The 69,858-nt window shown below is 51.6% G+C and overlaps 1 protein-coding gene across 2 annotated transcripts; it reads left to right on the forward strand.

The window, feature by feature from the left end:
- The first annotated feature begins 21,403 nt into the window (after positions 1-21,403).
- On the forward strand, positions 21,404-43,680 carry Slco4a1 (solute carrier organic anion transporter family member 4A1). Of its 2 annotated transcripts, none has more exons than XM_075963320.1 (12): positions 21,404-21,572; positions 30,168-31,049; positions 32,005-32,095; positions 33,407-33,528; positions 33,907-34,018; positions 39,775-39,929; positions 40,978-41,173; positions 41,311-41,476; positions 41,570-41,742; positions 41,998-42,062; positions 42,438-42,586; positions 42,988-43,680. In XM_075963320.1, exons 2-12 carry the CDS (start codon positions 30,254-30,256, stop codon positions 43,126-43,128), a joined length of 2,166 nt encoding a protein of 721 aa, XP_075819435.1. In that variant the 5' UTR covers positions 21,404-21,572; positions 30,168-30,253; the 3' UTR covers positions 43,129-43,680. The 2 variants fall into 2 exon arrangements, with proteins under 2 accessions (XP_075819435.1, XP_075819434.1); XM_075963319.1 differs by having other exon boundaries at positions 21,452-21,572; positions 30,173-31,049.
- The last annotated feature ends 26,178 nt before the right edge of the window (positions 43,681-69,858 follow it).

Below are 69,858 nucleotides of genomic sequence, written 5' to 3' on the forward strand. Positions count from 1 at the left end.
CAGCTCTATGGCAATTTCAAGCCCAGCCTGGACCATAGGAAACTCTATTCAAAACAAATACAAACCAAACAAAAAAGCCCCAGCAACAACATACACATGAAATGTTGAACCCGGGCTGGAGGCAATGCATCTCGAATGGAGAAGGGCTGGGCTCCGTCCCCAGCACCAGGTGGAAAAGAAGTGAACGTCTTGACTCTTATCTGTGATGCTGAAAGAGCAAAGCCACCCCTCTGTGGCTGATCTGGTGAGATCTCAAGTCACAGGGCTGTGGAAGGATAACTCATGGATGTGGGGTCAGGACAGGGCCAAGCTTCCTTAGCCCCAGACAAGGAGCTGGCCACAGTCCAAGCCTTGAACTGGTTCATTCACACAGCACCCGTCAAGTGACCTTGGAAGCGGCCTGTGCCTTGCGCGAACTGTTCCTGGTGGGTGTGACAGCAGAGCTGTGTTTGTATTTAAAGCATGCAAAAGAGTTGCTCAGAAATGCAGTGGGAATGGATGAGGTCATAGGAACCCAAGATTTGGCCACAAGTAACCTGGGTGGGCTGGGGGCGGGAGCTGCAGAGACTGGTGATGACCGCGTGTGTTCCATGTGTGGGTGTTTAATGTTTCCAGAACACGATAAGGCAGGAAGCAGTGAGCACCACGCACAAGGGCGCAGAGGTTCTTCCTGGACCCAGGTCAACTCCAGGCTCCCGAGCGACCATGGAGGCATGTCCATATATTTGTGAGGATTTTGTAAACAACCCCAGGCATCATTCTTAGGATTTGTTTTTTGGAAACACATTCCTGCAGCCCAGAGCATCAGAATCACCCCTTTCATAGTGATATGCTGTCCCTAGCATGGCTTCAGTGGCCTGCACAGCCTGGTTCATCCTCATGATTGCACCAGCAAGAAGAGAATCTCGGAGAGAAACATGAGATCAGGGGACCCGAGCCTCCCAGGACCAGAAAACCAAATGTTTCTTCTGGGACTGGGAATTTTCCGCAGGCATATTTGTCTTCCCATGTGACTCAGCCACATCCTCATCGCTCGGGATGACAGACCTCCTCTTCGGGAACAGGAGGAAGGGGCGGCTCTTTGCCTTATCGTGAACTTTTCCACTGTGGCCCAGGGGCGCTTGGGCCCTTGCTCACCACTCCCCACAGACTTCCTGTGGGAGCCCACATGAGCTTCACCACAAGTTTCTGAGATGGCAGCTCTCAGGGACCATTTCCGTGCCCTCACTGGCACCTAGAAAAGGAGGGACAGGGACGTGTTGCACACACAAAGCTGAGACCTGCGTCTCCTTCCCCCCCATCAGAACCGTGGTCCAGCTTCAGCCTCATGGAATTCCCATACTCACTCCCAAGCCCCGGCTGCCATGCTGAGCCCTGGAGAAATGCCTGGTGCCCTCAGAGGGCGGGAGATGTCACTCAAGACAAGAATGGTGGTTTTCTAAGTGCTTCCTCTGTGACTTTCGTGACAGATCATGGTGGCCTCCCAACACCTCCATTTTCCTGAGCAGGACCAGGGCTCTGAGTAATAGCAGAGGCCCCTGTGTAAAGTTTGAACTTCAGCCAGCCCAAACCAGTCCAGTTAGACCAGAGAAGCCGCTGGGACACTGCTAGCCTAACAGAAGGGTAGGGGTGGGGATCACAGTTGCCTCACATGGAGGGGTTGGGGTCATCTTCCTGCTCAAGGCTATATCCCTACACCCTGGCCCAGAGATTCCCACACCTGGACCCCACTCTTTGATCTCAGGAACCCCCATATACTCATTCCTCGCAACTCTGCATCCTGAACCTGTGAAACCTCCCCCATATCCTTACACGCCAGGGACACCTACACTGCTCCATGGATCTCAGACCATAATACCCAGGAAATCCCCCAGGTCCCAGCTAGTGTCAGAGCTGAAGAAGGGACTGGAGACCCCAAATCAGAGCCTTATTTCTGTATAGAGCACCACTTTTACCTGGGCTCCTGGTTGCTGAGCAGAGTAGGGGCTGTCCACACTGTCCCCAGACATCAGACATAATGGGGTCTGAAACTTTCTGGTACAAAATAAAACTCCTGGGCACACCAGTCCCTCCATGCCCAACATAGCCAGGCACCCACAGGGACCGCCATCTCCCTATGGAGACAAGCACCATGCCCAGATACTGAGCTTTCACGCTTGGTGTGAGTAGTTCTGTTCACACTGTCTGTGTTCAGGTAGCACACTAGGAAGGAGGGGCCTGTGAAGTCTGTCTCTGCTTGTGGCTGTTAGGAAAAAAATCCTGAGGGGCGGCTCCGCTGGTACAAAGAAATCCAATTAGGTCACATCAAACCAAATTAAAATGCCCATTGTTTGATTAAGTATGGCACTCTCGGGTGACCAAGCACATGGCGGGGAGACAGGACAGCGGGGAGCACATGCAAACCTGGAACCATGTGTTTCTCCTCTGGTAACCCACTTAAATACCCTGTGGGAGTGGCATGCTGGGATTTGGAGTCCAGAGCAATGCAGCTCCCAGGCCAGGGGGGCTGGGATGGATGCCAGGGGCTGGGGCTACACTCCAGACTTAACAGTGGCGTACAAGGATTGGTCCCTGGGCCTCAAGGCTGCAGAACAAGGGCTCTGCCCCTGAGCTCCACTCCCAGCCTTCGTTTTATGTCTTATTCAGAGTGTCCAGCTTGGTATTTAATTTACAATCCTTCTGTCACAGCCTACCAGGTCGCTGGTATTTTAGGGCTGGGCCACCAGGTCTGGTGTGAAGTTAACCTTGATATCTTTTATTTAAATCTAACAGAGTCATAAAACCACGACTTCAATATGGAAGCAGTACATGGGATGCAGATATTCTTCTCCTTTTAGCTTCTGCATCTTCAAAATAGGTTTGTATTTTACATCCTCTGCCTGTGGTCAATTCAGGTACTGAATATTTATCATAAATACTGGACTGAGAGCTGGCAAGTCTGCTCAGGGGGTTAAAGCAATTGCTGCCAAGCCTGAGTACCTGAGTTCAATCCCTAGGACCCACATGGTGGAAGGAGAGAACCAACTCCCACAAGTTTTTCTCTGACCTCTACATGTGCACTGTGGCATTGTGCAAGCCTCCCACTAGATAGACAGACAGACAGATAGATAGATAGACAGATAGATGACAGACTAGATAGACAGGCAGATAGATAGACAGACAGACAATAGATAGATGATTAATAGATGATAGATAGATTATAGATAGATAGATAAATGGATAGTAGATAGATGATAGATAAATGGATAGTAGATAGATGATAGATAGATAGATAGATAGATGATAGATAAAGAGATGTAATGAAATTTAAAAAAAAAGAAATCCTAAATTAGACTTAGAATTCACGAAATTTATCCAACTGAGTACATTCAAACAGGCTAGGAAACAGCTTGGTCAGGAGAACGTTAGCCTTGCAAGCTTGTGGACGTGATTTCAACACGCAGAACTCACGCTAAAGGTGTGAGTGGGGATGGAGGCTGGGCATAGCGGCTCTAGTTTATAATCCTAGCCCTGAGGAAGCAGAGGCTGCACACCTGGGGCTAGCCTAGCTCACTTGGTGTGTTCCAGGCCAATAAGAGACCTTGTCTCAAAACCCAAGGCAGACAACCCCAGAGGAACGACACCCAGGGTTGACCTCTGGCCTCCACAAACATTTGCACACGTGCGTTCCCATGCATCAGAATGCACACCCAAGGCACACCCGTGCAATGCATGAAGACATACTTAGATGTTTTTAAAAGTGGAATGATCTCTGTTTTTTAAAAAAAATGCTGCTGTTTTGCAACAGGGTCTCACTCTAGTTTTTGTGACATGTGACTGTGGCTCTGTCATTCCCTAATGCACCACATCATAGGTTCTATCTATGCCAAACTGGAGTGGTTTCTGGTTGTCCAGGCTTATCTGCTGGTGTCCATGTCTTCCCGGTGCTGCCACGTCCACAGTATGTGGATGGAGTCAAAACGTCGGAAGGAAGAAAGGAGGCCCAAAGCCCCTCCTGAGAACTGCTAAGACATGATGTTGACCCCAACAAGGAAGAGGGCATTGACTAGGCTCAGCAGTCTGAAACCCCCACTCCCAGGCCAGTCTGCTGCCAGCCTGGATGGTGGCCCCACCCACTTGGTCCTCATAGGGCTTCAGGGCAGTGGAGCATGGAGAAAGATCGGGTTCCAAGATGGTTGGGTATGAACTGTCTTTCTCCGGGCTGAAATCCTGGGTATGTAAAATGGCTGAGATGTTTTGCCCTCTGGCTATATTCAGGTCTTCCAGGTCATCCACGCCCTTATGTGCAAGAATGTGTGCAAAACCCACGTGTGCCTGTGGGGGAGGACCCCACCCACCAGAGGGAACTGGAAGAGACTCAGGTCTTCCTTCCATCAGAGAGGAGCCAGAGAGGATGAGGTCTGTGTGGAAGCCAAGTCAGTAAGGGCTACAGGCCCTAAATGAGCCTGTCACAGTGACTCACGATTTTAATCACGACACCCAGGAGACTGGGAAAGGAGAACCTGAGAGAAGAGTTCTTGGCCCCTCTAAGACCCTGTCTCAAGAAGAGGAGTCAATGGTGGCATTACCAGCCAGTTGGGCAATAGTGTCACCTTGCAAGTTGGGGGAGATACAGGGCCTCCATGCAAGCTGGACAATACTACCCTGGCAGGCTGGAACTGGGTATGCTTGGGCCTGCCCCTCCTAGACCTCCAGACCTGTACCAGCAGGTAGACTGGCCAATTATGTCTTGGGCTTTATTGCTTTAGCTGGTACTTAACCCTCCCTCACAGTTACCTGGCTTCCAGGCACTTTGAAAGGAATTTACCCAAGGTGGGAAGGGGAGGGATCTGCTCCCACCTTGGCAGACAGGACCAGGCTGTGCTTTCTAGAAGGAGTTGGTGAGTCTTACAGACACACTGCTTGGAGTCTGCTCCGGACACGAGCGTCCCTGAGGGCCATGTACCCTGACTGCCACACGTGTCACCAGGACAGTCCGGCACAAGTATTCCCCGCTGCCAGAGGCTCCCAGAACCAGGAATTCTCCTTGTAGGCTGAGACCAACCCAGGAAAATGATCTCAAACATCTCCCCAGGGCAGAAACTTCCTTAGTTTCCTGGATGTAATTTTCCAGAGTTGAAACTTTCCCCTTAAGTGTGGTGGAAGGACATTCTTATAGCCACTGACAGTGCACACAGAACTATTTCTGTCCAATCAGAAGCCACACCCCATGCCAATCAGCCACGGTGGCACACACATATGATCCCAGCACTAGGGTAGATAGAGACAGGAAGATCAGGAGTTCAAGGCCAGCACGAGACTGTCTTAAAATCAGTAAATAAGTGATCGGCCAGAGCACCCGAAGTTCTGGTGCCGCCCGCGGAGGGAGGCTAAACTCTGAGAGCCAAGGCAGGTTTAGAATGCTGGGTTTGTTTCTCCTGTTTTGAAGGTATAGGTCTGGGGACATGTGTACAGCCCCTACAAGATAGGGAAAGTTCTGGAGGAAGGGGGCCCAAGGGGACAAGGACTCAGGGCGCTGGACACCTGTGGGGGGGGGTAGCAGGAGAGTCGCACCCAGTCACAGAGGCACCAGGAGCCATAGATGTGAACACCCACAGAAACTTGTCTGAGGATGACTCTTCTCAGCGTGAGGTCCTCGGAATCCAGTACCCAGAGGGACTGGATACATTGTGTCACATAGCAAGCTCCAAATGAAGATTGTGCCAAACCAAAGCCAAAAAGCTGATTATCTTGCTGGACCTGAATGCCTTTTGGAATACAGGTGGCAAAATTTCATGGCAGGAGGCCTGCATGGCTGCCAGCCAACCGCAAGGAACAGAAAGTGCTGTGTCTGGGATCTGGCAGAACCTTGGAGGTCAGTCTGCCCAGACTCCATCTGCCCAGACAGCAACTGCCCAGCAATCAGATGGTGCCACAAGGGTAAAGGTGCCACTCCTAATCCTTGGGAACCTGGTCAACACTGCTGATTGTCCTCCTGTCAGATGGGAAGGGGCTAGAGACACCAAGAACTCGGTTCTCTCTTCTCAGCCACTGCAAGGCCATTCTGTTTTAGGAGAAGCTCCTTATGACTATTCAAATACGTCACTATCAGAAAAGGGAAATGACCAACAACACTGCCATTGCCCCCAGAAGGAAGGCAAACCATGCCAAAACAGTGCATGAGAGCAGAACAAACTTTGCTGTCTAGACAGGCAAGAAGGCAGGAGAGAGGACGCTGATGGCCTTGGCAGTTCTCAGGAAGAGAGAGCTGCAACTGACTGAGCCCCCAGCCTGAGGGAAGGCAGGTTGGCGCACAGTTTCTTCTGGAATGGTCAGGTGGAGGCCGCCTTTCCCTCCCCGGAATGGAGGGGAAAGTTCGTGTAAATCCGGAGAGCTCTCTTTGGTTGTGAAAAATGAGCATTTGGGGTGGGGGGATTTGAACCAAGGTCTGAGAATGTGTGAGCAACAGGGAGCTGGGTCACTCTCCTTGGGGTCTCAGACAGTTTCCTTCAGAACCTGCCATGGGATATCCATATCATTAGTCATGATGAAATTCCAAACATTTTCCACCCTTTTGTTTATCAGTTAATGTTGCCTCCAACAAAACCAAAACAACCCCTGCTGAGGAACAGCATCCAGGGAGGCTGTATTTCGAAAGGCTCAGGCAGCTTCTGCTGGATCTGGTCCTCCCGTGTGAGGAAGCCATCTCGGGGGTGGGACAGGCAGAAGATGCTAGCAGCACCCAACCCTGACAAGACAGGTACATACAGCACAGAGTAGAGCCCCTGGGCGGGGGGGGGGGGGGGAGATTGCACTGTGAGGCAGGAGGTCAGAAGAGATGAGAGGGCGGGTTTGAGAGTTCTCGGTGGAAAGTCACCAGCCCATGTGACCTGGTGTCCTTTGTGTGTGTACCGCAAGACACAGCAGAGCTACACAGCTCAGCACCAGAGGTCTGAGGGGGAACAGGTGCTGGGGATGATGCTGCAAGCCCAGCTGGCCCTCCCCAGCCCTAGAGCTGGCGTGGGCAGGAGACTACTCAGTTCTCCTCCCTTTCACCTGGAGACAGGGCCTGGGTCTGGCTGTCTTGAGGTTGTGGAGTCAGCTGCTCCCTTTTGATGTTAAACTGCGTTAGCTGCCAACCTATGCTTCCAGACCGGAGCACCAGTGAGGCCAACAGCTTCGGGTGGCCCTGAGGACCACATAGGATGTGCTGCTGTTTCTCCTCTGTCTCTGCCTGCCTGATGTTTCTCCTCGATTTCCGCCCACCTTCCTCAGTTCCCACCCAGGAGTCCTGGGCTAGATAAAGGTCTCCTAAATGCCCTAGACTCTGCCTCATTTCTCACCTCTAAACTAGGCTGTGCCACAAACCAGTGCCCTGAGTCCACCCCTTCTGGTGCCCAGCAGGAGTCTGAAAGGAGCTATGATGCTCTTGATTTCATCCACTATCTGTGGTCCAAAAGTGAGTTCTGGGCACAACCTTCAACACATTGCTTGGACTTGCGGCTTTCTCTTCACTCCTCCCACCCTGTCATCACCATCATAATCATCTTCACCACCATCATCATCACCATCATAATCATCTTCACCATCATCATCATCACCATCGTCACCATCATCACCATCACCATCACCATCATCATCATCACCATCTTCACCATCATAATCATCATCATCACCATCATCATCATCACCATCATCATCATCATAATCATCTTCACCACCATCATCATCACCATCATCACCATCATCATCATCACCATCATCATCATCATAATCATCTTCACCATCATCATCATCACCATCTTCACCATCATCATCATCACCATCTTCACCATCAACACCATCATCATCATCATCACCATCACCATCATCATCATCATCACCATCACCATCATCATCACCATCATCATCACCACCACCACCATCATCACCATCACCACCATCATCACCATCATTGTTACTGTCTTCACCATATTTCGCCTACAAAGCACGAGAGGGTCTTTGTTCAGTATAAACAGACTTCAGCAGCAGCCTAAGGTCAGCCCCTGAAAGAGGCCAGGAAGGAGAGACACCCTTACTTCCCTTACCATAAGGGAATTAAGACTTTTCAGGTCATTTAGAGGCGTAGTTAATGAAGGTTGTGATGGAAATATTTATGAACCCTTTTGGGGTTTTTCCATTTCCCTGATTTGACAAGGCCGGCTGTGAGTCATTGGTCACTAGAGCTGAGTTAATCAGGCCGGGGCAGCAGCTCACACTCTCCTCAGTCAAGCATGAAACCTGCTGTCTGGAACCCACCCACCATCACTGATCGGTGTTAATGTCTCAGACAGTCAAGGCCAAGCTCCAAAGCAGGTGGCACCGTCCACGACATCTAAGCCACAGGGCCGCTGCTTTGCCAAAGCTTCCTAGCCCAGATACCTTGGCTATCCAACCACACTCCTGGGCTCTTCCTAAACAGCCCACATCTGCCCTACGCTCCTGCCGTATTTCGCAGTGTGACGTTATCGTTGCCTTGTGTTTGTCTGTGTCATGCTCTTTCATCTGCCCGAGCGCTGTGGGAGACCCACATCCCCAGAGCCGAGGACCCAGTCCACAGTGAGGTGTGATGCCTATGGCCGCTATGGTGTACGACCTGGACCTAACCCTGGTGGCAGCAAAGCCCTTTCCATGTGTTATTTCACTTGATTCTCCTGAAACTCCATAAGGCCAACGTTCCTACTCTCTTCATTTTAAATGTGAAAATTTCAAGGGTTAGAGAACTTCAGACAGCAGCCTAGGGAAACACAGTGGAGAATCTCCCAAAGTCAGCACTGCACCATGGACCTGCTCATCCAGACCCTGCGCTCACAGTAGCTGTGCCCACCACCCCGGCCTCTGACGGTCACAATATCTCCTGTATGTATTTCTCCAAAATCCATTCCCACACTCAGAGACTTCCAGAGAGTGGGGTCACAGGCTGGTGGTCTCTTAGGACAGGACCCTCGAGGGTCAGAGAGATGGCTTGTGGGCAAATGCACTTGCCAAGCAAACCTGATGGCCCAGCTGGACCCCCGGATTCCATAGGAGGAGAAAAGAAAAGCTGTCCTCTGGCTTCACATATACACCGTGGCATACATGCCAGGGCACACACAGCCACACGTACGTGACATTCACTCACACCCACAATGATAATGGTGAATGTAAAAATTAAATATAGAAACCCAAGTTTCATCCACATTCGGGTTTGATCAGGACTGTCTTCATCTCTAGGAGTAACGAATGGTCTGTTAAATGGACAGACTGGTTTACTCATCTACTTATCCCGGGAGAAATGCTTGGGCTGCCTTTTCACACTGGCTATTGTAAATATTGCTGTTGTGACCGGAATTGTGCAAATCTTCTTTTGTGTTGATGCCTTCAATGCTCAAACTCACTGAGATCCACCTGCCTCTGCCTCCCAAGTGGTGGGATTAAAGGCATGAGCCACCACCGCCCGGCTGTCTACAGTGCTTTTCGCAGTATGTCCCGAGTGAGATGGATAGAGGGGACAGGAATTCTATTTTTAGCTTCTGAGGAACTGCGGTGCCACTTTCATAGCCGCTTCCCATTTTATCCCAGCGGCACCACAGGTGAATTCTAAGAAGGCCTCAGAGACAAATCTAAAGGTGCAGGCAACAATATCAAGAATAGGGAAATGAGATTGCTCTAAATGAAAAGGCGCCTACAGAGAAGGAGCCCATGAACGGCGTGAGGAAAGGAGCTGCAGAGAAAGTATCTGCAAGCTGTGTATCTGGCGAGCCCATGTCCTACACACATAAGGAAGTCAAGCAAGACCCAGGCGGGGACACAAACAGCTCGGTGAAAATGGGGGAAGGACATCTGTGACCAGTTCCCAGAAAGAAATACAGCCGGAGCAGGAGGGTAACGATAAAAGACTCACCAAGGAAATGCAAACCCAACTGGCAACTTGCCTACACCTGGCAACCATGAAAAGACACAGAAAACAAGAGTTGGCAAGGACGTACACAAAAGAGAACTCTTGTATGCTCTTGGCTGAATGCAAATTCCTACAGTCATTATGGAAACTTTTATGGAGGTTCCTCAAAACAAAACAAAAAGCTAAAGCTGGTAACTACCATGTGGCCCCACCTTTCCTTTCACTGAGTACATATTCGGAGGAAATAAGACCAATATATCAGAGACCTCTGCACTTTCATGCTTGTAGAGGCATCAGTCTCAGTAGCGAGAAATGGGATCCATTTAAGTGTTCAACAACAGATGACTGGGTAAAGAAAACGTGGTACCTCTAACAATGAAGTAGTATTTGACCAGAAAAGAGGAAATCCTGCCATTGCAAAGTGACATAAATGAGCCCAGAGGCATTATGCAAGAGGAAATAGCCAGATACAGAATAATAAAATGAGTGGTCTCACTTATCTGAGGAATCTATAAAAGGCAAAGTCCTCCTGTGGTAGTTTCCAGAGTCAGAGGAGGGTGGAGCGGGGGTGGAGGTGGAAGGGTACAAATTTCCATTAAAATATGGGGGAAGTTCCTGAGCCTGCTATAACAGTAGCCAGGTCATTGGTAACAGTGTAGTGTGGGCTTGCCCATTGCTAGGAGACTGGGTTTCCATGTTTCAAATACAGGCAACAAGTGATTCACAGATCTGTGGCGCCTCTTGTTTAGTCCTCTCACGATGTATACATGTATCAAAACACCATCTTCCACACATGTCAATACCTGCAATGTTTATAAAGTTTTATTTTACCGTTTTATTTAAAGAAAGAAACACATAAAAGGGCAAAGGCTCGGGTTCCGGAAGAAGGCTCTACTTTGGATTCAATCAGGAAAACCCCGAGGCCGCCCTGAGACACGGTCCATCCATGCAATACCACGCTGTCTTAGTTATTTTTCTATAGCTGTGTTAAAACACCATGACCAAAACCAACTTGAGGAAGAAGGGGTTTATTATCTTACAACTCCCAGGTCACAGTCTATCCCTGGAGGAAGTCAGGGCAGGAACCTGGAGGCAGGAACTGAAGCAGAGGCCATGAAAGGAATGCTGCTTGCTGGCTTGCTTCCCTTGGCTCTCTCAACTTTCATTCTTATGCCATTCAGGACCCCCTGCTCAGGGGTGGCACCATCCTCAGTGGAATGGGTCCCATCAGTTGTCAATCAAGAAAATACCCACACAGACTTGCGCACAGGCAATCTAGACGGAGGTACGTCTCAGTTAAGGTTCCTCTTCCTAGTTAGTTTCAGCTGTATTAAATGAGAACAACAAAGCCATCAGGACTGCTATGCTCAGAAGGCCAGCGCTCCTGGGGTAGTAGGGAGAGGGATGGAGCTGGGTTTGGAACAAGGAGGAAGTGCTGCTGCAGGGCTTGGGAGAGGGCAGAAGCCTGACCTGTGTGTGAGAAGCAGCTCAGGAGGACCACAGACATGAACACCCAAGGTTGACAAGGGCTTCTAACCCTGAGACTGACATGCTGTGTTATCAACCTTAGTTCCATTCTCTCTCCTGTCCTCCTGGGAGGTGAGGTCCACCCATCCAGAAGTTGCCAGTACCCACCCCCACCCCTGTGAACTGTCCAGCCCCAGGAAAGGACTGGGGAGGGACTTCAGGTCTGAGATTCAGGGAAGAAAGGTAGTGTCCTCCTGGGGTGTAGGGCTGGGCCAGCTTGGGACAAGCCTGGGGATAGCTCAGGGAGATCAACATGGGGGCTGCAGCCATGGAAGATGAGATAGGCTGGTAACAGACAGGGAGGCGCATGACTGTTGCTGGCAGAGGAGGCAGGGGCACAGATCAGGACTGGTAGGAAGCTCTGGGGACCTGTGACTTGAGAAGCCCCTCTCCAGGGGCTGACTGATGGGTGCTGCTCCAGGAGATTGGGCCATGGCTGGTGTCTGACTCTCTCAGAGATGCCCTGAGAGGTGATTATGGTGGCAATGGCTGGCTTCAGGGGTTACCCTCATACAGTACAGCACCCCTGCATGGGGGATAAAGCCCAGCTCCAAATACCCTTTCTTTCTCAGCGGATTTAAGACAAATTGGTACCAGACTGAGGGGCCAAGTTCGAAGTATTAAGAGACAAGGAACACTGACCTTCCTTCCACTTCTGTGTCCCATCCCCTTACTTCCTCACCTGTTCTTAGAAGACACCAAGTTTGCAGCCTCCTAATGTCATTCCCTGGCCTCCCAGTATGGCAGCCTGGCTGTGGCTAGACATGCCTGTCCCTGTGATGAGCTCTGCCTCCCGGGAACCTTCATTACCCCACTGTGTACCCTAGTCCCTGTGTGGCTGCCAGGCCTCGGCACTGTGTGAATCCCTCTGTAATAGACAATGCCAGGTTATTCTCCCCAAAGGCCATGGAGGTGATTCTCATCCCACCTTTGCTGATGTCTCCTTTACCAGCTCCTTCCGGAGACCCTGCTCCAAGATAACAGCCCTCAAAAAGGTACCGTCTGCACTGATTGAGAAATAGACCCAACCCGTGTGTCCACACAGGGTCACAGCCATCCATGAGAGCATGGTGATGAATACAGAGAGATGTAGAAATACCAACAAGCTTATGGGGAAACAGCCTGCCTCTCATCATGACTTCAGACCTAAGTGTGGTGTCACAGCTCAGACCAGGGGAAAATATGAAAACCAAGGAAACAGCCCCCATGTTCCAGTCCCGTGCTTCAAGCTGTGTTATTATAGCACCATTGCAATAAATAACATTTATGGGATAAAGGCAGGAGGGAGAGAGGGAGAGAGAACCACAGGGCCCAGCTGCTTGCAGGCAGAGGGGGAGGCTTCTGGTGATGGGAAGTGCAGGGCAGCAGGGGAGTGAGACAGATTGGGGCTGTGGCTAAGAAGATAGGATTTCTTGGAGGGGCATTGGGGTCTCCTGGAGATCTGACTGAGACTCTGGAGAAGGCACAGAAGTATGGTGAGGTGTGGCAGTGAGCTGAGGTGGTGGTGAGGGCTCCTGTTGGTCACCCGGGCAGTGGTGACTACCGATTAGACTCTACAAATGCTAATACTGTGAGCAGTGCCTCTCAGTAAGTCTACATCAGCTCTGGGGTAGACACCCACGGAGCTGTATACAGAGAGCTGGGATACTTACAGATATGCAGGTCCTTGCGTAGGCACAGAGGATGCATGGGTAGGCTGAGCTGGGAGCCCACGGCTGGGCCTAGCCTTGTGAAGAAGCTGTGTACAGACATGAGCACAGAGGCAGAAGGTGGATGGGACAGAATGACTGACAGAGCAGAGGGCATTTTACCTTGGGTTTTAAGTGTAGACCTTAGCAGGGCCTGTGCAGAGGTCTCTCTTTCCAGTTACTCAAGAGGCTGAGGCAGGAAGATTAGAAGTCCAAGGCCAGCCTGGGCTAAAGGATAGGTTCAAGGCTAGTCTGGACAGCGCAGCCAGACCTTGTCTCAAAATAAAATTCAAAAAATATAAGAGGTGGTTCAGTACTTACCTGGCCGTCATGAAGGCCTGGTGTAAGCACCAGCACCAAACAAAAGGAAAAGGAGAGAGAAGAGAAAGAAAGAAAAGGGAAGGAAGGAGGGGGAGGAGAAAGGAAAGGACAGTGATGACCACAGCCAGTCTGAGAAAGTTCGCCTCTGTATGGTAGTGGACTTTGAACAGGTGGACGAGGCTGGGAGACCTGCTAGGATGGTCAGGCAGAGGCCCTGGGCTGCAATTCAGCACAAAGACAGAGCTCAGACAAGGAAGGACCACAAGTCCTGTAGAAGCTACAAGAAGCAGCCTCTCCACAGACTCCTGCAGGCTGGACAGAGAGAAGGGAGATGCTGGGCTCTGCACTTGAGCTCTAGAGAGAGCGAGAGAGCTGAGGGGGAATCCCTGGGCTGCAGTATGGTTTAGGGCAGATCTGGGACCTGGGACCCTTGACACAGACACAGGTGTCTTTGTGGGCCAGGGTGTGGAACAGACCCTGTTGGTCACATGGAATAAAGACAGCCCTTGGCTGGCCATAGTCACACCTGCCCTGGAGGCTGTAAGAGAAAGTGCCAGAGACTTTGCTGAGCTGGGCACCTGGAGGGTGGGGCAATGCAGAGGTGGGTAACCAAGGTTATAGGGTTTTAGAAAGAGACCAGAGCCTTGGGAGAACTGGGGCTGAGGTGGGGGATGCAGCTGTATCTTAAGGGGCAATGATGGAGGTCAGCTAGAGGAACAGGTGAAGTGCCCAGGTTAAGGCAAGCTCTTCTTCTGTGGGACAATGGTCTTGTAAACATTTGTCACTTGTATTGATTTAGTAAAACGCTGATTGACCAGTAGCAGGCAGGAAGTATAGGCGGAGCGACCAGAATAGGAGAATTCTGGGAAGACTCAATCTGCAGTTGTCACCCAGACACAGAGAAAGCAAGATGAGAATGCCTCACTGATAAAAGGTACCCAGGCACATGGTTGACACAGACAAGAATTATGGGTTAAGATGCAAGAGCTAATAAGAAAGCCTGAGATAATAGGTCAACCAATTTATAATTAATGTAGGCCTCTGTGTGTTTCTTTGGGACTGAACGGCTGTGGAACCTGATGGGACAGAAACCTCTGTCAACACTCTCCCACACAGCTGGAGAGCAGAAAACGGAAGAGAGCTATTTCTTGGGCATGGCTGTGGTAGCACGGTGGGGGTGGACAAGTCCCAGGCCTGGGACAAGAGATGAGGGGACATGGGGGAAGAGAGGCTGGCACAGGCACTAACCATATTGAATGCCCAGAGGAGATCCCGTTGTGACCCTCAGATCTAGATCTACCCCTGCCACTCTAGAGAAACCAGGAGCCATGCTCCCTCCTGTGGAGGGGGCAGACCTTCTGGACAGGAAACTGAGCTAGCTCTTCAGGTCCTGTCTAGAACATCTACCCTCTTGTTTAGCTGGACACCTTTCTGCTCAGGCTAGGAAAACGAAACTTGTGAATCTCTCTCAGATTGAAAAGATCTGGCCCCACAGGGCGCTAACCACACAGCACTGCCTCAGAGACAGTTTCTAAAGACCCCTGATGGCTAACCCTCAGGCAGCATCTTCTAGCTCAGGTTAAGTTGACACAAGCTGATGCCGGCTTTCTATGGGGTCCCTGGACCTTGTCCACAGCGCACACTTCTCAAGAAGGACCCTCAGAGGCCAGCAGAATTCTCTCACACGAATCCAGGCAGTTTGCCAGTCAGTCATCTCATTCTGGCTTTGCGAGGCTGATCAACTCTGTGTATAGCGAGGGAGTCCTGTGTGTAGTTAAGGAGCCTGGCACATAGCCAAGGAGCCCTTCATATCCAGGGAGCCTCTAGAAAACAGTGTCTGTCACCCTTCCTCCTTTACACAAGGGAGGTCTCCAGCAGTGGGTGGGCTGGAGAATAGTGGCAATGCCATCATCTTCCGGCACCTCTTGGGCTTACCCTGAGAGGTGGCAGGCATGAGGAGAAGCCACGGGAAGAGCTTGGGTGGCAAGACAAAGACCTACCTGTTGCCCTTTGCTCGGACCCCAGCAAAGTATACATGAAGTAATGCCCAAATAGCTGCAAGTAATTGCTGATGATTTGAACATTTCTAGCTGATGTTTTTAAACCTAAGAACACCCCAGTGTTAATATAATCTTGCCTGTCACAAGATTGGTTCAGATAAGTGGGCCAGGGAAGAAAGCCACTGTGCCGGCAAGGAAGGCCTGACAGGACCTGTCAACAGCACACACATTTGGAAGCTAAGGTAATCACTCACTAAATTTGAGGTCCTAGCCACGTGGGTTCTCGCCCACCACTACCCTAGATAGGCAGGGCAAGAGCTGGGCAGGCTCAGGCAGTTCCAAATGCCTCCAGCTGGCAAGGACATTTGCCTTTTTGAAAGCTATGCAGTAGACCACACAAGTGGACCAGCAGTGAGATTCAGCAGGAGCAAGGCTTCTAGGATTCAGGGGACAGAGCAGTTCTCCAGGGCAAGGAGTGCCCACAGCCACCAGTGTGGCATGACCTTCTCCCTTGCCCTGAAGCTTAGGGTACCCCACGTGGCCACTGTGAGTCCTGTCTGTCCGGATAGGAAAGTGAAGATTCCCCCAGTCTCCTCCAAACCTAATCTCTAGCATCAGCTCCCAGCACTGAGCTTATTTTTCATGGGGGGAGGTGTTCATGAGATAGGGTCTCACACTGTAACCTGTGCTAGCCTCGAACTCATGACAATACTCCTGCCTCATTCTTCCCAGTGCTAGAATAACAGACATGAGCCACTGCACCCACCCAGGTCAAATCCTTAGTGTCTGTGTGTCTGTGTATCAGACTAGGGTCTTTCCCAAGGCCTTACATCAGGGAAAGGCTCATGTCTAGGTAGGTACCATATGCCTAGGAAGTTACTAAGGCCTGGCTACATGGTGGGATAAGGCAAACCCTGTGTTTGCACATGTTCTGCTGACCAAAGCATCCATTACCAGCCCAGTAGTCTGGGATGTGTTTCATGAAATACTGTCTGAGCGGGTCATCTGAACATCTACCTCCTGTGCGAGTCCCAACCGACATCACCAGTCTTTGGGAGGAAGGGCAGTTCCCGGGTGCCAGCTCTGTGCCCCTTGCAGCTGCCTTACGCAGTACAGAGTCTCTGAAACAAAAACGCAATTGAAGCTCATCTCTTGGTCATCTCGCTCCAGGAGACACAGAACAAGGACAGTGGAGGTCTGTTGCCAGGGTGGGCTGCTCCTGACTACCGGTCTCTGTCACCCAGGGCGTTTGTACAGAACGGGTGAGACTCCTCGCCCTGCAAGGCAGTATCTCAGTTCACCCTGATTCAACAGAGTAGCAGAGAAAGAAAATAGGAAAATGATGAACAGCTCACACAGACAGCGTGCTGCGGCCTGGCGCGAGGCCAAGCCCCGTGAGAAGACCCAGAAACTGAGGCATTGGGATGCTGGTGGAGGATCTGCAGCGGGGTTGGCAAGGCAGCGCTTTCTGCTCACACCGCTCCAGTGGGGCTCCGGGATAGAATTAGAGTTTTGAGGGCAGAGCACAGGACTTTTGCCACCAGAGACCTTCATGGTCACCCACAGTGACCCCTCACACAGCAGTATTAATTCCTGAAGTAGTGCCACCGACCCGGAAGTTTAGACAACTCTGAGCTGGGTTTTTCCTAGGCTGGGTTTTTCTCCAACCTTGCGGGTCTCCTCTCTGGCATGCCCACCTCAGGATTATACTACCCTAGCATCCACTTAACAAACATCCTCAGAGCTGGGTTTCACCTTTGACTCTGGTTTCCTCCAACCTTCAGCAAGACCTCCTTTCTCATTTGAATGTTTGAGTGGAGTCCTGTAGTTGGATGTGGTGCCGCACATGTATAATCCCAACGTGTGGGAAGCCAGAGGATCATTAACTCAAGTTTACCCTCAGTTTTAAAGCAAGTTTGGGGGTGCTTGTCTCAAAAAGCAAAACAAACTGAACAGAAAGCCGGAAAATGACCAAACAAACAAACAAAAACAGTCAAGTCCTAACTCTAGTCATTGTTTTTATTTTGCTTTTTTAAGACAAGGTTTCACGCTGTGTGACCCAGGCTACCTTTGAACTCATGACAAATCTCCTGCTTCAACCTCCCAAGTGCTGGGATTTGCAAGTGTACCACCTCAAATAATTTAGAAGTCCTAAGTAAACATTTAAGCATAACTATCCCCCAGAGACTCGGGGCATGGCCACAGCCCACAACTCTGCTACCAGTGGGGTTTCATCATTTCCTAGACATGGGGTGACTGTCACTAAGGTGGTGTGGTCTTTTTGTAAACCAGAAAAGGAAAAACTGGGGCACTTAACTGCTTCAGCTAATACAAAGCAGACACCCTGATGAATACCAGTGGGGGGAGTCACACCCTTCTCCCAGAAACAGATGATTTTTGTAGGCTAGCTTGAGACTGGGGCATTAAGACCCAGGGCCTTTGAGGTTGGCCACCACCCTGTCCATGCCCTACAGGAATGTTCTCTCAGTGACCTGGCCCTTCCCTGCCCTTTTGCTTCTCCTTCTAATTTGGAGATTAATCGTCCTGGCACTGGCAACTTCCACACGACAGCAATGCCCACAGAGTGAGAATAAGCATAACGTGAGTTCACATTCTAGCATTTTGGGATCGCTCCCAACACGATGACAGGGGACAGTGTTTGCCCACAAAAGCATAAACATCTGTTTAGAGTCTCCCCGAGATCCCTGGCCACACAGCAATGCCTGGCTTCAGGACCACGGATGTCCAACAGTACTTGGGTTACTTGGATCATTTTCCTTTTAGTTATTTCCTCTCCAAAATCCCTGCTGGGATAGAGCTTACTGAGTGCAGAATGTTCCACGGCTCACAATGTGCCAGTCCTTGTTCCGAGATGCTGTGGTACCCTGGGGTTGACCTCGTGGGGGCTCTGTCCTGGACCTCCCAACTCCTCCCTGGCAAGATGAAGGAGAAAGCAGCCCTTTGAAAGAAGGCCACCACTGGACCCCCAGTGCCAGGTCTCTGTCCCTTTTGAGAAAGGTTAGAAAGGCACAGACGGTTCCAGAGATGCAGGCTGTACCACAAGCAAAGGCCAGCTGCAGTCTCAGACAGTCAAGGCCCAAGACCCCCAAAGCTGCCTAGGCCAAACACAGCTGACTGAGAGATGAAAGGAGTGGATGTCCTCAGCCCTAGGTACCGATTAAGATACCTAGCAAAAATGTCCATTATCGTCATTCAGCTGATGCCACGCGACATTCAAGACCCCATACAAAGACAAGAATGGTGAAATTTCAACTCGTTTCTGGAATTCCCCACATCTCCCCCACCTTAACTCATGAGTAATTTTCCCCTTCATTACATTTTGCCCCTGAGACTCTAGGCTTCTGACTGATGCACCTTTCGCAAGAAGCCTGAATTTTCTCTGTAACAAACTTTCTCTCAATTCCTTGGTTTAGTTTGGTGTCTGAATTCTTTTTCTGCTGGAGACAGGAACCTGGACACCTGGATAGAGATCTCAATCTGACCAACCTCTAAGACTTCCTAGTCCTTAATCACAGGAAATACCAAGTGCTCCGAGAAGCCAGGCACAGCCTAAGGAGCTAAGGTCTTCAGACACACAAGTACCTTGAGGGCCCCTGAGGGCCTCCGTACCTGGCTTGGCCTCTGACGGCAGGACAGGGCCTGTGTCTTCCATTAAAACCTGAATGTTTACCCTGGAATCATCTTTAGATGGTGTCTGAAGAAGGCTAAGAATGTCTGTTTGAGCCTAAGGCTGGCTTCAAGTTCAGACCCCTTAGCAAGCAGTTCTATTTGGCCCTGTTACATTTTATCTATTTTTGCATGACCTCTCTATAGAAACCAACACTGATTACCTTCTTTAAAACAAACTTACCCTTTTCATAAAACACACCAGATGATTAAAGGAAACATATTATACCAATATTGGTTTCAGAGATGAACCCCAAATTAAGTCTTGGAAGCACAGTGTCCAAGCCTGCTCCTGACATTTGGAGCGCCTTCCTGAGTTCCCCTGTTCATATGTCCTGAAGTGGGGAAGGAACTCACAACCTCTCGAAAGACTCTTCGGCCGGTTCTCTCTGGCTTCAGACCTGGCGGAGGTGTCTTCAGAGAGGGAGCTCTATTTGCTCCAGCAAGGAGAGGTGTGCCACATAGTACCACAGTATCTAATCTTCCTAGGGATCTTCTCTGACCAGAAGTGTCAGATATGGAGGCCAATACCTGGGGCAACTGAACTGAAACTCAGTTTTCTTGAATAGAGGCTCATAAGCTGTCAAGTAGACCCTGGAGCCTGAAGACATCACCAGAGGCTCCCAGGACGTAATGTGAGCAGGTACATATTGTGGCGTTGCATTTGTATTTTAATAAATAAAGCTTGCCTGAGGATCAGAAAAGTAAAACAGCCACACTGGCCAGCCTTACAGACCAGGCAGTAATAACACACACCTTTAGTCCCAGTAGCCACACTAGTTTGCCATAGAAACCAGGCAGTAGCGGTGCATGCCTTTAACCCCAGAACTAGAGAGGATTATAAAACAGGAGGAGACAGCTCTCAGACACAGTCTCATCCTGAGATTCCTGGAGGCAGGATCACCATTTTTGGACTGAGGTAGAGGTAAGAGCCAGTGACTGGTTGCTTTGCTTTTCGGTTCGTCAGGCTGAACCCCAATTTCTATCTCTGAGTTTTTATTAATTCGTGCTTCAGGTACCCATCACACATCCACTGCAGCAAGGAAGACACTTTCATTACTGAGTATGACATGAAGACCTAAGCCTAGCAGCAAGTTCCTTCTCTACATACAAAGGAAGAGGTCTGTCTTAGCCCCTGAGGCTTCATGGGAGCTGGGGTTATGGGGCTGTCAGTGGTTTACCCTTGTGCCTGGTCCTCCCAGAGTTGGCTTTTGAAAACTTTTTTGTTTTTTTTTAATTTTTAGAGACAAACCTGCTGTGTAGCCCAAGCTGGCCACAAGCTGGTTTTTTTTTTTTTTTTTTTTTGCCTTCATTTCCCCAGTTCAGATTGGGGGCAGGGGAAGGTTTTGTTTTATTTTTATTGTTTTATTTCTTGCTTTGTTTTTAATTCAGACAGACTCTCATTAAGTAGCCCAGGTTGGCCTCCCAATAGAGAACCTCCTGCATCAGCCTCCCTAGGGATAGGATTATCTGTGTGTACCACCATGCCTGGCACCTATGTCTTTTCAATTAATTGTACTAAACCCAAAAGGGAGAGATTTGTGGAGAGTTTCTGCCGTCAGCTGTTGATTCAACCGTGATAGTCAGAGACTGTCAGCTGTTCCTTGGCCAAACTCAGCGGGACTCATTTTATCCTCTGTTTTCCACTTTCTTCAGTGAGTGTTATAATCACTTTGTTGTTGTTTTCTTTGTTTTTGTTTTTTCAAGACAGGGTTTCTCTGTATGGGCTTGCAGATATGAACTTAATTTTACTGATGCAGAAACTGGCCCAGAAGGGTTCAGAAAAATATTCAAGATCGACAACAGAGAACACGTCAGTCTGAGGGTGGCTGGTATAGTCCCTGTCCATCTCACATCAACGGTATCTTCAAAACCAAGAGTAGTTCTGGGAAGAGGCCTCGGGGTCAGGAACCCATCTACGGGCTTTCTAAGTGAGGGTGCAGCTTAATCCAGCGCCTAGTTGCCCTGAATCCTCGGGAGGAGCATTCATTGGTTGGCCTGGTTGGGTTGGGGGGGGGGGCTTTGCGAGGCTGCTGCTGTACCCACGCCTGAGCGAGCTGATGGCCACGCGCGCCCTCCATGGCCTCGGCTCTCCGCTAGAGCGCGAACCCGGAAGCAGGTGGAACCTACAACGCAGCAAGGCCTGAGCCCTATCTTCCTAGCCTGACACCGCCAGTGATGTTTGCTGGCAGCAAGAAATCTCAGGTTGGAGCCCTCTGTCTGGTCCCTGACCCGCCCCGGTCCCGCCCCTTGGTTCGGTTCCGCCCAGGCGCGCTCCGGCCACTGTCACCTCCGGCTCTGCCCCGCCCGAACTGCGCTGCCATTGGCGGCGGTGGCGAAGCCACCCCTGCGGGGGGGGGGGGGGAGGCTTGGGCGATGAATGAAGCGTGAGTGGGCTGCGCGCGAAGGCCAGAGCACAGGGCGCAGAGCGGCAGCCGGGTTCGCGGGAAGGTGAGTGCTATGGGACATGGACTGCGTTGGGGACTCGGACCAGGATGCGGACAGGGTCTGTCGCCGTTGCGGGACGCCTCTCAGAGGTGCCAGACCCCGACCCCGACCTGCTGAGGTCAGCAGCGCGGCAGGTGTTTGCGGAGGCCGGGTTGGCGCGTGGTGCGATGTCTGGCGGGAAGCAGGCCCGGGCACTGGAGAGACATCCTGGGGCCCTTCTGTGGGCACAGGGCGTGACGGAGGGAGCCGGATGCAGAATCCACTCCTTGCTGCCAGCTGCCCGCGAGGGAGCTGCGAGTCTGCAGGAAAAGGGGGGGGGGGGGGGGAGAGGCAGAGCCGCTGCGCCAGAGCGAGAGGGAAGATGGGAGAGGGTTGGGGCACAGGACTGCATGTGGGGAGCCGCTCGGGCTGCCGGCCTGAGTAAGGGGCCGCAAGCTTACACGGTCGCAAGCCCCTGCGGGTCTGATCAGGAACAGGTTCACCTGCAGCGGCAACGGTTGCTAAGTCAGAGGAAAACGTGAAGCACAAAAGTTGCTCACGTGCGACAGGCTTTGTTCCTCCTAGGAGCGCGGATGACTGGGTCCCTGTGGCCCGGCACCATCCACGCCTCTCACGCGCGTTTCTGAGCGCAGGTGAACGCCAGCGAGGATTCGGACCGCGTTTGGTGCCTCTTTGGCAGCTTGGCTTCAAACCCCGGACCCCGAGGGCAGTGTACCTCCTTCACGGTGAGAGGTCAGCATCCGCAGATGTACGGAAGTGTGAGATATAGACACACAGTTGCACCCGGCAGCTTGCTGGGCCCCCAGGCTCGGTGGCCTGAGATTAGCGTGATGAGACAAGGCCATGGGTATTTCTGTCTAGAGGCGTTGAAACCACGGTGGTTTACTCGTAATGGAACCAGTTCTCCATCTGTTTTATGGCAGTGGTTTTTCTAGTTGAGTAAAAACCAACGCAGCTGTCTAGTCACCGGCTGGGACAGGTGGACTGACGGCAGGGGAGGGAGTACCTGGGGTTTAGCAGAATTATTTATAAATCGTAGCTGTGGTAATGGGGACAGCAGAGGCTGTGTGCTGAGCCTCGCATTTACTGGCTGGAGGCTTTGGACGAGAGCAGTCCCGGTCACCGAGGATCAGGCTGAGGACCAGGATGTTGGAGTGCCTAGAATGATATGGGGGATGCTGGAGATTTGTACTCCAGCCACTCTCTTCTCAAGAAGAGAGGAAAGCGGGCCAGAGAAAGTTACTGGAACCCCGCTATATCAAGAACCGAAGGAAAACGGGTACCTTGTGCTGCAAAGAGCACAGACCATGTGTAAGACCGAGGGACTCTCTTGGTTGGACCACCTTGATTTGCCTGCCCACTAGGAAAGGCCACCAGGTACTGCCTGGAAAATTCTTCCTGGATGATCTAATTGTGGTTCATTGGGTGTGGCCTCTGAAGCAGACGTGGACAAGTCCCAACCAGAACCTTCCCCAGTACTGCAGAGGGGCCAGGCAGGCAAGAGAAAGGCTTGTGACTGGGCAAAGAGAGGGGCAGGACAGACTTGTGAATGGGCCCAGGACCTGATGCCCATTACAGCCCCTGGTATGAGGAACTCGCTGATGCCTGCCTGCCTTCCAGACCCTCACGTTTTCTCAATCCACTGATAACTGAAGTTTGGGACCGCGTTTGTAACTGTGAGTCTTACAGAAATCGCCTGGCTTAACGTATTTCCCACGTGGGGACTGCTACACCGTGTGAATTTATACCTAAACTGGAACAGGTTGAGCTCCTAAACTTTCCCCGGTGGGTCCATTTCAGGATGAAGCATTTGAGACACAGAAGGGCCAATGCTAAGTCTGGCTTTTCGACAGAAAGGAGGGGACACCCCTGCTTCCTCTGGAGATACGGTCAATAGCTTCTGAAGTACAGACACCAAGTACTTCCTTCCTGATCCCCATGACGGCTGGAAGAGAGAGTGTGGGTTAGTTCTCAGAAGCTCAACACCAAACTTGTTCTGGGATTCCGGTGGAAGTCTGGCCTCGGTGAGGTCTTGATGAACATGAGGGACAGGGAGGTACACCCCTAGTTCTCAGTCACTGTGAGTAATTGGACAGGCCCTCGGGGATTGTGTCCCCATGTGACAGGCGGCCAGAGTTCTGCATGACCAGTGAAGCCTGGAAGCCTTGCTGGAGTAGGGGAAATGGGCCACCATGCTGGACCTGGGTTGCATCATCTTGTGGGTCACTGCAGAGGCAGCAGCTAGACCAGGGAGGTCTGGGCTCTTCCTCCCCTCTGCTTCCCTTGATCAGCCTCCAAACCTGCTGCTCTCAGATGGGGGCCCTCTGATTTTCCCCAACACCCTGTGGACAGGTATCTTGACCTCATTTTTGTTAGCATTACAAAGAATTAGAATCAACTGAGTTTCATGGCTCACACCTTTAATCCCAGCACTCAGGTGGCAGAGGCAGTCAAAGCTGTGAGTTCAAGGCCAGCCTGGTCTACATAGTGAATTCTAGGATAGCCAGAGCTACATAGTGAGACCCTGTCTTGAAAATACAAAAACAAACAAAAAAGAATTGGAATCCTGAACCACATTTGTAGATGAGAGTGGTACTTCTTTATAAAGCTACTCACAGCTGGGCAATGGTGGCACATAGCACTCAGGAGGCAGAGGCAGGTGGATCTCTGCGAGTTCCGAGGCCAGCCTGGTCTACAAAGTGAGTTCCAGGAGAACCTGTTACACAGAAAACCCTTTCTAACCCCCCCCCCAACTACTCACATGTGGATCAGAAACTGGGGGCCGTGGGTAGGGTGAAGTTTACTTACTGTCATCGTCAGGGCTCCCCTTGGCACCAGATACCCAAAACCATGGAAGCTGAGGGACCTCCAACATGCCTCTTCTTCCACACCCAGGTGCTATTCAAGCTCTCCTTCCGTGCACCCGTCTTTGCCTTGTAACTAACTTTTAGCCTGCAACCTTAGGGGCATGCTTTGGGCATTGCCCCTTCAGACCCAAAGCACAGAGAACACGTAGGATTATTCGATGGTGCTTTCCACCCCACCCATACATCCTTGGGACCCTTGAGTTTTGTACTTGGGGTCCTTTTGGCCAGGATACCCTGCGAGTAAATTTGCACCCTAAGAGGCCACCCGGAGGCAGTGGCTGGCTCATCCAGGAAGGTCCCTTATCCAGCTAGAGCTGCCCTCTTCTGAATCTAAGACAAACCTGAAAATCACAAAGGTTATCACCAGAGCCCCTCGCTGTCGTCCCCCCCACTAGAACGTAGAAGAGCTGTGGGAGCCATGAGAGCAGCCCCAGGGTCCCCTGTTGCAGTAAAGTGTTGGTTCTGACCATCACACCCATAGACAGCCACGCAGCAGAGGCAAAGCAAGCTACTTCTGTCCCCAAGTGTCAGGTGAGCTGAGGGATAACAAATGAGGCATGTGGACCTTCTTGGAGTCCAGGAGTAACTGTGCCTCAGAAGTTGGGCACTGTAGATCTGTTTTCCAGGAGCCTAGTGGCAGCTTGGCCCATTTGTGCAGAGGGCTGTATCCTTTACCTCACACCACATTGCAGGAGGAAACTGCGAACCAGAGAGGCTTCTGACTTGCCAAAGTGGGGAGCATTTGCCCGCGTTGGCCACTGCTTCTCAAATACACCTTGATTAGCAAGGCTTCCATTCCTCTCTGTAGTATGGCGCCTGGCAGGGTCCTCTGCATGCTCCAGGAATCCCGGATATAGACAGGGTGGGAAAAAATCTACCTAGGCTGAGACCGCAGACCTTCTGTGTGGGACGGGTCATTCTGGACCCGTGCTGGTGTCTTGTCCTCAGGCTCCCTGTTAATTAGTCCGCGGCAGCTTCTGTGAAAAGCAGCTGGTTCCTGATCTTTTACCTGCATGTGGCTACCAGGTGTGCAAATTAGGTGCTTTGGTAGCTGGCCCATATCCTGTCCCCATTGCCTGAGCCTCATTCTGAAGTGAAAACACACCACATTGTGTATAAAAGGAGATACCCAGGAGAAATTAGGGGGCAGAGAAGAGTCCCAAGGTCACAGAGGGGTGGCAGCTGACCAGGCTGTGGTGTCAGCAGCAGTGCCCAGGTGAAAGGTTTGGTGGCCCCAGAGCAGTTCAGTGCAATAAATAGATACCTGCCTTTGTTGTCTTCTCTTTCTGACTGGAGCTTCATGACGGTTGTTGGGGTTGAGGGCAGAGGAGAAAGAAGAAGAGAGAAGAAGGCAGAAGGGAAGAGAAATGAATCGGGTCTGCTGGCTGCCAAGGTCTAAGGAGGGTCTAGGATTTGGGTCTCAAAAGTGTCTCCAAAGCAAGGAGAGAGTAATGCTTGACACCCCAGCTTTGGGGCTTTAGGATGTCCTAGGGACGGCCTGCAGAAACCCAGGTGCAGGGACCCGGGGCAGAGAACCATTCTGAAATCCTGTCTTCCAAATTGCAGTGTGAGCTGAGGCCCAGGGGACGGCTCCAGCTGGGAGTGTAGAAAATGGATGGACAAAGGAAATAAGCAAGCAGGAAGAACATAGCATGCAGCCATGCAAACCAGGCCTTTTCTCACCACAGAGTGGCCTCTGACCACTGAGAGGAGGCCACGACTGGATTCTTCCAGAACTAAAGACATCATCAGTGAGATGCTCCACTTGCAGCCCTGAAGACAGCGTGGGGGGCTTGCAAGGGAATCTTGGTCATCTGTGGCCTCCTAAGATTGTTCACACGTATTACCTACACCTGTGCACATGCCTGCCCTCCCACAGTGCTCAGGTGTGGAGTTGTCAGCTGACAGCAGGAGCCCCAGGGCTTCATCATCCTGGGCTAATCAGTTTGACCTAATCCCACAGGGCTGGGCTGCAGGGCAGTCTGGGTGGAGCCAGCCTGGCAGCCTGAGACACAGCACAGGCAAAGTCTGCTTGCTGGAGAGTGGGCTGTGTGAAAGAGCCTGCTCCTCCCCACCTGAGCAGTGGTGGCTCAGTAAAACCTTCTCCGACTAAGAAAGTTCCTCCAAGCCTTAGATCTTTTTCTTCCCCCATACACAGCAGCTAGAAGTGGAAGCAGGTGCAGGGGTGGGGCTGGCACGGCTCCCCTCCAGCAGTGCCCCCTACCAACAGCTATTTAGTGGTGGGGGGGTAGTCACATGGCTGGAGTCCCAGTGTGAGAAAGGTCTCTGTCATAGGATAGCTGTCAGGAGTACAGGGTGCTTCTGAAGTAGTGCTGGACCTGCCTCCCATATAATTGGAGTCGGTGGGGATGTGTCCAGGATAACCAGGCCCCCCACATTTGTCATGGACACAAGGGTGTTGGATGTTCTGTGAAAGCCTCTTCCCTTGCTTACAGCAACAGGTGAGCAAGTCCTAGCTCCATGTATTTCGTCCCATGGGAGCCTGGATCCTGCTGATCTGCAGCTACACACGGTTGCAAGGAGCTCCTAAGGACTGTTCATGTATGGTTGCTGTGGGATCCTTGTAATGGGGACGGTATCCTGGGGGTGGATCCCTGAACCCTGGTGCCTAGCAGAGATCCCACCCATAGCAGAGCAGTATCAGTACCAAAGGAACGGATTGACCTTGCATGAGGCAGCGTTCTCCAGAGAAGGACAGGCAACGAGAAATAGAAGGGGATTTACTATTAGGGACTGGCTCATGAGATTACGAAGCTAAACATGTACCAAGTTATGAAGACAGAAATCTGGGGTGCCAGGTTCCCTTGAACTCCACCCTTACACACACAGCCAGGCCCTCCAGAGGGTGGTGCCTATCGACTCCATGGTGACTCCTCCTGAAACCCCTCACTGACCTGCTCACGGAGGCATGTGACAAATCCAGGGACACCTGCAGTCTAGCCAGACTGGCACTGAGGCTGCTCCAGCCATAGCAGAATCTAGCAGGTCCTAGGAAGAAACTTGAAAGCTAGCGGCTGGGACAGCTCAGCAGCACGGTCCTCCTGACATCAGAATGGCAGCTGTGGGTGTGGGCAATGGAGGCCCAAGGGTTGATATGCGTGCAATGACACCTTTCCCTTTTATTGGTGGTGATGGTGGGGTGTATGTTTGCTGTTGTTCATATGTGTGCAGGTCCACATGGTGTACAGGTATGTGAAGATCTTGCCTTTTGAGGCAGGGTCTCCCGTTGATTTGGCAGGTAGACTAAACTGACTGGCTAGTGAGCCCCAGGAATATGCCTGTCTCCATCTCCTCCTTGCTGGGATCGCAAGCATTGCCCTGTGAAATTCAGCTTTAAAAAACAAGCAAGTCGGGTATGGCATACACCTTTAATCCCAGCACTTGGGAGGCAGAGGCAGGTGGATCTCTGTAAGTTTGAAACCAGCCTGGTTTACAGAGCTACTTCCACAACAGCTAGAGCCACACAGAGAAACCCTGTCTCGAAAAACCAAAACCAAACAAACAAACAAAAAAATCATATGAGCTTGGAACTCAGGTGCTCAGGCCTGTGAGACAAACACTTTACCAATTAAGTTTGGCCCTGTTTTAAACATTAGTTTTTATTCACATGGCTGTGTGAGTATATACCTTCTGTGTGCAAGTGCCCATAGAGGCCAGAAAAGGGCACCGAACCTCCTGGAGCTAAGGTTATAGGCGGTCGTACAACACCTATGGGTGCTGGGAACAGAACCCGGGTCCTCTAGGAAAGAAACGCTCTTCACTGCTGAGCCATCTTTACCACCCTTTTGTTGAGTGAGAGTCTCTAGCTGAGGTTGGCCTTGAACTTGTGATCCTTCTGTCTCCATCCCACTCCATATGCTGGTATGACCGGTATGAGCCACACGTCTAATCCACTCTGCCACCCTACAGTGGAAAGGCAGCAAACAGAGCGTCACTTGTTAATGTTTAAAGAAGGATTTCAACCTGCTCATTTCAGTGCAGAATGTAGATAAGTCTGGTTTTAGATTGTGCTTCAAATATTTGCCAGTGTTCTCAGCGCGGGTTAAACCGTGGTGACGCTGGTGCTTCGGGACACCGGACGTCTAGAATGCTACGGCGGTGGCTTTCATTTTTAAGGAAGAAATCCCTCTGCTTCCTACTGCCTACTGCGATCTGAGTTCCATTACATCCTATGTATACCCATCTGCCTGTCACCTGTGTAGTCCCCGGTGGCAGTGGAGGGACCAAGTGGGCACGAGGCCAGCCTGGATTAAAGGCTAAAACACACAACTCTCTGGTGACCTTGAGTCTGGCAACTTTGAGTCTTTCCCTTCTGACTCTCCCTGTGCCCTAGGAGTCTGCTTTCTGTTTCAACCCCAAGTTCCAAGGCTGGCGTGCCGTATGGCTGTTCTCATCTATCCTACCCCGCTCCCCTTTGTCCCTCCTCTGTCCTGTTCCGCTGCCGTTTGAGAAAATGATGACTCAGGCGGTAAAGAGTGCGGTGCCCAAACATGAGGGCCTGAGTCAGAACCCCACGGATATATGTAAAAAGACAGGCATGGCGACACACACCTGTAATCTCTAATCTCAGAGCAAGGGAAACAGGGACAAAAAGATCTCTAGGACTTGCTGGGCAACTAGCTTAGCCAGATCAGTGAGCTCCGGGTTTCACAAGAGTTCCTGTCATAAAAGATATGGCAGTGAGATAGCTTATCCCGTGGAGACACTTGCCACCGTGTCTGATGACCTGAATTCAATCTCTAGGACTTACTTACTGGAAGGAAGAACTGACTTCAGCAAGCCATCCTGTGACTGCCACAAGCAATCTGTGTGCACCCCCCATAAATAAATAATTGCAATTTAAAAAATAGAAATTAACGGAGGAAGACACCCCGTGTTGGCCTCTGGCCTCTACATGAATGTGCACATATGTGCATAGACACACACATATGTACAAGCTACTCTGCTGTCTCTGTGGGGCCTGGCTACACTGGCTGCCCAAGGAAGGTTTGACTCCCACGGCATGAACCGCCTCTGCCTCAGGTGCTCTCCGTCTTTCTCTGGCAGGGACACCAGCTTGTGGAGAAAGTGTTGGCACAATGAGTATTCCCCCCAGGCCTGATCGCTGGCACCGACTTCACTAGGAATGTTTATGGTAGAATCTCTATTGCTCACAGCCGCAGATTAGAACTCCTGGCTCCTTGGCAGTGCCAGCTTGTTAAAGTCAGCCTGGGCCCAGTGGTGGGTCACAGTGTCCTCCAGAAGACGGCTGTGTTGTACTCTATGGACTCTGGAACCGTGTGGTTCAGGTCTGAATTACTGATGGCTGACTCTCAGGCGGTTCTGCTCCTACGGCGGAAGACAGCTCAGGCAGGCAAAGCCGCTGAGTGCGGGTCAGGGCTCTCAGGGTGACTGCAGGCCTCCTCCGTGTCTCAGCTCTGCTCACTGCTTGGTGGCCCCATCTAATAGCTCTGTCTTCAGCATTTCCAGGCATGGCCACACCTTCAAAGTCTGCTGGAATCCAGTCCCTGGGACCAGAGCAGGTGTAGCTCACTAGCAGCAGGCCTGTGGTCAGGAGCAAGACGTATGAGTGAAGGGCTGGCCAGAGGCCACTCTGGGTCAGAGGAGGCTGATCGCAGTGGTGGACTGTGTGGGCACTGAACGTTCATGTAGGAATTTCGACAGATGAGGGAGCAGGTAAAGGTTTTCTAACAAGAAATTCTCTTCACAGAATAGACCCAGCAGCGAGACGTCCTCTCAGCCACCTCTTCTGCTTCTACCTGCTGTGCTGCCAAAGCCCTCCGCACCAGGCTGGAGATGCCCCAGCACGGGATGGGGGACAAGCATTTCCTTTCCCTCCCGAAGCACCTCTTGGCCAGTGCGTCCTCTGCCACAGACAGCGGCTGTGACACTCCACCCAGCAGCAGGGCGTCCCCGGCCTCCTTGCGCTCTGCCCACAGCCCCCTGGACTCCTCCAGCCAACTCCTGTTCAAGCCCCAGGCTGAGAAGCGGAATAGCCAGATAGCCCGTGAGGTGAAGTACAAGTCTGCAGGACCAAAGAACACGCTGTGTGGTTGGCGAGCCTTCACCCCCCAGTGCTTGCAGGTCTTCAACACCCCCAAGGGCTTCCTCTTCTTCCTGTGTGCAGCCTCCTTCCTTCAGGGCATGATCGTGAATGGCTTTATCAACACCGTCATCACCTCCATCGAGCAGCGCTTCGACTTGCACAGCTACCAGAGCGGGCTCATCGCCAGCTCCTACGACATCGCCGCCTGCCTCTGCCTCACCTTCGTCAGCTACTTTGGGGGCCAGGGGCACAAGCCACGCTGGCTGGGCTGGGGCGTGCTGGTCCTGGGCATCGGCTCCCTGGTATTTGCACTGCCCCATTTCACCGCTGGCCACTATGAGGTGAAGATGGATGAGAAGGTGGGGACCGGGGCGTGTCTGGGCAACGGGAGTCACGTGGAGTGTATGGACTCGGGCCTGTCCAGCTACCGGCTGGTCTTCATGCTGGGCCAGCTACTGCATGGTGTGGGCGCCACCCCTCTCTACACACTGGGTGTCACCTACCTGGATGAGAATGTCAAGTCAAACTATTCGCCCATCTATATTGGTGAGTGGGGCTCTCCAAGGAATCAGGATGGGTAGGCGGAAGGGACCAGATTGTGACATTGGTGGAATGAAGTGGATACCTTCTAAGAGCCTGGCTAGGTGATCTTATGCCCCTCCCTTGGTCATATGACCCAGGGGCCCCTAACTTGAAGTGGCACAGCCAACAGGGTTTTATGAGACAGGGGAACAGATGTTGACTTCTCTAAGAAGCCCTGCAGGGACTTCAAGCCAGAAATCTCGGCACTGGCCCACACTAGGCAGGGTCTGCTCAGGTACCCCCACGTCCTCAGGCAGAGCTAGGGCAGGGCATGCTGGCACTGAGCCTCTGTGTGGTTTGGAAGGAGTCCTATGCAAAGGTAAGTGGGCAGGAATCAAGCCCAGCTCCCTGTGTGTTCTGTGTATACTCTGAGCCCGGCTCCCGAGGTGGTAAATCAGTGATGAGAATTCAGGAATGCTGAGACTTTGAGGCAAAGCCACAACACAGCTCATAGTTTCTATATCGTGGCCTGTGACCTTCAAGGCAATTGGTGTGTGTAGCTAATGTCGCTGTCTACCCAAGTGGCCTTGGCTGAGGCTCCTGTTGGGGGCAGATGCAACAGGGAGCTCAGCATTCATTGCAGGCTCCGCTTTTTCCTGCAAACAGCCCTCGCTTCTGGCTGTACCCACTTATGCCCGCCTTTCCAGTTCCTCCTTTATGGACACTGCCCTCCCTCACCATGCAAAGCGGAGTCGTGGTATATCTGCTTTCGTATGAGTGCAAACGACATCCAAAGTGCACTTCTGGGGACGTTTTAAGAGCCGATGACTAAATGTCATTCCCAGCTGAGTCTGCGCAGACACACTCTGACCTAAAGGGGTTCACGGTGGAGCTGTAGACACGGGAGCATGGCGGGGGCATCTCTTAGGAGGGCCCACCGCGTGGTGTGTGACGGCTGCACACTCCCTTTGCCTTTTAGCCATCTTTTACACGGCGGCCATCCTTGGACCTGCGGCGGGCTACCTGATTGGAGGAGCCATGCTAAACATTTACACGGACCTGAGCCAACGGTGAGTAACGGGGTATATCCGCCTGCCTTCCTCAGCACCCAGGATGCTGTGGGCCCCAAAGGATGTCTGATATACAATAGGAGGCTAGAGCAGGGAAATCTGGGCTGATCTTGGCTACGGGGGCTGGGGGTGTGCAGGGGCTTTGAGGACATAACCCTGGGAGGTGGGAAACATAGAGGGGGGTGGGTTCAAGTTTACATGATTCTGAAGCCCTGACCTGACCGTGTGTCTTCAGGCTCTTAAAGTGACAGGCACTGCGTCTATATCTTCAGTATCTAATTTTTGTAAACATAAATGGGAGAGTGAGGAGTTAGAAGGATGGAGGGAGGCAGAGCGGGGAGGCTGGGGTGGCCCTGCTGGCTACTGTTCAGCAAGGCTGTGCAGGTGGCCTGGCCCTGTGTCCTGTCACGGAAGGGCAGCTCTTGCTGAGTTTTCCTGGTGGCTGTGCTGGGTCTTGGGCACCACTCCACCTTGGGACTTTCTCTGCAGATGGCGCCAGCGAGGTTTCTAGTGCTCTGCCCCCTCACAATGCCGCCTCTAGCCCTGGGTTGATTCTGTGGGGTCAAGGGTGCGTGTTCTATGCAGAGCCTGAGGTAGGTCAAGGCTCGTGTCCCCGGATCTGGATGTCTCGTGCCCCGTGGGCTCTGGGTTCTGAGTCGCTCTGAACATGGGGGTGGGAGCATGAGCCAGGCATCGGGGCAGCTTCCTGTTATACCAGCGCATAGGGGTTTACACTGCTGCCCTGGCCTTGCTGCCTAGTCCTTTATCCATCCTTCCTCTGCCCTTGAGCCTGCCATCCCTCCACCCCTGCCTCCCCTGCACTCTTCCCTTCCCAGGTATGAAATCCCACTGGCCAGTTGCTCCCTTCCCATCACTTTTTCTCTTTAATTTGAGAGCCCCCCTCTCTCCTGCTATGCAGATGGCAGTTGGACGCCTAATGGTTCCTGTGTGGGTAGCTCAGTGAACTCCAGCTGAGCCCTCTGTCCCCTGAGCTCTGTGGCCCTGAGGATGACAGCTGGCTGGGGAGGGACACCAGCTGTTACTTGAAGCTCCTGTCCCCAATGAGCCTGGCCCCCAGGGTCTCAGTTTGAGGCCCAGATGCAGCTTCCCTGGGTTCAGGAGTCAGGATCTGAGGAGCTGCTCTCTTAGTGAGTGGCCAGTCTGAGGGAGAGGTGAACACAGGACTGTAGCTCCATGGGCCTCTGTTGCCCTCTGCACAGAGATCCTAGGGGGAGTGAGCACCCCATGCATGTGCTGGAAAGGGCATGGGTGACCGGTCAGTAATCCAAGGACCACGGCTTCTCCCAACAGGACAGAGCTGACCACTGACAGCCCACTGTGGGTTGGCGCCTGGTGGATTGGCTTCGTGGGAGCCGGGATCATTGCCTTCCTCATCGCCATCCCCATCCTTGGCTATCCCCGACAGCTGCCAGGTGAGCTCTCTGACCTGGTACACGGGTCCCCTTCTCCCTGCCATTTCCACTAAGGGGGAGTGGAATCTTCGAACACTGTCTCCTCTCTATGTGGAGAGCAAGGTTGGCAAAACCAGCCTGCTACCCCCTCCTGTGTCTCCTCCAGAAATGACCCCCTCGCTTCCCTTCTACTGAGCCCACAGGGCCCTCTACTCTCATATCTGCAATCCTGTCCCGTGACAACCTCGCCTTCAGGCCTTAGATTGCAATGCTGCATACGTGCCCGCATGCCATGTTCTCAGGTCTTGAGGGGGTGGAGGAGCCAGTGTGGGGGCAGCCTCCATGGAATACGCGGTGTCCTCTAGAAGCTGTAGCTCTCTACCAACTCTGTCCCTGCAGGCTCCCAGCGCTACGTCGTTATGAGAACAACTGAGACCCAGCAGCTGAAAGACCATGGCCACAGAGCAGTGAGCAACCCGGCTTTCGGCAAGACTGTCAGAGACCTGCCCCTGTAAGGAGTGTGCGTGTGTGTTTGTGTGTGTGCGCGCGTGTATGTGTGTGTGAGGCCTCTGAGGCCCTCCCCAAAGAGCCCCTCAGGCAGAGTTGGCCACTCTTGCCTTTTCACTGGGTATCACATATGCATTCACTACCAGAAGCTTCGAGGAGCTGCAGTTCTGAACCAGACACAGGACAGAGAACCACAGATGCAGAGGCCTCTCCCAATTCCTGCCTCTCTCACTGACCAGTCCCTCCCTCCCCTGGGGTGGTCTTTTCCAGGCTTTCTCTCTTATTCTATTCCCCCTTTCCTGTCTGTCTGTCTGACCCGGCTCTGCTCTCTGTATGTATCAAGCAAGGTACAGTCTCTGAACTACTGGGGTCTTAGAGAATGATGCGGATTCATATGTTCTGATCTACCAGTTGGGAGCTGAGGGCTATTGTGGGCGGGGCTGAGTTTCACAGCCTGCTATAACACGGGGAGGGCAAGGGTACCCCCTCCCCCAGAGATCCCAGAGGAACAAGGTGAGGCTGGAGAAGGTGGTGGTGCAAGGCCTCACAGGCTTTGATCTTCTTACTGCTCACCTAGGAGCTAGTAGGGGCTGCCTACTTAAGAGGCCTGAGTGTTGTCAAAGGCTGCTAGTTCATTTCCCAGTCACTCAGACTCAAATAATCACACAGAAACTATATTAATTGCAATACTGTCTGGTCAATAGCTTAAACATATTTCTGGCTAGCTCTTATAACTTAAATTAACCCATTTCTATTAATCTTTGTATCACCACGTGGCTGTGGCTTACTGCGTAAAATTTCCTCCTGTGTCTGGCATGTCTCAGGCAGGCCTACATAGCTTCTCTCTGACTCTGCCTACTTTCTGTATATATCTCTTTCAGCCTGGCTTTACTCTGATAAGCTATTGCTGAAAGAAGCTTCTTAATTAGCCAATGGCAATAAAACATATTCACAGGATACATCACCTTCCCTTTCCTGTCTAAATAAAAGGAAAAGTTTTAACTTTAACAAAGCAAGATTACATATAGCAAAACAGATATCAAGCAAGAATTATAGTTACAACATTTATATCTACTTTATCTTTTATCATAACTAAGGAAAACTATAACTATCTATTCTTCAATCCCACCAAAACTTCAGAAGGATATAATATTACCTAAGTTAGCAGGAAGTACATTGTTAGCCACTTACAAAACTCTAGAATTAACAGAGACATCTCATTGCCTGGACAGTCACCCAAAGTTCTTCTGTATCATTGGAGCATCCATCTTCAGCCTACAGGCCCATAGTTCCTGGAAGACTTTCCCATGAAGCAGGAAATTTGAAGATCTGTTTGGCTTTGTAATGTCAAAGTCCAGCAGTTACTTTCTTCTGTGTCCTTCAGAATGTCTGGCAGACTCTTTCACGTAGCAGAAACCCTGAAGGACTGTCTCGCCTTCTTTAGGCAAGTTCAGTCATTTCTCTGTAGGTCCTGTATGTCCAGTTCATACAGCATAGCATCAAACAGTCCAGGCAAGAACAGTTTCTTGCCCAAATGTCTAACCAATTCCATAACAAGTTTCTTTGATGCCCATTATTCTCTTGAAGCAGCTTGGTGCTGCCAGGAGCAGATGTGTCTCATTGACATGAAAAGTCTAAGTTCTTAAAACATTTTTAAATGCCATATTCTGAAGGTCTCTGAAAGTTTTGAAGAATACCTCTCTAACTGAAATATATCTCTATATATCTAGAAAAACTTAACTAACACGACTACAAACTTGACTATTATAGATGGCTATCTATTAACCTGTATTTCTTAATTATACATTACATTTTTAATTGAACTGTACAAACACAATACCTTAATCAAGAGAAGAAATATATATATATATATATATATATATATATATATATCTTAAATTTGTACCAATAAACCAAGATCCATACCAAAGCAAATCTCTATAGCATATCCCCCCCCTTTTTAAAAATATTTATTTATTTATTTATTATGTATACAGTATACAGTATTCTGTCTGTGTGTATGTCTGCAGACCAGAAGAGGGCAGCAGACCTCATTACAGATGGTTGTGAGCCACCATGTGGTTGCCGGGAATTGAACTCATGACCTTTGGAAGAGCAGGCAATGCTCTTAACCACTGAGCCATCTCTCCAGCCCAGCATATCCCCCTTTAAATGTAAACAATATTTGGGAATTTGGCCATAGTTCTCTCCAAACTGCTTTCTGCTTTTGTTGGGTGAAGTAATTTTGAGGGATGTTCACAAAGACCTTTGCTGGGGGAGTCTTGGTCCATCAAACCACATTAGTCTAGAAGAATTCCACAGATTTTTATCCTCTATGGAAACAAAAGAAGAACCTCTTTTCCAAAGCAACAAATCCTTAGACCTAAATTTTAAAGTCAAGATACCTTTAAAATATATATGTTGGTTTAGCTTAACAGCCCATACAATGAAATATCTCTACACTTAGCTCATTCACAGTTAAAAAATCAAAGAAAACACAATAATATACATAATCCAGATGCTCTGTGTATATTCCATCTTTATGTGGCTTATTTTCCTTTACTTCTTTAATCTATGACAGTCTGTAATCTGTCTCTAAGTATTTTGGTTTAAAATTATTTGCTTCTTTTTATGACTCTCTATACTTATTTTCTTCTCTCTCCCAAGCCTACCTACATTTATGCAACTCTGTGATCCACTGAGAGAACTTTTTATCTGAATCTGTCTTTATTGTGTATCTGTAATCATTTTCTGATCAGAAGTGCCTTTTTATTGCTAAGCAGGCATGGCTAGGATCACCTCCATGGTCTTGGCTGTTGGCTCTGCCTAGTCCAACATGGCAGAGGCCTATTCACTACCTCTGAGACTGCGGGGTGGGAGCCACGCTCACCACCACAACTCTGGCAAACAATTGGCCCATGCTGCCACTGAGTAACTTGCATCACGCTGCTCACAAACCCCATTCAAATGCTTGGCCTCCTGAAAGAGCCAGAGTATGTGTTGGCAGCATGGCCCTGGAAGCCGCTGTTCTGAAACCATGTGTTTTGTTTTATTTTTTTCTGCTACCACTGAATCAGGAAGACTTCTTTTAAAGGAGCTATGGCATGCCACCAGCAAACAGAGCCCATCCAGAAAAAAAGTGGCTAAACTTCGCTTTTTTGTGTGCCTAGAATTCCTTTCCAAGCTCTCTCAGGTTTTACGTGGATTTAGCTAGCACATGTTGGCGCCAATTTGTTGTCGGAGGCCGCTTGTTTGTTTCCCCGCCACTCAGACCCAAATAATCACACAGAAACTATATTGATTGCAATGCTGCTCAGCCAATAGCTTAAACATTTCTGGCTAACTCTTATATCTTAAATTAACCCATTTCTACTAATCTGTGTATCACCACGTGGCTGTGGTACCCGGTAGAGTTCCCTCCTGTGTCAGGCATGTCTCGGGCAGGCCTACATAGCTTCTCTCTGACTCTGCCTACTCTCTTTATATATCTCTTTCAGCCTGGCTTTACTCTGTTAAGCTACTGGCCGAAAGCAGCTTCTTTATTACCAATGGTAATAAAACATATTCACAGCATACATCACCTCCCACATCTGCTGAGCCCCAGGCATGACTGGACTGGCTGAAGGCCTGCTAACCATGGTCTTAAAATTGGCCTCTCCTCACCCCAATAGCAGAGCTGTCTGGTGAAGCATAACATGGCATGAGCTTTGCCCAACTCTCCCCATGGATCTCTTACCAAGTACTATACAGTAAGAGGTTCATGCCCAGGGCTAGTGTCTGAAGCCAGGTGCTGGAACTAACAAGTACAGGAATGTGTGCCTCCTTCACAGTCATGAAAGGCATGACCAGTTCTTAGGGCAAACTCCAGAATCTCAGCCAACCAGCCGGCGGTGGGATTAGACACCTTGTGTAACATGTTCTGCATGACAGAGCCACCCTTATCCTCAGCCAACAGCCTGAAGCTAAGCAGGTCCAGGCAATACCTTTGGAACGGACCAGCCTGTGCATGGCTTTCCAACACCAGATGTACCCCAGGTGGGAAGGGGCCGTGAGGAGTCAGCACCCTGAGCCTGTAAGTCCCTGATGGGGCCAGGGTTCCTCCACACCTGCTTTCCTTTGTCAGGACACAGAGTTGAGCAAATGCCTGGAAAGCCCTTTCAACCTTCAAGTTAAGAAGTAAAATTTAAAAGAGTTGGGTGCGCTCTACTTTAGAAGGAATCCTCTGAGCGTCTCCCTGGGGCCAGTCTGATCTCCCAATGCTCTGGTCAGTGTCTAGGAAGCAGTGGGTATGTACTCCCTCAGGGAGCCTGCTGGCCAGGGCTGAGCTGATCCTGGCTTCTCTTCAGATCCTCCTCATGCGGAGCTTGAGTACGAAGCTGTGTGCGGCTCCCTGGCTGATGTCCAGGACTCTTATCTCTTAGGTCTAGATCTGTCAGAGAGACTGGCTCTCATGGGGGCAGCGATGTGTGCTGGCCGCTCACACAGGAGGCAGGGAGCAGGTACCAGCTCGCCAAGCCTTGTTAAATAAAAGGAGCAGGATAGACAGACATAGCAAGCATGGAGTGGCGTTCATCCTCTCCCTAAGAGCCAGGCTTCTAGAAGCAGCTTTACTGCAGAAGACGGTGTAGCTACTGCACCATGAGCTGACTTCAGGGAATACCCTGCTCCTGTGTGACCTGTGCCTGAGATAGGTGACCGTGGGGCCCTGTAATCACTTGCATGATGGCCAGCTGGGTCCCCAGGCTCCGTTCCCAGGGGCTCTGTAGTTGTTTCACACCAACTGGTCTTCTGTTCGATGCCACAGCCAGCACATAGCCCTCACCCAGGGGAGCTGACTCCCAGCCAGCAGGTAGGCAGGGCCTTTAGAATCACTGCTCAGATGCGTGGTCTCTCTTGGCCAGGGTCTGTGCTGCCACACCCTGGCTGTTCTGCCTTGTGGTCCTGGGAAGGCAAGTCAGGCACCTTTGCAGCTGTGTGGTTGCAGGTGTGGCTGATGCCTTTCACATCCCAGAAAGGACAGCGGCGGGAGGGAACCCAGGGGCTGCAGTGCTGGGCCCTTAGAGTCTCAGGACCCCAGGCCAAAGTCACCGTGGGATTAGCAGGCTGCATCTGACCGCCAAGCCTACCATCAATCCTAGGGTCCTGTAACCACTGCCCCCAAAGTACAGGCCAAGAGAGGGGGAGCTAGCCAAACCCACTAGGGACTCACTCCTTGAAGGTCCCTGTTTCCAAATACATATGCCTGCCTCTTCTCCCCGGAGTTTGTGGTTGGGAGCTTGAACCTCTTTTGGTAACTCCTTTGCTTTCTAGATCCCTATACCTTGGTGACCTCTTAGCCCTTGGTGGCCCCCACCCCTTGTCCCAGCCTTGGTGGTCACCCTCCCCCCAGAGCTTCTGCTACTTTGTCGCAATAGCTACCAGGGGTGATTACTGTCTTCATTCACTTGGGATCTGTCTCCTTGTCCCTACACAGAAACTGGAGCTCAGCCACAGCTGTGACTGGTCTCTGGAACTGGTTTTAGTGTTGAGGACAGGTGTACCAAAGGCTTACAGTGGGGCCATTGATTCACTACCTGCCAAGCCCGGCCTTTCACCCGCTCCAGGTGTGTCCCTGGGATAGCTACGGGCACCACTTCACTGCCTTCTCAAAACCAGGGCCCTTTGTATCGATAGCTTCAGGCACGGCAGGTTCCTGGCACACAAACTCTGGCCCATCCTGACCCTCTGTCTTTTTCTGCCCTCTGTTCCCTTTTCACCCAGCTCCATCTGGCTCCTCCTAAGAAATCCCACTTTCATCCTGCTCTGCCTGGCAGGGGCCACCGAAGCCACGCTCATCGCTGGCATGTCCACGTTCGGCCCCAAGTTCTTTGAAGCCCAGTTCAGCTTGAGTGCGTCCGAGGCCGCCACGTTGTTTGGTAAGGAGACTGAGCATTGACGTGTACTGTGGAAAGGGTTATGACTCCTGCACATGCTAGCTATAGTCTTCAAATTCCAAGTGGACAGTGCTCCCAGGAGGAGGGCGGGGCCGACTCCTACACACGTTACCACCATTCATTGCAGAAATGGTCTGACCCCGGATGTCCCCGTGAGCCATGCAGCTGGTGCCCCGGAGTCTTGGGGTCTAAGTTTGAATCCCTGTACCTACCTGACAGGATTCTGTGGCAGGCTGACCTTGCTTGCATGGACTGCAAGAGTGGACACTATCTAGAACCCTTACTCAACCAGCACCCACGTCCTCCCTGTGCGGAGGGCAGGGCTGCAGCCTTGCTGATCACACTTTTGCCCCATGCACTGGTCAGTGCTGGGCTCAGCCTAGGGACTGACCAGTGTGGGTGGAGGTCAGCGCTGGGCTCAGCCTAGGGACTGACCAGTGTGGGTGGAGGTCAGCGCTGGGCTCAGCCTAGGTACTGACCAGTGTGGGTGGAGGTCAGCGCTGGGCTCAGCCTAGGGACTGATCAGTGTGGGTGGAGGTCAGCGCTGGGCTCAGCCTAAGGTACTGACCAGTGTGGGTGGAGGTCAGCCCTGGGCTCAGCCTAAGGTACTGACCAGTGTGGGTGGAAGTCAGCGCTGGGCTCAGCCTAAGGTACTGACCAGTGTGGATGGAAAGCATCCAGCTACAGCCCACCCTGCAGATCTCATTGTCTGGGTCGTGAGAGGGTATCATTTGTGACCCCACTTTTCCCGGACACATCCTTACCTGGCCCAGACGTCCATACCTGATGGCTCCCTCTCTCTCTTACCACTTTCCCGTGCCGACACACTCTCCCCCGCCCCTTGTATACCCACGATGGACCTTAGTCATTGAGATCTGGGCTTCCAGGTGGCCTGAGAGAACCCACCCTACTCCCACGGCTCTCCCTAAGCACCCATGGTGCTCATTCTCCCCGTTCCTCAGTGTCCACAGTAGTGCCGCAGCAATGACAGGCCTAGAGTTTCTGGGCCCTTACCGAGTTCCTTCCTCAGGATACCTGGTGGTGCCAGCAGGCGGTGGCGGCACACTCCTGGGTGGCTTCCTGGTGAACAGGTTCAAGCTCCGTGGCTCTGGGATCATCAGATTTTGTCTGTTCTGCACCTTGACCAGCCTACTGGCCTTCTTTGTCTTCCTCATGCACTGTCCCAACATGCCCATGGCAGGTGTGACCACTAGCTACTTTGGGAGGTGAGCCTGGAAAAGACCCCACCTTCCTGAGGGCTGTCACTGGTAGGGAGGCGTTGGTCACAGCAACCTGCAGGCAGGGAAGTATACCAGAATGTCTGCACGGCTGCTAACACACATCCAACGGCCCATTTCTGCAGTCCCCTGCCTAAAGGCCACTTGGACCTGAGGGCGGCTTGCAACGCCATCTACTGTTGCCAGCCGGAGCACTACAGCCCCCTGTGTGGCTCAGATGGCATCGTGTACTACTCCGCCTGCTTTGCGGGCTGCCCCGCGGGTGCTGAGACGGGCCCGGATGGCCAGAAGGTGAGTGTGGTCACCGCCCACTGCCCTGCTCTGGCCGGGACCGGGAAGCATCTGCCTTCCTTATATGATCAGCGTTGTTGTTGGGCTCCCCAGATATTCCGAGGCTGTAGCTGTGTCCTTGAGAAGGTTTCCTCTGGCTTGGGCAATGCTACCGCAGGGAAGTGCACTTCCACCTGTCAGAGAAAGCCCCTCCTTCTGGCTCTCGTGTTCGTTGTAATTATCTTTACCTTCCTCAGCAGCATTCCAGCTCTGACCGCCACGCTACGGTAAGAAGCTCTCACCATGTTTTTCTCTCGTAGTACCAGCAGGTGGCGCTCTGCAGATGCTGGTGGGCCCTGGGGTACCCGCAGGCCCAGGAAATGGGCCTCGGTCTAGGGGCATCGGAGTCGACTGTCTCTGGTACCCAACGAGGTGTTTGGCACCTAGGGAGGTGGTGATGTGGCCAGGACTCTTGCTGGCAGAGGGGTCTGAGGTGCGCAGCCAGCTTCCCATGGGCTCTGACGATGCGATTTTCCTTGCAGGTGTGTTTGTGATCAGCAAAGATCCTTCGCCCTGGGGATCCAGTGGATTGTTGTGAGAACACTAGGTACTTTGGGGGGTGAGGAAGCCATGGACAGGTGATCATAAATAAGGCACCTAGAGGTGTCCTATCACCAAGCTGTGTGTTACTATGCAGGCGTTCGGCCATGTTTCTCACTAAGATGGGCCTTTCCCCTAAATGCCCACTAGAGGGACCCATTGTCATTTATTTACCCAGTAGGTGGCCTTGCCTCAACACAAAAGGGCCCTCTTGAGGAACCATGGCACTCCTTGCCCAATGCCAACTCTTCAGGAAAAGGAGTGAAGTCCCCTTTCTACCCCTGAGCACACGAATGGACAATATGACCTTGCAAAGGTCTCTCCCTGTGCCCCCCCTTTCCTTCCCCCATCAGGGCCCTAACCGAACTCTCTCCTTCGGCAGGCAGTATTCCGGGGCCCATTGCCTTTGGCTGGGTGATTGACAAGGCCTGCCTGCTGTGGCAGGACCAGTGTGGGCACCAGGGCTCCTGCTTTGTATACCAGAATGAAGCCATGAGCCGCTACATGCTCATTGCAGGGCTCACGTTCAAGGTGAGATGGCCTTCTGGGGTCTGGCTGCACTCCGCTTCCGCCCTCTCTTTAGCCTCCTGCCTTATCCTGTACAAAGGCGCAGCTATGGGCTTATAACCACCCTAAATCCAGGTCCATCCCCCCTCCGAGGATGAGCAGTCCTTCAGTTTCCAGGGACAGGGCAAGTGCATGTCTTTCAGGGGACAGTGCCAGGTCCTTCCACCTTCTGTTGGCCTCTGCTTTTAACCAAACGGTAGTTTTCATTCCCGAACTGAAGCACCGGTTTCCCCATGAGGGACTAGTTATGCAGAAAAGGCGTGTCTTTCTTCCCTAAGAGCAGAGGGAATTCTACAAAAGCAGCCTCAGGCTGGGCACGGAGCCCCCAGGCTGGCGAGGGCCAACATCTCCTCCTGTCTCCCCAGGTGTTGGGTTTCCTCTTCTTTGTCACTGCCTACTTCCTGTACAAGTCCCCGTCGGTGTCCTCGGATGCCCTGGAGGCCTCCCTGCCCAGCCAGTCCTCAGCCTCCGACAACCCCACAGAACAGCTCCAGAGCAATGTCTGACGACCATGGGCCCCTCTGCGTTTCCGGAGGACTCTTCCTGGGTACCCTAACCCCATCCTCACAGGGGGGGGGGGCAACACTGAGGACCTTGCAAAACCTCACACTGTATTCCGGGGCCTCGCCCTGCCCCGTACTGTGACCGAGCGGCCTCTGAGACACTGAGGAGGGAGGAGTATGTCACGTATGAACCAGACACGTCCCCGACCCCCGCAATCTTGGAGGTATCACTACATTTCGTGGCTATCACGGGTCCTGACTTCCTGCCCGACACAGGGCAGCAGTGGAACCAGCCACCTAACATTTGCTTGAATCTGCTCGTACTGCCTGTCCTCGAAGCCTGGCGGCCTCTGGCTGGGCAGGAGCAACTTGAATCATTATGTCTGGACTGAACAGTGTTTATGGAATCAGATTTGTACCTGATCATGTGACTCATGTCCAAGCAAACTGCAGAGAGGGTGAGATCCCATCTGTGGTGCCACGCAGATTCCGCGGGCAGTGTGCTTCTATGTTTTGGTTATGGCTATGTACATAATATATTTTAATATTTAAAGCAATTATTTTTGTGTGGCGTTTTATTTATTTCTATGGTGTCTATGATTTGGCAGGTCAGTCTGCCCATCTTTGATGTAGGTTACCATAGCAATAGGCTGTCCCAGAAATTGGTTGGGCACACAACACTTCCCAGGGAACACCCCTATTGCCTTTGTGACCAGGAGCAAAGCAACAGTGGTGCAGGCTCCTGTCTCCTGGCCCCTAGGAGACAGGCTTTGTCCCAGACCTCTGGACCTTCCCCACTTCCTGAAAGAATCAGGCCACATCTGTGAGCCTTGGGGTTGGGCACAGGGTGGCCACACACTGCTATCAGTAAGGTATGAGGTACGTAACCATGTGTACTCTGTGTAGATACAAGTACATGCAACATGAGCTGAGAGACACGCACACACAGAATGCCTGCACTGCTAACAACCCAACTCCAGGGAAATGAAGGTTGCAGGGCCTCTATCCCAACTCATAGCCAAGCCCCTCACAGCTGCGGAGAAAATGCAACCAACTTGCTGTTTTGGGTCTCACATGATCACTGTGTTTTGGGGGGCAGCCAGAGAGGAGGTGTGTGTGTATGCATGCATACAGAGGTCAGAGGACCACCTCCATTGCCCTTCCTCATGCACCATCCACCTTGGTTTTTGAGACAAGGTCTCTCACTGGCTAGGAGCTCACAAAGCCAACTAGGTTCTCTGGTTGGGGGATCTGCCTGCCTCTCTTTCCCTAGTATTGAGATTACAAGTGTGTGCTGTCGTGTCTGGCTCTTTGCCTGGGTATCGGGCATCCATCTCATGTCCTCTTGCTTTCACGGCAAGCACTGTCTCCCTAGCCCATGAGCCTCATTTTGAAAGGTCACTCCACTTCCCTTTTTATCAAACCATCCATTCAGGTCACAGGATCTAAGCCCATAACCCTTGGGGCTGGAGTTCAGACTCTCAGAATTCCTGTCCAGAGAAGTGATGGGTCCTCAGGAAGACGAAAGGTACCACACTGTCACACAGAGCCATGCAGTCACGCCAACACACAGACACACAGTCACATAGACACACACACATGTGCACATACACACAGCCCCCCTGGCATTCCAACTCAACCTGCACAACCAGCAGGGCTCCCAAGGCCATCTCTCTAGCAGGATTATGAGTGATGAAGGCAGGGAGGCTCTGTCCATAGGCTGATGCCCTGGTGAGCCAGCCTGACTTTCCTCCCTGGAACCTGCTGGCTTCCATTAGCTGAGCAGTGAAACCTTGGCTTCTCTGATCACAGCCTTGCCCTTTGAACACACAGCAGCCCCACCCACTGACTGTCTGACCCCAAACGACATGCTGGGTTTTTCTGTGCCTTGATTCTCCTTTCTGCAGAAGACTTCACGACTCCTGTCTCAGCAAAGCAGGCTGCTGCTCTTATCGGCTTCTGCATCAGGTTCAGATCCCTGCCTGTTTCTCACAGTGGGGTCTGAATACTGCTTCTCGCCAGACTTCACACCTGACGACCCCTGCATGCCCCACTGAGGAGCTGGCCACGTTCACAGCAGCTTTTTCTGACCATGTCTGGATGCCCCACTGAGGAGCTGGCCACGTTCACAGCAGGTTTTTCTGACCATGTCTGGATGCCTCACTCTGTTTTCTGGGCACCTTGATATCTCCTGTGCATTTTTAGCTGAGACACGGACATTCAGTGTACCCCACCTAGAGAAGAGACATTGCAGAAATCCCATCAGATGGACAAGCAGCCCTTTCATGAGACATAAGCTACAGTGTTCTTACTGGAGATTCCAGTTAACTGGATATATTTCTATCTGTTATGTCTGGTTACCCAGGTACAAAGTGGCCTCAGCTCAGAAAATGTTTCTTCTGAGGCCCCTGGGAATAGAACCTAAGAGTGGACTCAAGAATCACCAATCCAGGGACTGAGGCCAGGCCCCGCCAGTTCCTCCCAACCGCGCCCAAGCTACCAGGACTCGGGCCATTCCATCTTTGTCACTCACAGTTCCCTCCCTGAGACAAAGCCCCAGGATCTAGCCCGTGAGGGCACCAGGATCTCAGGGATTTGACTTTCAGTGACTCATGCTATGCAAAGCCCCATGTGCTAGCCCTAGAGAACACCTGTGGAATATGATGACCATGTGCCTTGCCCTGCTAGTCATCCAAGGGAAGGAAATTCACACACACACACACCAGGACAGAAACCTCCGGGCCCCCACCTGAGAGGCAGCTCTGAAGAGAGACTTGGCTTTTCTTTTGGGGTCTCTGGGCACACTCAGACTTCCCTGGGATTCTCAGATTCCTCTGTAACCAGAGATCCCCCGCAGGTGGTAACACTTTGGCTTGGCGAAGGAAAGAGACAAGGCCCAGATGAGAATCCTCCACAGCGCTCTGGCCACAAGTGGGCTAAGCTGAGAGGGTGTCAGAAAGGGCTGCAGCTTCTGGACCCGGCATCTCTTGAGCTGTGCAAGGTTGGAGGCTCATGTCTGACAGCAGATCTCTTCAGAGACCAGTGCTTGTCCAGGCTGGACTGGCAAAGCTGTGGTGCCCAGCTGGCTTTCTTCTGCTGCTCACACACATGGCTGCAGACAGGCTCCAGGGTCATAGTCCTGCTGAGTGGTACAGGCCGTCTATCCCGCACCTGGCTACCCTCCATCCCAGGGGTCAACCAGGCTGCCTGTGAGGAGAATCCCAGCATTCGGTGGCGCTGTCAGGAGCTCGCAACGCCCTCTTGGTTTTCTGTGAAGGGGGCTTCTGCTAGCTGGGACAGTGAGATATACTAAGCTCTGGGTAATGCTTCTGGCTTTACGTCTGGGGCTCTTTTCAAGTACCAAGTGCCAGTGAAGGGCCAACAGCTGTCGGGTCATATTCCTTTTCTTCCTATATTTAGTTAAAAATAATCAAGCAATTGCAGAACTGCGTTAAGACTCAGACAATGCCGCCCCTTTTCTGGTTAGCAGACATCTTGTGGGATCACTGTCTCCTTAGCTCCCCAGATGGAGAGGAGGGGTTCCTAGGCCTCCACAGGGGCTGTATACCTGGAGAGCTGCGTGCTAGGGGGTTGCACACCTGGTAACTAGATACCTGGAGGCCACATGCCTACCTGTGCACACTATGGACCTAGGCTGTCAGGCCCGTATCAAATGCCTAGCTAATACCCCGACATCCCATGTTTTTACCTTGGTCCCAGCTCCCAGGGCACAGAACCGTCTGTGCCCTGTGCCAACCCAGTGGAGACCAAGGGCAGCTATCAAGCTTAAGCATCATCTTCCCATTCCCGAGCTGGCCAGTCCCTACTCCTCCAGCAGAGGCCTGGCATGGAACTCACCATTTATAGGATGGCTGGGCCTGTGCTCTGCCCCAAGACTCTGCTCCATGAAGCTGGAAGCTTGCATTTCACCTTCCTGAGGAGTTGCTTAGGTATACATTTTAGAACCTCTGACTCAGGGGGGAAAACACACACACACACACACACACACACATACACACTCACACACAAAGCATTGATTCCCAGAAGCCTCTGAGCAGATATGGCAAAGGCCATCATGGTTAGTGCTGAGAGGGACAGGAGAGTACCCAGAACCACCACAACCCAAGACATTGCCTATGGCTCTGCAGTGTCCACATGTATTTAGGGTGGCCCAGACCAGAGGGGTCTGGGTGGCCTCACTGGCAAGGGTGAGGCCCGAGAGGCCCTCAAAGGCCCACTGTGACTGCTGGGAGGTCCTCGGGTCACTGGCAGCATTAGGCTGAGCTCCTGCAACCCTTGACGGTTTCACGCAAGTTGCTGTGAAAGGAACAAGCCTCATGCCCCCACGCTCTGTTCCCTAGAGAAGTAACCAGCATGGCACTTGCTCTAACTCACGCTCCTCCCTTTCCAAACTGCTGTCCATGATGACGCCTTCATCGGGATCTTGACCCTCCAGACTGCGAGCTAATAAACCTTTGGTATTTCGTTGTAGCGGTGAAAAGACTTCTGGTTTCAAACTAAGAGGAATGTACAGAAAGGCCGCAGTTAGGGCTGAGGCGATGACCTTACGCAAACCTGGAAAACAGGATGTTTTACATATACAGCAAATGGTGGGCATAGAGGACGAAGTGACACCACAAACAGAATTTGAACGGATAGGCAGAGAACCCCCAGGCTTCGGAACGAATAGGCAGAGAACCCCCAGGCTTCGGAACATCAAAATGAGCTAGGAGAATGTCACCCGGCCACCAGCTCTGCAGTCTCAGCTGGTCGTGCTGTGGATAAGCCACACACCAGCCTGTGAGGCCATCTGTTGAGAAGAACCAGATATAGGCAGAGGGCTGGTTTGAAAAGAGGCAGGTACTGCGGGCACTCCAAGCAATGGAGACTCCTGGAGAACAAGCGCTCAGAGTGAGGAATCCCTGGGAAATGGAGGCCACCTGATTGTCAGGCAAGCCCAGCTGAGTGGCTTCCTGCTTCCACTTCCAAGGCTATGACTTAGAATTGTATGGTAAGACAATAGCGTTCTACCTACCACCCGGGCTCTGCCACAGCCAGTGGGGGGTGGGGGAGGGGCTGTTTAAGAAATCATGTCACACTTATTCCTTGCTGAAGTGACCACCAAGCCTGATGTAAACACATTCCGTTGTCCTTCAAGTCACACCCAACCTCTCCTCCAGAATCACTCTGCTCTGGCCACACACACACACACACACACACACACACACACACACACACACACAGGTGTACATACACAAATGTGTGTCCATGCACACAGATACAGAGGTGTGTGCATACAAATATCTAAACACACATACACATCCATGTACACCTGAATGCCTTTCCTGTGTGCACTGTGCCCAGAACTAGGATGGCTGTAATCTTTTGTTTTCATCTGCCGCAGTGCCCTATACGCAGTAGGTGCTCAGTGACTGTTTACTGGATGCTGTATGGGACCAGGAGCCATCAGCTAAGCCACTGCGGTCAGCACTGCAGAGGAACCATTGGCGAGCAGGGCTGTCCACCCCAACATCTCACATAGAGCTCTGAGGCCATGCAGCCACGGCCTACTCGGTCCTAGGACCACTAGGTGGCTCTCCGTGGGTAGGAGCTGGAGGCCCACGGTCCCCAGAGGCCACACATGACTCAGGCCGGAGAGGATTTCATGCCACAGGAGCTCTGTGAGGACCCAGGATGAGCAGAGGGCAACCCCATGAGATGATCATTTGTGCCAGGATTGGCTTTAATCAGTAACACATTAGAAGGGCTCATGTGATAACGGCTTAATGACTGTTACAGGGATAATCTATTTTATTCTCAGCTGGTTCCCGTGGTAATTACATTTCTGTTGTGTTTAATTCATAACTTGATCATTTATTCCAAGTTGTGTTGGCCTTAGACCACAGGCTCTTGGGAACTTCCTCAGAAGGAGTCCAGACTGTGCGCTTTCTCCTCTGCCTGGACTGAGGAGGCCTCCTCCCTGTGTCTCTCCCCATCCCTTCCCCTCCTCTCTGACAGCGGTGGCTGAGGATGGCAGTCCCAGATCAGGGCACATCCTCTCTCAAGCCTGAGTGCTTCCTGTACCCCCCTCCCCCAATCATGCAAGGGCCTCATAGTCTCTGGGCAGACCATGGGATTGTGGGTGTTTTACTAAAGCCTCAGTTTTCCTTCTTCCAGAAGAGGGTGATGCCTTCACTGGGGTAGAACACAGTTGCCTAGTTTCTAATGGATGCAGATTTCACTAAATAACCAAAGACATCTTCATCCTCGTTTGATAGAAAAAGAAGTGGCACAGAAAGTGGCGAGCCTGTGGCAGCCATGCTAGCATCAGGTGATACCTAGCATCAGATGATACCCAGCGCCAGGCACGGAGCCTCTTCTTGGAGACTCAATCTCCCCGAACTCTCTGTCCACTGTGTTAGTGTCTTCAAGGTTTGGCACCAACATTTCCAAGCAGATTGAGAATGGCTTGCCTCTAATGTAAGTAACTAGCCACCCTCATGCCTCCACCTCAGGAAAGTTCAGGTATCCAGGTCCCCAGACTGTCACTGAAGCTGAGGGATCTGATGTACACCTCCACATTGTCCCCAGATCCACCCCCATCATTTAATCCCAGGAGAGCGGTTGAGGAGCCCTTGGTAATTAACAGCCCAACTGCTGGGCAATTACCACACCTGGAAGTCACTAATTAGGAGCCTGATTAGCCCCAGGCCCCTTCCTCACCCCATGACCATCTAGGAAGCACAATAAGCAAAATTGCCATTAATTTCTCACAAATAGTGGCAGGCAGACCGGTGGGCAGCCAAGGACAGGAGCCTTTTCGGTTTCAGTCATGATCTTCATACAAACTAAGACTTGTCAGAACAGGGAGTGGGGTGCAGTGGGGGTTGAGAGGAGAGGGGGATTGGAGGGGAGAAGGGGCTATCAGGAAAAGGAGATAAGCGGGGAGGGAGTGTGGCAGGAGTGTGCAGTGGGGTGGACAGTGGCCCAGAAGGGCTCTGGGGCAGTTCAGAGTAAGCTCCTTTGTTTTCACGCGTCTGCAGTGGTTTGTTTTCTTGTTCTGTCTGGATTGCTCTTAGGAAGCAGAGGACGAGTTTAGAAAGATGTAGGCCTGGCAAATAGTTCTCCTCTAATTAGATTTTGGCCAGGGTCATGATGGATGCCCAGAACACACATGGCCATCGAGGCTCTGCTTTGGAGGAAGTGCAATTCCTTACCTAGGAAGCACCCAGGTTCAACAAGGATGCATCTTCACTCGAACGCTAGGCTTTCATTCTCTCTAGTTCTGAGTCACCTGCGAGGGGCTCTCCAGACTCCTCCAAGAGTTGGAGCTGAGCCCCCTCTCCTCCCTCCTTCCCTTTCTCCCTACCCTCCTCTGCCTTCCCTCTTCTCTTCTCCCCCTTCCCTCTCTCCTTTCTCTTTAGCCTCCCTTGCTCTCCCTTCCTTTTCTTCCTTTCCCCTCCTCTCTTAATCATCTCCTCCCTCCTTCTTTCTCCTCTTCCTTCTTTCCCCTCTGTAGTTATGAATGAAACCCATTAAAAATGGACCTCTGGCCTTCTTCTCTCTCAGTTCTGTGGCTGAGAACGTCCTGAGGCCTCTGAGCTAAAGAATTGGGAAGAGAGCTGGGTGGGGGAGTGCTTCCTTCCGGGTGGGTGGAGGCTCCTGGGTCCAGAGCCTCACTGTATGGCTGGGTGATCTTGGCCCCCACATCTGGGTAGGACTGGCTCTGTCCTCGAGCAGAGCCGCCCACAGACGCTTTCTGAGAAAAATGAGGTTTGCATCTCTATAAATCTCCCGCACCCCTGTGCGCAGCTTCCTGGCCAGGATGACAGGTGACGGCTAAATAGCTATTCACAAGACATTATCTCCAAGCACCAGCTCCAATGAGCTTTTCTCCCTGCGCAGCTGAGACAGGCGCGTCCCTCTGTTTACCGAGGACAGCAGCCGACTGTGGAGAGGCGTGCGGTTATTACTCCACTAATGCCACAGTTGTGACTGAACGTCATGTTCTACAGCTCTGGAATGACGAAAACTCAGCCATGCTTAACAGCAGGGAGGGGGATAGGGAAGGGGAGGGGGGAACTGGTGAAGAAAGTGGGGCGAGGAGGGTGAAGGAGGCCCCTGAGCACAGGGGACACCCTCCCACCCACACCCTCCCACCCACACCCTCCCACCCACACCCTCCCCTGAGCAGGAGCCAGGCAGGGTTGCCAGGGGACAGCACCCAGAGGCTTTCCTCGGCCAACCTACTCACAGCCCCCACCCAGAAACTCTTGCTCCTCACCCCAAGTGTGCCCCCACCTATAAGCTGTGACCCAAATGCCTCCTTTGTGTAACCCTGACCCTGTGCACCCCAAGCCTGCACAACACAACCTTCTGACCCACACACCACAACCTTCTGACCCCCATACCATCAACTCCACTCACCCTAATACTGCTTCTAGCAGTGCCCTACCCAAGGCCCAACTCACCACAGCCCTTGTTCACTCCCAACTCTGCTCCCCCCAACCCTGCTCACCCCTGACCCTGCTCACCCCTGACCCTAATCACCCCTGACCCTACTCACCCCTGACCCTACTCACCCCTGACCCTACTCACCCCTGACCCTACTCACCCTTGACCCTACTCACCTCTGACCCTGCTCACCCCTGACCCTGCTCACCCCTGACCCTGCTCACCCCTGACCCTACTCACCCCTTACTCTGCTCACCCCCTACTCTGCTCACCCCTGACCCTGCTCACCCCTGACCCTACTCACCCCTGACCCTGCTCACCCCTGACCCTGCTCACCCCTGACCCTGCTCACCCCTGACCCTGCTCACCCCTGACCCTAATCACCCCTGACCCTACTCACCCCTGACCCTACTCACCCCTGACCCTACTCACCCTTGACCCTACTCACCTCTGACCCTGCTCACCCCTGACCCTGCTCACCCCTGACCCTGCTCACCCCTGACCCTGCTCACCCCTGACCCTACTCACCCCTGACCCTGCTCACCCCTGACCCTGCTCACCCCTGACCCTACTCACCCCTGACCCTGCTCACCCCTGACCCTACTCACCCCTGACCCTGCTCACCTCTGGCCCTGCTCAATTCCGACCCCAGCTTACCTTAGACTGTGCCACCACTAAACCTTGACCCCACTCACTGCTGACCTTGGTGACCCCTGACCCTGCTCACCTCTGATCCCACCAGTTTCCCAGGCACACGGGGGGCAGCTCTGCCTCCGTTTTCTGAGTTTCTTGCCATCACACTGGAGGCCTCTTCCAACAGAGTAGCTTGGGCTTTGAATGAAGCCCAAGGCACTGCACTTCTGAAGGCGGTCCTCCAACTTAAATGGAGGCTGACCCCCAGAGAAGGGGGATGGGGGCGGCAGTAATTCCTGCCTTGCTCCAGATGAATGTGTGGGCAGTAGCTTGCTGTGGTGCAGTTTGCTGGGGAGCAGTTGTGGAACCCACAGGACCGGTTGTGGGGCTTCAGGATTTGGAGAGGCTGGGAGCCTTGCTAGCAAGAAGAGGACTCACTTTGTGAGACACTCACTAAGTCCTTCAAAGAAGTCACAGTAGCGCCTATCTTGGCAGGAGCCTGCATCAGGACTTCAGTCTGGAAGGGAGATTCATCACCAAAGCCCCTCTGGAGTTCCGTCAAGTGTGATGACATGGCCCTGCAATACCAGCACTCAGAGGCACAGGCAAGAGGACTGTCAGGTTCCAGGCAAACTCTGGTCTTTTCCTCCTTACATGGATGGATGCAAACCCGGCTCTCCGTCATCCTTCCTGATCGGGTCAGGCTCTGTGCCTCCTGCCCATCTCCCGAGCTGTATGCCTTCCTTTACTATCCTGTCTTCTTCCATTGCATGTGGGTTTGTGTGAAAGCCAGAGTTGGAAGGAGGTCAGACACACAGGTGGCTACCCAAAGATTGCTGGTCAATGACCCTGTATCCCCTAGGACTGGGTGAGTGAGTGGTGGGTTCCTGTGTGGTATGAGATGGAAGGGACTATCAGGTCCCAGATCCAGTAGGCTGGATGAGCTGGTGCCCAGCACCTTGGTCACTCAAGTAAGCTGTCTCCATCCCACACTCATCTCTCCTGGGATTGATCCTTTTCTGGAAATTTCTTGGTCGTCTCTGCCCCTTTAAGATGATCTGGAAGGCAGTAGCCACGCCTAAAACGTCATGGAGGTTGGAAAAGCAAGACCGTCACCTAACTACTACGGGGATCTTGGTGAATAGAGAAGGTCCTGGCCATCACCATCCCGAAGGCTTGTGTTCTTGCCAAGTAGAAAATGCCAGAGTAGAGAGGGCAGGGAAATGGCCATGGCTGAGGAGGAACTGGCCTGTTGAAGCCTTTTGTGGGAACGGATCTGCAGGAAGAAGAACCAGAGCGGTAGACTTCACCTTACTCCTTAGCTCACTTTTGGGTGACTCTGCTCACCCCTGATCTCACTGCTTCCATGGTGAGGCAGCATCCCTCAGCACCTGTGGCTGTTCCACACCTGTGCCCTGAGGGACACCCCCTTATAGATTCCTGGCAGAATATAGTGATAGAGCCCTTGGCTGAACTGACCCAGGATTGAGGGATTGAGGGGATGTCTACCTTGCTCTCCCCAGAGCTGCCCTCCCTGTCCCACTTCACACCCCTGTCCTCTTGCCTTACCTGCCCCGTCCCATGTCTGTCTCAGGGCCACAGGGTTCTGTAAGATATTATAATTCCCAGAGTCACTCTCCCAACCACCTCCAGGAAAGAAACCGCTTCAGAGGGCATGACCCAGCGGCTTTCCCCCTTCCCGCTCAGGGGACCTGGAATCTCCACAGGAAAGAAGGGGAACAAAAGAGACCCACAGCCACACTCATGGAACTACACCAACGCATAGGGCCCCGGGCAAAAGGCCCTCTCTGCTTCTCTTGTTATCATTTCGGCTTTGCCATTTATTTCACAGCAGAGGGGCTGTGGGGGACATTAGCATTCATGTGTGCAGCGGAGAGACGATTCAGAGATGACTCCGTGGTAATGAGAAGGCAACACCCTACAGCTTCCAATTCAATATCGAGATGGTTTACAGAATCTGTGAAAACAGCCTCGTCGTTGGTTTTATTTGACTGATTGTCCCGTTGGCTTTGCTGCCGTAAGTGTCAGGCTCATTCATAGAATCTGATTGGTGCCATGACCCCAAGATCCTCGGCTTGCTCCAGTGTTTTCCAGCTCATAACTAACCTCACTGTGTCCTCTCACCACCCCTGTGTCCCTCCTATTTTATAGTACGATATTCCCTGCCAACATGGAGAATCTCTCCTCTGTGCACAGGCTCATTCAGAATCGAGCTCAGTGACAGCCTCCCAGGATGTCACTCAGCACTGTTGACGGACAGATGTCTGCCGGTAGCTCGAAAGTCCCAGGAGAATCCAGCTTTGCAGATCCCAGACTGGAATCCGTGGTATGGCGTCTCCTGGGGAGACACAAATAAATGTCTCTTCACCCCAGACAGAGTACTGGCAACACACCAAAGAAACAGTTCCACTCAGGTCTGGTGTAGTGAATCGGAGAGTTTTCAGGGTTTCTTAGTGTCCATGACCAGAGGTATCACTGAGAAGCCTGCAGGCAAGCTGTATCCTAGGAGCTCACTGTACAACTTGTAGGCAGCTTCACCCTTTCCCGTCACTGTTACTGTGTATAAAACCCTGGGCCTTGGGGATCTTGTAAACTTCAGGAGCTTCCTATGTCTTACAAGTTTTCTTTACTTCCCGAGTATTACAGGCCTCCTTCCTCTTTCCAAAGTTTCGATCTGGAGAAAATCGTGAGACAGGTGTGCTCAGGCATTCCAGACTGCTCAGCAGGATCTTGTGGACAGGTCTGGAAGAGTGAAAGTGGAGAAATGCAGTCTGCAGTCCTAGATGTGGCCCTTGTTACGGTGTGCCTGTGGGATTTCCTCCGCGGGCTTACATGGCTGAACACTGCTCACTATGCTGGAAATACTGTCTGGAGAGGTTGTGGAATCTTTGGGTAGTGGGGCGTAGCAGGCAGTCCTAAGTGACTAGGGGTCGACCTTGAGGGTTCCAGCTGCTTCCTGGTGTTGGTAGGTGAGAAGCTGCCACCACCACAGGCAGATCTATCCTGCTGCTATGGTGGACACTACCCCCTAAACTGTGAGCCACAACTAAACCCTTCTTCCCTTAGGCTGCCTCTGTCAGTGTCTGGTCACAGCAAGGAGAGAAGCTAACTAATACAGTCCTCAGAATCCTCTTCTAGCAGCGTGGCTGTGTGGTGGTAGCCTGCTGTTGGGGAGCTGACACAGGAAGGAGCAAATTACCTCCATTCTGCTCCCACTCACCCAAAGCAGCTCAGAAACAATCATCTCAATTATCAGGCCTGGGAATTTCCAGAGAAGAAAGGGATTATTCATGTGTGACAATGACAAGACTTTCCAGCTGGTGGTGGACCATGGGCTTGCTCCTGCCCCCCCCCCCAGGAGTCACCATGCAAGGTGTCCATCTGTGCTCAAGGGTGTCCAGGTTCCATGTCAGGTACCAGCAAGGGGAGCCAGAGTCAGACCAGCTCTGTGGAAACTGGGAGCAGAGAGGAACACAGGAGCCGTGGGATTTGGGACTTAGAGCAATAGCATCAAAGCTCCGGACTTCCTGTCACCCCAGCTCTTCCCTTGGTTACCAGAAATCTTAGCATTCAGTGAGAGTGGTGTGTCCATCTTGGGCAATGCCTGCCAGCCTAGAGCATTCTTGAGGTGTTTCTGACCACCTAGCAGGGCAGGAAGGAGGGGGCCAGTCCACTCTAGACCCTGCAGGCCTGGCTATCAGGAACAAAAACCTTGGGACCCCACAGAAGGAGTAGGGTAGTTCTCAAAACAGAGACCCCTTCTTGAAGGGACTCTAGCCGGCTTGAGCATGGCAAACATGGCTCTGGCAGGCCTTACCCTTCTCCCCAATGCCCTCTGCCTTGCTAAAAACTGTTAGATTACATTCCTAATGCTAGCCACCAAGGTCTATTTCCTTATTTGGCCACTTCCTCCTCCTAAGGTTGCCTACCATGGTCTAACTATCAAAGTATTGAAATCCAGCAATCAAAAGTCCCTTTTTGGCTAATTAACAAGCCCAGTCAAAATTAAACACCTCATCCTAACACCCCTGCAGGTTGCTCCCAGAGGACAGGTTAATAAACAAAAGTGGCATTGGAGAAGCACCTACAGATTCAGAGACACCAGAGAGATTTACTATGGGCCCGCAAGATGCCTCAGAGAGGAAAGGTGCCAGGCTGCCAAGCCAGACAACCCGAGTTAAATTCCCCGGATCCCACGTTGTGGAAGGAAAGTACCAACTCCTCCTGTAAGTTGTCCTCTGACCTCCACACAGACATCTTCTGTTACACACACAAATAAATAAGCATCCTACACTGAATGACATCCCCAGACCCCAAAGCTTTTGTAGAAGAAAAGTAAAAACAAGAAACAAAAAACCCATCACTCTTTTCCTCTGTGCTCGTTATAGATGGATGGATGCACACTCAAAACATCATGTTGAGTGTGTGTGTGCAGACAGAGGGGGGAGGGAGGGTGCACACACAAGGGTTTAGATTCCCACCATTGTGATGATAATGATGTTTGAGTCTCCCAGGCAAGTCCTGTGAACGTGTTAGAGAGAAGAGGTGTGATTTCTGCGGGCACCATAATCTGATTTTGTTTTAACTGCTCATTTATTTGGGAACACAGTTTTCCTATGTGCACTAATGTTCCTTTCCCCTCCACAGTGATATTTTTAAGAACCAGATTGTAGAGCCGTGCGGTGCAGAGCCTTGCGGGTGCACTCAGAGAGATTTCCGAGGGAAACAGGCAGCCGGTATCAGCGTCTGCTGCTCCTCACAGGAGAAGGAGGGAGGGGGCAATGAAGTCTGACAAACCTGGGCTTTTTGGACTATGGAACTATAGAGCTCCTTGCTCCGACAAGTTGGGTACTTTCTGGGTCTGCAAATAAGAGGGGTCCATTTTGCCCCTTGGCACTGCAAGTGACATCCTGCTCATTCTGCACTGGAAGATGGACGGATGGACAGATGAACAATGGACAGACAGACAGAATGAGCTCCTACTGGTTTGAGCCACCCAGTCAGAAGATGTATGTCACCAATCACATGAAGATCTCTCAACAGCCCCTCAGAGCCTATTTCTGGAGGGGGTTTTCTCTGACGAAAAGTCCAGGTTCTTTGTGTCTCGAACAAAGAATTGAGCAGTAACAAAAGGGTAGATTTATCAAACGTGAAAGCAGAAACCACAGTCCACGGAGGGGAGCTGCTCAAGCTTGTCTCAGGGGTCACTCGGACTTTGACTACACAAGGGAGGGAGTGGGTCCATGAAGGGACGGGCCTTTCTTTGACTAATGTAGGTGACTGATATTCGTGGATTATGTCCCACTGTCTTTACCACACATAAACCATCCAATGATCCTGTGCTATGATTAGGATCATATTCTTCATGTATGTTCAAATCTCAAGGGGAATCCCCCGCTGGGTTTTATTGTCCAGCTGTGGTTGGATCTTTGGTTTGCTGGAGGGAATTTGTACAGTTCAGTGGGCAATATGGCATATCATAAGGGGGAGGCTTTGCTAGTTATTTATTATTTAGTTTGGATTTTCAAGACAGGATCTCTCTATGTAGCCCTGAAACTCACTCTATAGCCCAGGCTAGCCTCAAACTTGCAGGTCTGCCTGTCTCTGCCTCTTAAGTGCAGGGATGAAAAGCACATGCCACCACTGCCCCGCCCGTCAGGAAAGCTTTTTCAATTGTTGGGATTTGGGATTAACTTTCCTCTGACTCCTAGTCAAGTTCATCTGACCCTTCCTTCCTGCCTCAAGCCCATCCTGGTTGATGCTGGCTTTCTCGTGGCTCCATCCCCACTGATACAAATATTTTGAGTTTGTATGCTTGGCCGCCTTTGACAGGGAGTCCTCTAAGGTAGCTGGGTTCTTCTGATGTTTCTTTGACTTGATGGTTGCTTGTTTTTGTGAGACTGCTTGACTGTCGCTGGGCTCCTAGCAACCTTCCTGTCTCAGTCTCACAAGAGCTGGGATTATATGAGGGCCACTATACCTAGCTTCTTGTGTTTAAAACCCATCCAGCAATGCTGCCATTCTTCACCCTTAGAGGGTCTCCCAGAGACTTCTGAGCAGTGCCAGTTCCTCAGGCAGCCTGTGTGGGAGTAAACAGCTGGGTCAGGATCAAGGAGGGATAAGAAGAAGGACAGGTTTGGGGAGGAGTAGCAGGGAAGTGGAAGCAGCTGGAACCCTGCCTCTGATCCTAGTGAGGCCTGAGTAAAAAACTGCAGCTCAGAGCTTGTCCCAGTCGGCCTGGAGGTACAACTCCAGCCAGCTTCAGCCAGCGCATGGCGGGGTGTGGTGATTCTAAGGACAGTCCTGAACCTCTAGGAATGTCCCCCACGGTACCTGATCCTGTGACCATAGACAGTGACTTGTGAAGATGGAGAGCCTTGCTTGCCTTTCAACACTGCACGGTGACTCCGGAGCGGGCTGAATGTCTGCCGATATGGGTCTGAGGCCAGAGGTCATCTGCTAATATTCCCATCATCTTGCAAACTGGGGTAAAAAAAAAAAGATTTAGACAAAGACATATAGCTAGTAATAGAAAAGCAGATAGTTTGTTAAAGGGAAAAAAAAAGATTTTAGACTTAGAAATGGGTCTGAGCTACAGAGGTCAAGGCTCCAGAGAGACAGAGAGCGGGGCCATGTGATTTTTCTATGGGCCATTTACATATTATTCATGTTTTCTTGGATGTGGTTTTGTCCAGGCCCTAGTCATAGGACTGATCCTCAAACAAAGATGCTCCTGTTACCCACAAATTCACAAAAGTCAGGGCTCCATGTGGAAAATGAATTTCAAATCAAAGACTCTCCTGGCATCTCCATCACTCAGGAAGTTACAAGGGATTCAGGAGTCCTATGCCAGGGACCGTGGCTGAAGACCAAACACAGGTCTCTTACCAGGGCACAGTACGGTGATGTGTCCCTGTGACTGAATGTTTTCAGCCCACAGTTTGGGACAGTACAGCCCATTGCAGTGAGGAAGGCATGCAGAATTCACAGCATCTAGCAGCTGCTTGCAATGTAGCTCTGAACTGGAGCTAAAAGATGCAAAGCTGGGACCCTCAAGCTCCCTCCGGCACCCCACCCCACCCCACCCAGAAGCTATGGTCCCACAACAGCCGGAAACACAACCACCAGCTGGGGGTGATGTGTCCACATACGTGAGCCTGCGGGACATTCCATGCAAACATAGCAGATGGGTGTCTTGGTGACTGGGATGGTTTGCAGCCATAAGAACCGCCACCCTTAAGGTGAAGAACCACCTCTGCAGTAGTCAGGCGCTGGGGAGGCTGGGAGGCTGGGAGCATGACCAGTCTGCAAAGTGCTGCTGCGAGCCCTGAGCTGGTTTCTGGGTCAGGATGGGGGTGAGTGTTGACGTGGTAACCAACAGTAAGCAGAGATAGGACTGCAGCCATGAATCTGTTTGCAGCGGCTCCTTACTTCTGGAGATAAGAGCATGACAAGCAGACACTGTAAAGGCCAGCCATGGGCTAGCTGTTCCACTCTGCAGTCTGGGCCGTATCTGAGGGCTGAAAGTACACTAGCCACGCGTGAGGTGCCTTGGTGGCGGCGGCAGGTAGAACCTTTGGCTCTGATGCTCCCCAAGAAACTCCAAGGAAGGAAGAATCAAAGAAGTAAGTATGTGGTTCCCAAGAGTCTGTTTTGATGAGACACCATTTCCTTTATTGTTTTTGGAAACAGTCTTTTCCATGGGAATGTTCCAGAGGTTTGCAAGTTTCTGCACTGAGCCACCTATTTGACCATTGCTTCAAACCTATCTCCTGACTTTCCCTTATCACTGCCTGGTATACTCCTCTCTGCCCATGTACCAAAGAGCCTGGGCAGAGGCAGAGTGGATGACAGGGCCCAGAGCTCCAGCTCAGTTTCCAGCCATTCTACCCTGAATGCTTCTCAGGACCGAGCTCGCTAGGTCCTGTACACTCATGGAGGTGTGCAGCTTTCACCTCTCCAAGGCTTGTCCAAAGTGTAATGTCATTGCGGGGACACCAGCATGTGGTCTCATCTCAGAAACAGTAACACACAAATGAGGTACATGAAAGCCAAGTAGTGTGGATGTGTGGGAGCTGATATTCAGAGCCATTCCCTGGCGTTCTCTCTGGGTAGCACCCACCCCCTTGTTGAAAGACTGTTTCTGTCTATACCATGGCTGTGTCCCGGCTCCACGGGAAAGGAATAGTTCTTATTCATGCAGTGCTACAATGTCACCAGCACCAGCAGAATTGGTCAGAAGACTGATGAGTCACCCAACTGGGCTCTAATGACCTCAAGTGGCCCAGCATCAACAGCAGAGAAAGATGGATTTGTATTGATGATGTCGATACATAGACTCAACCCTGCCTAGAGGAAGAACATCCGGAACAGACTCCTGGAAGGTGACTGCAAGCCTCCCCTTCCCCAGTGTCCTGTCCCATAAGTGGACCCAGGCTTGCCTGGTTTGTTGGGACATGGTAGACACTGCATCATCTCTGTTAATAGTGGGGTTTGTGGTAGCTCACATGGCTTCATCCCAATCTCAGAAGGTGTTAGAAACCACAGTTAGCCAGGTGGGTGGTCGCCTCTGCCTCTATGACCCCAGTGAAGGTCCTGGACACCCGGGCTTGGAGAAATGAGTGCTGCCTGGACCTCCCTGGTAGAGGAAACAGGACTGTGTTTGGTCTCTCTTGAACTCTGTTCTCAAGCCCCAAAGACCTGTCCATGTTATGGTGACCTGGCCTCTCTGTATGTGAAGATAAGACTTGTGTGATTTGTCCCCAAGGTCCCTAACTATTTAACAAGTGACAGTTGTGACTGGTGTCCCTGGACCATAAAGATGATCCAGTTTTAAGTATTAGGCAGAACCGACTACCTGGAGCTCACATAATGTTTAGTCCAGACAGCGTCAGCATCATGGGCAGTGCAGACCCAAGACTGCACCCACATTCCCGGTATCTAGACCCCAGAGAAACTTAGCGATAGATGGGGTGTAGAGCAGAGAATGAGGACCAAGTGCAGTCAAGGAGCCTGACCTCTGGAAAGCATGGGAGAGGCAGCCTGCAGGGTGAGCACCTGCATGTTATTTTTAGGGCAAGTTTTACACTCAATTATCCATGTTAACTCAACATAATTCATCCTCTGAAAAGAAAACATGCAAAAATTAGACATAGCAGCCTCTGAGCGTTGCTTAGGTCAGGCTGAGCCAACAGAGCACCCAGTGTGTGCCCTGGACGGTGGGACAAGGGAGTCTGCCTTCAGGAGCCAGTGTCCTCAATGGGGCTGCCCCTCCTCTCATCATCCTGAGACCTCCAAACACTACCCAGACGGCGAAGAATTAACTGTTAATTCACAGAGGGTCTTCTTGGGACATTCTGACGCAAGGGACCAAAACCCAAGTCAAACCATGTTGAGAAAAACAGTTTATGTGACCAAAGAGTCCAAGGGGCAGCTAGACTGGGACGGGGACCTAAACCAGGTCCAAGAAGTTACAGCTCCATTTCACCCCAGAACTGGTTCCAAGAGACAAGAATCTCAAGGACCTAGGGGTCCATGGATGATAAGGGCCCCTGGGGAGAAAAGAGTCCCAGAAAGACCTGTGGTTGAGAACCAGAGGGTCTCCACAGTGAACTAAGTGTGTCTCCTCCAAATTAAATGTTAAAACCCCACGGAGGTAGAGTTGGGGGTGTTTTGTGGGGTGAGTAGGCTGTGGGGGTTTACTTCACGCCAAGGGCTAGTGCTCCTGTCTGCACACTTATAAAACCCCTCATCCCTCTAACCTCGTGTTAACGGCCACTCGTACAGGCTAAGACAGACTTCTCCTCTCCTACTGTGGGGCATTTTTTTGTCTTATGATTGCCACCATAAACAGATGTCACCCATTGGAACCAAAGAAGGAAGAGGACACCTTTCCCACATATCCTGAGCCATGGTGGAGGGGACAGAAGATGTAGGGACCCCTGGCAGACACTAATAAGAGCCCTGACTCACTGTATGGGTTGAGTTAGTGCCAGCACATAGTCCAGTCACCCCTCATATACCTGCAGGCATCCAACAGCCACTGCCACCTGGATGCTAGCTTCCTCTATCCTTGTCCCTGGCAGGACTGGTCCTTGGGGCTTCCTATCCCCTTCCGTCCCCACCCTTGATCCTCTCACCACCAGCATGGTCTGGTGTTGGGAGCAGTGAGACCCCAGATTCTGAATTTCTTGTAATCCCCTGATCTGAGTGCCTACAGCTGTTCTGAGCACGAGACCTTCAGGAGTTCCTGATGGCAGGAGAGTGGTTTCTGGTGGGTTTGGCTGGGGCGTGGCTATCTCTATATAATCTGCCCCTGAACAAAATAAAGGGGGCATTCTTGGGGAATTCAAGGATGACCCGTGTTGCTGTCTCTGTCTGTGTGTGCCTGTGTATTTTAACCTCCAGCCCCCTTGCCCGAAGCTCGTGAACTGGGTAATAGCGTACCGAGCGCAGACACGGGGGTGCGGTACGCGGCAGTCTGGAGCTGACGAGGGATGCTTTCTGCATCCCCCCTCATCCTGGGGCTTTCTCCTGGCAAGTGAAACAAGAAGGATCTGCCCTCCAGGAAGGACAGAGGCAAGAACAGGGTGGGCCCTGAGCCCCCACTAGCCATTCATTCATTCATTCATCATTCATCTATTCACCCAGGCTCTCCCAGCATAGCTGAAAACAGAATGAGGGCCTTGGGCTCATCATTGCTCTTCCATACGATCAGCATAGGAGCCCCCAGGGGAGCACCTCCTAGCCACATCCCACCCTAGCCACGCCCTCCCCAGTCCCAGCTGCACCTTCTCAGCCACACCCTCTGTCACCCATGCACAGCCCCAGCCTTGCATTCTCAGGGCAGCAGTTCCTCCTCAGCATGGCTCTCTCCTGCTTCCCGTACTTACCCTGGTACTCCTGCTGGAGACTCCCACTCCGCCATAGAGCAGAGGGGGGCTAAGATGCGGGGCTACGTGGAAAAGTGAGCTGCGTGTACACAGTTAAGGGCAAAGTCCATCAGCTCCTTCACCATTTTTCACTGATGTGGGGGGTTTTGAAACAGGGTGTCTTTGTGTTGCCTCGCCTGGCCTCGACCTCCTGATCCTTCTGCCTTGGCCTCCTGGGTACTGTTCCTAGCTTCAAATCTTCTTTGGGAGCCTCAGTCTTTCTGGAGCATATGCTGGGTGCTTACTGGGCAAGAGCTCTGTGCCCTGTGTTTTATGAGAGTCTGTTTCCTGACACTCTGAAACAAACCTCCCACAGATGCACCTGCCACCTTGCAGTTCTGCAATCACAGCCCAGAATGGGCCTCCCTGGTCTAGAACCAACATGTTAGGGAGTCTGGTCTGTTCTGGAGGCCTTATGGGCTCCCATGGTGGTTGGGGCGGTGGCTTCCACAGCTGTTTTCTCCCTGATTCTCCCCCCCCTTGTCGCCACATAGAGACTCTTCCCATTTGGGGTGTTCCTCTGGTGGCCAGGATAATTTCCTATGCGGTCCCCCCTTGTCCCCACACAGAGACTGTTCCCATTTTGGGGTGTCCCTCTGATGGCCAGGATAAATTCCTATGCTGGGCACCTCACTCATCTTCTGGATGTCTGGAGCCCATCGTTTTGCTGACTGCATACATTGTCCCAAACTGGTAGGGATAGTTCCATGAACACTAGGGAGTTGGCACCCCTACTTTACAGATGAGGAAACTGAGGCTCAGGGTACCTAGACTGACTCAGTAGAGGTCTCTAAGACTGAAGCCACTAGGTCAGATCTTAAACGCGTTGTCTAACCAAGTAGAGAAGATTGCCCCGGGAAGCAGCACCGGCCAGCTCTAACCAAGAGGAGAAGCTTTTACTGGCACAGTAGAAAAAAAACTAAAGAAGCTGGATATGGTGGCTCATGCCTGTAATTCTAGCACTTGGGACGTTAAGGCAGGAGAATTGCCATGAGTTCAAGCCCCACTTGACTTACAGGATGATTTCAACTGTAGCCTGGGACACAGAGAAAGACCTTGTCAGAATTAAAAATAAGAGTAAGCAGAACAGAGCAACGATTTAAGGATCAGCAGACGGCCACAGGGCCGCTCCGCTCTCTCTGCTCTGGTATTGTTCTGGGCAAAGCCTGTGCTCAGAGCCTTGGGGCAGGGGAATGGGGTAAAGCGAAAAATCAGGGTCTCTAAGCAGGTGCCAGGGGCCTCAACAAGCCTATGTGTAGCGAGCTGCGTGGTGTCACACCTGATGGAGATGTATAATCAACTCCTGAAATGGCTAAGGCCTGACCTATGCTATGATCACACAATGATATCAGCTGCCTGCATATGCGTGAACCTATGGGCAGTGCCCACCTGGCAGTTCAGGGTTGGCAGCCCATGCCTACTTAAGGGCTGGGAGAGGTTTGCCCAGAGAGAAAAAAAAGAGAGAGGAGAGAGAGAGAGAGAGAGAGAGAGAGAGAGAGAGAGAGAGAGAAAGAAAGAAAGAGAAGGAGATAGATTGCTGTGAATAAAGTCCTGGAATAAACTGCAGTGAGAAGAGCTCCGGTGGTCATGTCATCCTTGCTGGACGAGGTGGGGCGTAACACCTACGTCTGTGGACTGAGACCCTAGAAAACCCTGGGCTGGGGCTTATCATGGGATAAACATGTGTGCATGCAGGTGGAGGTGCTGGGAACAGAACACTGAACAAGCTATCACAGCTGTCACAGAGCCATTGAGTTCAAGGGGCAGAGCCGCGGGATAATGCTCTTGTGCACTATAAAATATTGTCACCTGTATTGGTTTAATAAAATGCTGATTGACCAGTAGTCAGGTAGGAAGTATAGGTGGAGTGACCAGACTAGGAAAATTCTGGGAAGAGGAAAGGCAGAGACACAGTCACCAGCCAGACACAGAGGAATCAAGATGAGAATGCCTCACTGAGAAAAGGTACCAAGTCATGTGGTTAAACATAGAGAAGAATTATGGGTTAATTTAAATTGTAAGAGCTAGTTAACAATAAGCCTGAGCTAATAGGCCAAACAGTTTATACTTAACATAAGCCTCTCTGTTTTTATTTGAGACTAAATGGCTGCAGGACTGGGAGGGACAGAAACTTCTATCAACAAGGCAGAGATGTCTTTGGGTGCATGAGAAGTCAGAAGAAAGTAAGCCTAACAGTCTTGGGTGCTCCTTTGCAGGGCAAGCCCTGATCGGGAGTGGGGAAGAGTGGGTCCACACTGCACACTCCAGGCAGACCTTGGGAGACATGATGGTGCTGGCAACCACAGAACAGAACATGGCAGAAGCACATGGTTTAAATGGGTCTGTTGCAGGCAGTGGGTGCTGGCTGAACCTCCTCAGGTTTGGACTAGAACGCTCTGGGTGCTTTAGCCACAGAAAGTGAAGGATTTCTGGGTGACTTAGGGGGTAGGAGAACTGAGGACCGTCCTAGTAGGAAGACCCATGGGGTAACCAGCAAGGAGAGTAGCCAAAGGAAAGACCAAGCGGTAAACTATTGGATGGGGAGCACCAAAACTTTGTGTGCAGCGCACACACACACACACACACACACACACACACACACACACACACACACACAGCCTCCCTGAGCTAGCATCCCTACTTGGTTGGTCCTGAAAGTCCTCTGAACTACAGCTTTAAAAGAAAGATGAGGCCGTCATACTGACACACACACACCCCTCCCCCACTCCAAGAGGACTTCAGACACCAAGGGAGGGCGACTTTCAGGCAACTGCACATGACAGACAGCCGCCCCAACATCCTGGGAAAGAGTCCCCAAAGGGAGAGGGTGTGGCACCTCCCTGCCTGGCTTCTCCTGCTGGCCTGCATTCAGATGGATTCCGTGAATGCTAGTGTTTTCTCGGAGTGACATCCTGTGTTGTTTAAAGGCGGGCACTCAGTGAAAGACACCCTCAGCAGCCTTCGCAGAGACCACATCGTATGCACTGTACACATAGAAAAACAGGTTCAGTTCATTTATTTACCTCGTCACCAGGGCAAAGTGCAGCTAGGACTCCAGACCTTTTGTACCCAAATTCCGTGCACCCCACCCCCACCAATACCCCTCTATGTCCTGTGGCCCTGTGGCAGCACATCTCTTGTAGTTACACAGTACACTCTCGGCAGTCACCCCACTTCCTCTCCTGGTTCTCCCCCCAGAATACAGCTTGTGACTTCAGAGAGCTGGCCAAGGCCGAAGGGTGGCCTGGACCTGCCAGAATCCCCAGAGATGCTGTGAGCGTAGCCAGACCACGGAGGAGAGGCGGGGGCTATCCCCCACACGTGCACATGTGTTGCTCTATTTTTAAGATTCCTCCTTGGAAGGCAGCAGGCTTTGGAACATGTGCAGCTTCCAAACTGTGAGATGGAGCAGACAGCTCAGCTCTTCAGAGCATCCGTGCTGCCTATCCCCGTGTCTACCTGCATCTACATCCCACCTGCTCACAGCCACATAGGACACCAATTAATAATGATAACACAACCCAGGTAGGGTAGACGCACCTGCAATGCCAGCACTTGAGAGGCTGAGACAGCTGGATCCCAAGTTCAAAGCCAGCCTCAGCATCTTTGGGAGACTCTGTCTCACAAACAAAAATTAAGGTCCAGAAAGATTGCTCAGAGGGTAAAGACACTTGCCCTGGAAACAGACAACCTGAATCTGATCTGCAGGACTCACAAACCAAAAAGAGAGGACTAATTCCCACTAACTGTGGCATGCATGTGCCTGCACAAACACACACACACACAATACTGTGTCACACATGTGCCTGCACAAACACACACACACAATCAACTATATAAATAAAATGTTGTCCAGGAATGGTGATGCACACCTTTGATCCCAAGACAAGGAAACAGAGGCAGATAGATCCCTATGATTTCGAGACCAGTCTGCTCTACAAAGGGAGATTTAGGCCAGCAAAGCTACACAGTGAGTCCTTGTCTCAAAACAATAGCAACCAAAATACAATTAAAAAATTTAACAAAGATAAGTAAATAAATGGTCCAGAGATGTAGTTCAGTGGTCGAGTGCTTGGTCCTGTGTGAGGTCCTGGGTTCAATTCCCAGCACCATAAAAACAGAAAAGAAGCAACTAAATAAATGTTTGCGGAGTTCAGTGTCGGAGCTTTAGGGGCTTCTTGGGAAATAATGACAGTGCACCATGGCTGGAAATGTACTTAGCTTTTTAAAAGATTTCTTTGTTTTTAACTATGCATCTTGGTGTGGGAATGAGGCATGTGTACACAAGCCAGACATCAGTGGAGGCCGGAAGAGTATGTCAAACCCTCGGGAGCTGGAGTTACAGGTGGTTGCAAACCATCTTCGGTGGGTGATGGGAACTGAACTCCAGCCCTCTGCAATTAACAACGAGCCATCTCTTTAGTCCCTTATTTAACCTTTTGACTTTATTAAGACGCCTTCTTGCCCAGCAGTGGTCTAGAGGCCAGGAGAAGGAGGCATGGCCTCTGATGGGACGATGGCCTGCTTTTTCTGGAGCCTGTTGGACACGATGCGTAGGTGGCACTGCTCTTGTCCAGCCGAGCTAAGGTGTGTGTCTCCTAATTCACTAAGTGGCAGCTGTGTCTGTCTGAGCAGTGTTGGGGACGTGTTGTCAAACCGAATAAACAAAGATGCTGGCTCTTAGGACGGTGCTGCCTGGGAGCCTTTCATTTGGTGGCTCTTTGAACTTGACTTTCACACACAGATAATAGCTAAAAATTCCACATAATGACGGGACTCGGCTTTGCCCATACCACACAAGGAACTTAAGAAGCTGAAATCATCTTGTATTTTAGCTGTCTGGAAACCCAGAACCTGTCAAGAGACGTTGTCCCTTGCTGCAGAGGAGATGGGCCAGCTCTAATCCAGACCAGGAGCAGTTGAGACTCCCCACAGCCCACCCTGGTTTCCTGGTCTCAGCACAGTAGTAATTCATGCTTTGCTTGCCCACAGCTATGTGGGGCTTCAATTTGTCAGCATGGGACTTGAACCATTAGAATTATGGCTGGGTCACCTATGAACACTTCTGGATCCAGGCCTGACCTTCGTACAAGGTGCTCAATGACATGCTGTTTAGAGGGGGATCCTGTTCAGGAAGCATGGGTTGAAGGCCCAAACTTGCAATTAAAGGTTCTGCTTTTGAGTCTTCCTGGCTCAAGGCAGCCAATCCAGAAGGGCTCAGGGGCACGGTCACTGGGGAGCCCCCTGTGAGGGCCTGCACCATCCTTGTGCACAGCCAGAACTTCTGGATGGCATTTTCCCAGCCGGTTTTAAGCAAATACCTTGTCATAATATTTGTGCTAAGTTGCCATTTATGATTTTTTAAAGCTTTGACACTATCGCAAAAGAAAGCTTTGGAAGACAAGGCCAGCTTAGCCAAAAGGTCAGGACTAGAAAACCAAATATGGGCTCGGGCTGCCTTTGAGATAGCCTCTCTCGGCTGAGTGCAGCTCCTGCTGCCAAAAGAGTAAGCCCTCCTCTGGGGCACCCCCGATGGAGGGGGACAGATGCCAGTATCGGTGGTTGGCTCTGGGTGGGACCAAGTACACAACTGGGCAGTGAGGTGTGGGCCTGATGGAGCCCAGTGTTGCACGAATTCCAATTGTTCTTAATAATAAAATCTCAGAGTCAGCTATCAGGGGGTGAAAGCTGAAGGATCTGAGAAGCAGAGCGGCCAGGCACTAGAGTTCTTACCCCTACCCATGCTCAGAGGAAAGGGGCGATCCTGTCCTCAGACTGTCTCAGATCGACTGTGTCCTCAGACTGACAGCTTCAGACTAGGGCTCTTACTTCCTAACTCTATCACCACCACCTGCTCTGCTCATTTAACTGGTGCCCAGTGTCTGTCTCATCTGGGGCAGTTTTCAAGCCTGCCTTACCTGCTCGGTGGATGGGCAATCAGCCAGAAACCATCAGTGCAGATTTAGGTTTCCCTTCGACAAAGGAAGGAGCTGAGGTTCAGGAAGGCAGAGACACTTGTCCAAATATTAAAGGCACGTTCAACCCCTGTAGCCTGCTATACTGGTTTCTAGCAAGGGGACACAGTTGTTTCCTTTAAGACCAAATGTTTAAACACTGCTTTTCATGTGTGAAGATCCCTTAGTGAGAAGACCAACTTTTGTCTGAGCAGGCGAGACCAAAGCAGGTTGAGGGTATTAATTTGAGAGTCTCCCTATTGGCTGAGCCTGGGTTTCAGGTCAAGTTTGGGTCCCTGGTCCGAGTTCTGTCTCTCATCACCCACTCAGGTTTCCTACTTCCAACACAGCAGATGCAGCCAGCTAGGTCCATGCAGGACTGCAGTTGGTGAGTCCCTCCTGCCCTGGGACTCCGCAGGATCCAGTAGGAGTTGTCCAGAAGAGTGCAGAAGGGCCAAGAGGGCTAAGTGGAGAAATAGAGGCAGCGGCCCTGGGACAAGCAAGATAACAGCAAGCCCGGAAGCTCTTACTAGGGCCCCTGCCTGGGAGGACAAGATGCAGAGGCCATTGTTCCTTTGGTCCACAAGGGAAGGGTCCCCTGGGACAGGCTGAACTGGGCTGAGTGCTCAGGCGGCAGTGTTTCTCGAAAGGACAGATACCTCTCTGTGTCACCCACAAACCTGCCCTGCCTCTCTATAGGGCCGCAGACCTGAGAGTGACAGCTAGTGACCAAATCTAGG

The sequence above is a fragment of the Microtus pennsylvanicus genome, chromosome 2, assembly GCF_037038515.1.
Source record: "Microtus pennsylvanicus isolate mMicPen1 chromosome 2, mMicPen1.hap1, whole genome shotgun sequence".
Lineage (NCBI taxonomy): Eukaryota > Metazoa > Chordata > Mammalia > Rodentia > Cricetidae > Microtus > Microtus pennsylvanicus.

Excerpts from the sequence above, each read along its gene's own strand:
- Slco4a1 (XM_075963320.1), top strand. The coding sequence starts at position 30,254 with ATGCCCCAGCACGGGATGGGGGACAAGCATTTCCTTTCCCTCCCGAAG. Across the intron at positions 33,529-33,906 it reads CTATCCCCGACAGCTGCCAG|GCTCCCAGCGCTACGTCGTT; the intron begins GTGAGCTCTCTG and ends CTGTCCCTGCAG. Across the intron at positions 34,019-39,774 it reads ACTGTCAGAGACCTGCCCCT|CTCCATCTGGCTCCTCCTAA; the intron begins GTAAGGAGTGTG and ends CTTTTCACCCAG.